At 32.0% G+C, this 71662-nt stretch overlaps 7 protein-coding genes and 2 long non-coding RNA genes across 13 annotated transcripts in view; 4 read left to right on the top strand and 5 right to left on the bottom strand.

Annotated features, from left to right (window-relative positions):
* The window catches only part of LOC123903712 (calmodulin-binding transcription activator 4-like), a 10365-nt gene extending 2757 nt beyond the window's left edge, over positions 1 to 7608 (bottom strand). The window contains exons 1-10 of one of the 2 annotated variants that reach the window (XM_045953290.1): positions 7225 to 7608; positions 6188 to 6319; positions 5822 to 5937; positions 4954 to 5042; positions 4533 to 4578; positions 3442 to 3802; positions 1639 to 1790; positions 1006 to 1096; positions 694 to 908; positions 1 to 328 (exon numbers count right to left, since the gene is read on the bottom strand). The exon at positions 1 to 328 is cut by the window's left edge and continues 352 nt beyond it. In XM_045953290.1, coding sequence (XP_045809246.1) covers positions 1 to 328; positions 694 to 908; positions 1006 to 1096; positions 1639 to 1790; positions 3442 to 3802; positions 4533 to 4578; positions 4954 to 5042; positions 5822 to 5937; positions 6188 to 6319; positions 7225 to 7234 — 1540 coding nt within the window. In that variant the 5' untranslated portion in view covers positions 7235 to 7608. The remainder of the gene's footprint in view (positions 329 to 693; positions 909 to 1005; positions 1097 to 1638; positions 1791 to 3441; positions 3803 to 4532; positions 4579 to 4953; positions 5043 to 5821; positions 5938 to 6187; positions 6320 to 7224) is intronic. The other variant, XM_045953291.1, reaches the window with a different exon arrangement.
* Positions 7609 to 15613: 8005 nt separating this feature from the next.
* On the top strand, positions 15614 to 18985 carry LOC123904908. Its single transcript, XM_045954512.1, has 3 exons — positions 15614 to 15847; positions 16755 to 16765; positions 18467 to 18985. The coding sequence occupies exons 1-3, from the start codon at positions 15643 to 15645 to the stop codon at positions 18749 to 18751; spliced, it is 501 nt and encodes a 166-aa protein (XP_045810468.1). The 5' UTR covers positions 15614 to 15642; the 3' UTR covers positions 18752 to 18985.
* Positions 18986 to 20067: 1082 nt separating this feature from the next.
* Positions 20068 to 22689, bottom strand: LOC123909698. The gene is made up of 2 exons (XM_045960576.1): positions 21810 to 22689; positions 20068 to 20628 (listed from the first exon to the last, which is right to left on the bottom strand). Exons 1-2 carry the CDS (start codon positions 22186 to 22188, stop codon positions 20612 to 20614), a joined length of 396 nt encoding a protein of 131 aa, XP_045816532.1. The 5' UTR covers positions 22189 to 22689; the 3' UTR covers positions 20068 to 20611.
* An 8396-nt stretch (positions 22690 to 31085) lies between these two features.
* Positions 31086 to 35038, bottom strand: LOC123910215 (MADS-box transcription factor 1). Of its 2 annotated transcripts, none has more exons than XM_045961303.1 (8): positions 34494 to 35038; positions 33140 to 33224; positions 32421 to 32488; positions 32231 to 32330; positions 32108 to 32149; positions 31985 to 32026; positions 31541 to 31677; positions 31086 to 31410 (listed from the first exon to the last, which is right to left on the bottom strand). In XM_045961303.1, exons 1-8 carry the CDS (start codon positions 34676 to 34678, stop codon positions 31335 to 31337), a joined length of 735 nt encoding a protein of 244 aa, XP_045817259.1. In that variant the 5' UTR covers positions 34679 to 35038; the 3' UTR covers positions 31086 to 31334. The 2 variants fall into 2 exon arrangements, with proteins under 2 accessions (XP_045817259.1, XP_045817260.1); XM_045961304.1 differs by having other exon boundaries at positions 33146 to 33224; positions 34494 to 34833.
* Positions 35039 to 46975: 11937 nt separating this feature from the next.
* LOC123909630 (amino acid transporter AVT1H) lies at positions 46976 to 49659 on the top strand. The gene is made up of 3 exons (XM_045960502.1): positions 46976 to 47320; positions 47842 to 48452; positions 48787 to 49659. The coding sequence occupies exons 1-3, from the start codon at positions 47062 to 47064 to the stop codon at positions 49324 to 49326; spliced, it is 1410 nt and encodes a 469-aa protein (XP_045816458.1). The 5' UTR covers positions 46976 to 47061; the 3' UTR covers positions 49327 to 49659.
* Positions 49660 to 50449: 790 nt separating this feature from the next.
* On the bottom strand, positions 50450 to 53358 carry LOC123909631 (15-cis-zeta-carotene isomerase, chloroplastic-like). Its single transcript, XM_045960503.1, has 4 exons — positions 52914 to 53358; positions 51763 to 51909; positions 51389 to 51598; positions 50450 to 51037 (listed from the first exon to the last, which is right to left on the bottom strand). Exons 1-4 carry the CDS (start codon positions 53313 to 53315, stop codon positions 50702 to 50704), a joined length of 1095 nt encoding a protein of 364 aa, XP_045816459.1. The 5' UTR covers positions 53316 to 53358; the 3' UTR covers positions 50450 to 50701.
* Positions 53359 to 58608: 5250 nt separating this feature from the next.
* LOC123904240 lies at positions 58609 to 62419 on the top strand. Of its 3 annotated transcripts, none has more exons than XR_006808242.1 (7): positions 58609 to 58979; positions 59806 to 59951; positions 60408 to 60556; positions 60911 to 61018; positions 61389 to 61454; positions 61537 to 61809; positions 62138 to 62419. It is a non-coding gene; the product is annotated as an uncharacterized LOC123904240 (long non-coding RNA). The 3 variants fall into 3 exon arrangements; XR_006808244.1 differs by having other exon boundaries at positions 60424 to 60556; positions 62138 to 62399; XR_006808243.1 differs by having other exon boundaries at positions 61537 to 61726; positions 62138 to 62399.
* Positions 62420 to 64967: 2548 nt separating this feature from the next.
* Positions 64968 to 66253, top strand: LOC123908131. The gene is made up of 2 exons (XR_006809558.1): positions 64968 to 65290; positions 65804 to 66253. It is a non-coding gene; the product is annotated as an uncharacterized LOC123908131 (long non-coding RNA).
* A 62-nt stretch (positions 66254 to 66315) lies between these two features.
* LOC123908130 (MACPF domain-containing protein At1g14780-like) lies at positions 66316 to 70160 on the bottom strand. The gene is made up of 7 exons (XM_045958669.1): positions 69720 to 70160; positions 69045 to 69283; positions 68257 to 68461; positions 68016 to 68093; positions 67742 to 67925; positions 67464 to 67630; positions 66316 to 67233 (listed from the first exon to the last, which is right to left on the bottom strand). Exons 1-7 carry the CDS (start codon positions 69987 to 69989, stop codon positions 66526 to 66528), a joined length of 1851 nt encoding a protein of 616 aa, XP_045814625.1. The 5' UTR covers positions 69990 to 70160; the 3' UTR covers positions 66316 to 66525.
* Positions 70161 to 71662: the final 1502 nt, after the last annotated feature.

Here is a 71662-nt window from a genome sequence, read left to right as displayed (position 1 = left end):
CATCCTTCATAATTGAAGTAGAAAGGAGCATTTCTGCAAATCGAACAAGTAATAACAGCTCTTCTGGACTTCTGGCAGCTTCTGTTTCCAAACTATTACAGTGAGTGCAACTATTGGTCTTATTACGAAATTCAAACTCTTTGACTTCACTGCATGGTTCCTTATTTCCTGAAGTAATGCACAGAGAAACCTTTCCAACAAGATGGGATGGAGCCTCACAACAGATTACGCCATCCTTAAGTATTTCAGCAGGAACTTCAACATCACCAAACATACAAGCCCAGGTAGAATCCATGGGAAGGCAGAGAAAAGATCCAATAATGATCACCTACGCATTGAACATGGGAATTCAGGGTTCAAAATAAATGCAGCATCAATAGCAATAGCATCTTATCATATCATCCAGAAAATGAGAAGAAAAAAATTGGAGAGGAAACAGCTTAAAAATAGTTATACTAAGAGCTTTCATGACATTTCCCTAAATATTAATAACATTATATAAAAATAATTCATATATATTTCAAACATGTTTTGTATGCTCTTCATGAACCTAGGTGAAGCTAAGCAGGAAACACAATAAGATTAATCAAAAGGAGTTACACTTGCATCATTTGGAAGATAGCATTCAATAATGCACATGAGTCATAAATCATTATACAGAGCATAATTAAGTAGGAATAAAAAGGTGCAAACCTTTGATGCCTCAGTGGCATAACAATATTCTGGGGAGACGGTCATAATTGTAAATTTCTGTCCACCAGCGAACCTTGAATATGCATCCAGAGGTTCTTGAATTTGGCTTTGGTCAAACAATCTTTCATAGTAGTCAGAATTAGTTCCTTGAGTTTCTACCGAAGAATATGGAGACATGTTGACTCCACCAATATGTTGAGTTAATGAAAAGACAGCTGATGATATGGAACATGATGAATCAGGGGTGGAAGAAATTTCATTATGTGACAAAAAGTTGAACTCTCAAGTTATTAAGGTTAAAGTAAGCCATACAATTCTCATCATTATTATTGTTGGGGTGTAGCCAGTAACTGATTTCCTGGTTGGCAATCATTTCTCTTCCTGGAGAAGGTAATGGCTTTTCCTGTTTCAAGTATACAAATTTTATTATTATTATTATTATTATTATTATTATTATTTTAAAAAAATTGGGGAATAGAGAAATTGTTATTAATCATGGTGGTACTAATGGTCATTTTACAACTGTCCCATATAAAATTTGAACTTTGTCCCTTGAGGTTACAAAGTGAGTTGATACCTCATGGAGAAGTATACAAATTTCTTTGTAGTTCGTAGAAGAAAACTAAATATCAATAATATTTAAATAACAGCTGTAGATAACATAGCTAGCTGTTTCACGAAATGCAGAAATACATAAATAAGTTGTGGGTTATGCTAACTTGTGCCCTAAGGAAACATGTTAAGCAATCCAAAAGTAGAAATTTTGTATTGAAAAGGACAATTTCTAAACATTTAAGGATTTGAATGCACGACTTTTAAAACAATATTTCTATATTGAGTTCATTAACATGTGCCCTTAGGGCACACATGTTAGCATTTCCCCTGAGTTAGCAAAAATACATGATGAACACTACACAATCTGAAATATATCTTCACAGTACTCACATTTTCAAATGCCTTGTATGCATGTTGTTCTGGTAACTTGATCACAGATGAGAACTTGCTTGACTCCAGCATTTCTGTCCAATATAATGTTTTCTCATTCCCACCAGGGCAACTATGGTCAAGTAATTCATGATAATGATTACCACTGCCAACTACAGAAATTACACTGATATTAGAAGCTTTTCTTTCCTCTCTTTATGGTTGATGTTTAATAACAATAAGTAGAGAAAACCAACTACAAAGCATTTTCTAGAATAAATTGAATATGATTCAGAGCAGAATGTAACAGTGGAAAAAAACTTAAAGGATTTGAGTGGAACAATAATTACTTTGCAATGAAATGCTGAAATAATAATTTTATATTAATCAGACTTTTTTGTAATGTAATTTCTCGTGCACAAATAAAGATAAACTACTTTTTCATTTAGAATAAAGCATAGAGTTATCCACATTATATATTCAAAGACTGTTTTGCATGGTTAATATATTTTAAGTGTAGTCCCTTGAGTTCCTATTGGAGTGATTCCAAAAACAAGAAACCTAATTGTGTGGTAGTAGTGTTAAACCTGTTTTTTGCTAGGTTACTTGTTCACAATACGTGAAGGGGAGCCTTAGTGCAACGGTCGGAATTGCTGCAGTGCGACTAGAGGTCACGAGTTCAAGTCGTGGAATTAACCTATTGTAATTACATGGTAAGGCTACCAAAAATAGATTATCAATGGATCCAACATATTCCTGGACCTTGCTGTGGTGGGATCTTTATAGCACCGTTGTACTTTTTTGCCATTTGTTCATAATTTGTGTCCTAAATGTCTTTTAAGATTCACATGAAACAATTGGAATATATTGATAGGGAATTAGGTTTCACCTAGAGAAAATTCATCATACAGAGAGGTGACACTGCCGGATAAGAAAATTCATGGCAAGAATAACCTAAGACAGCTTAAACAAGCAGGTATGCTATACATTTTCTCAATAGTTAATAACTTATAGCTAATTAGCTATGAGAGTGGAAGAAGCTGCTGGCATCTCTACACAAGTAGATGACAAAGATCTATAACTGAATACCTCAAAAACAATCTATTATTAGATATATAAAACTGAAAAACATTTGACAAGTCTCCATTTCAACTTTTCCTCGTCTCTTGATTTTAAGCCCCATTATCACCCTCTTCTTTTGTAAGAGACTAAGAGGCAATAGTAAAATCTAAAAACTTCTATCTTTTCATCCAATCTGTGTAACTCCTCTCATTTCATGTGCTTCATTTTTTTAAACTTTCGTTCCTGGCATCCAAGTCAACTTTTCCTCGTCACTCAATTTTAAGCCCCATCATCACCCTCTTCTTTTGTAAGATGCAACAGTAAAATCTAAACACTTTTATCTTTTCACTGATTTTGTCTAACTCCTCATTTCATGGGGTGTATTTTTAGCTTTTGTCTGTAACATCCATCTCTTTAGTACTATCTACATAGCTGGTTTTTAGTTTTTAATGATTGACCGTCAATTAATATCATACTAAAATCATTCTTTTGCTCCCTTAACAAAATCAACCAACTCACTTTCCTTACTAACCCAAGTAGCTTACCTTCTATGTTGTATATGCTAGACTAATAAAAATTATACTGATTATTGTATAAAAATAAGAATATTTTGTAATTAAACAGAACTTAACCTGATTTTATTTGGTAGCTTGTGCAACATGCAGGTCTACTTTAGGATAAATGCTCAATATAGGGATTAACTAAGATGTTTGACTGGACTAATAAACATTAATTTTCATCATGCAAGTTTGTCTAAATTACCTTTTGTTCCATTATATCCATCATATAGTTGTTCATGATCATCTGGTCTGGCACATATTTCCTGTGGAACTTCATGTTCCCTATAAAATGGAGAAATTTCTGTGAAGCTTTCGTCATTCAAACTTAACTGTTCCTCTAATTGGCGGAAAGCTTGTGCATTTGTTTTCTCCAAGTGATCCATTCCATTATTCATGATGACTATATCAGAGGTGACTTCTAAGGACCCGGGACTGGAGAAATTCTGATTAGGTTCACATGAATCACCAACTATGGATGTAGTCTCGGGGTTTTGAGTAGTATATGAGCTGCGACTCTGACTAAACGGTGACAGTTGTGTGGCTGGTCCAGAATTGGATGTCCCCTGTAACATATGGGTGTACACAATAATATCAAACTCAAAGGAAGGAAGGCTGCAGAGTTCTACCAATTCACACGGTGAATATAATCAAATAATTGCCATTCAGAAAGTTGAACCATTACGAGAGAATATGATAACAACATAGTTAATCACAGTCCTCCAGAGAATGGTATCCAAAGTGAATCTGGTCTAAAAATTAGGCACTGACATGAAACATGTAGGCATTTAAACTGTGTAGTTAATAGTTAGAGACCAATATAGCTAAGCCAGGAGAAAAAAGAGAGTATATTTTAGAGGTATGAACCATATAATTCACTTTGGATATTCATGTTATGTACTATAGAGTTTGTGAACTGCATTGAGAGAGAGAGAGAGAGAGATCTGAACTTAATGAAGAATTATAAAAGCTCCTTGACTATTACATAAGTTATTTTCATAAGTAAAAGTTACAAGAATATATAAATATTAGTATTACATAGAAAACAAGAGAACTAAAATTTTATGAGTAAAGAAGACAAATAAATTATATAACAGAAGTTTCTAACGTGAACGTTGGAAAAGGAGGAAGTCCTTTATGTAAAACTTCTAAAACAGGGTAGGGAGTGAGCCCATGTTGGCAAAAAGGACTCCTATCCCCAGTTTTTACACTTCTAACGTGCTGCAATTACCATTACTATGTTTATCTTAATACGATATTATCCAATATATCTGATGTCATGTTCTGAAAAATCACCTCATTTGTATCTCTGTAATGCACGAGAACAACATGCTCATATTCCCTGTCAGGCAAGAAAATATAAACATCCATTACAAAAACATATGAATGAACATAACTTAAGAATAGTAATGCATACTGAAGTTTGATTGTTTTTAAAGTCAAAGTAATTTGATCCTGGTAAAAAAAAAAATTAATTGTACTTTATCTTTATATATGATTTTTCCAAAATGTGCACGTTTTTACGTCGTTATGCATACGGAAGGCTGATTGGTTTTCAAATGCAGTATAATCTTATCTTGGTCAAAAATATAGTTGTACTTTACATTCATATTTTTTTTTTTTTTTACAAACGTGTTTACTAGATTTTGAAAGATACAACACGTAGTGGTAAGCTTAATAATATGAAGGGTTTGTAGTCAGCTAATAGTTAACTCACGGGTTCAACATCCAATAGCTTCGCCTCTGGAAACTACGGTTCTCCTCTCCATGTGCATAGTAACAGTTTAGGGCTTCAACATTTCCAACCTAATCATGCAGAACAATATGATGACTCAGATTGAGAAAATCAGCATACACACAAGACCACATATCAAAACAAATGTCATCACAGAAGGTATTTATAGTATAGCAATGATGGTAAATTACTTTGAAAACAAAATACTGCTCAATACCGGAAAACCTATTAGAGAATAAGTTACATCTCAAATTTATGCTGCATTTCATTTATATGAAAAGTGCTTGCTGAACAAAATACTTGCTACGTTTTCCAAATGAATATATTGGAAGCTATCCATGGTACAGAGACACTTAGGAAATAGATTCCAAAATAAATTTCCAACGAGAATCTTGATTTATTTTTTAGTAATACTTCATTTCAAAATGTTTTAGATGCCTATCAATGTTTTGAATATTTCTTCTTAATAATTAATTCAATGGTGCTATCAGTTTTAGTCCCGCATAGATTTATGGTTTCAATGGTCAGACGTACTGTAAACATTTGCAAAAGGAAAAGGATGAAATAGAGAGTCTCAAATTTGAATTGGTTAGAAAACTCTTGGCTATATTATGGTATAATTACTTTATGTCATCCTTTTTTCCTACATACTTCTTATGCAACAGTAAAAGAAAGAAAGACTTGGTTGGTACAAATTACAGTGAAAATTGAAGCATTTGCATACAACATAAACGGAGTCAAGAGGAAGCTGTTAACGTGGACAGACATAAGTTGCAGCAAGCCATACAAATGTCAAACCACCTTTCGAAACACTTCAATAATAATAACAACATAAACTCTTTAAGCGCACCTTAAGCCGTTCATGTGCTTCTGCCACAGTTCTTCCATCTTTTTTCTTCCGCCAATTATGACCATCTTTTCGAAAGAAACGCATGACTCTTTTATTAAACAAATAAACAGCTCCACCTTTCACAAAAATCAATAGCCAATGTTGTTGACAATCAGTAACACAAGCACGAATAACCAGAAAAGCTACTTTCATCAATTTTACTAAGTGTATGTTTGGTATCACAGTGAGTATGCCAGAATCACGGTAACCCACTGTGGTTTTGCAGAAGCTACAGAGTGTAGCTTTTGAAAAATCATGGTGGATCACTGTGATTCTAATATACCGACCGTAATACCAAACACAGGCTAAAGAGACTAAGGATGTTACCACGAGGCCGGTTAAGGGGCATATTGGTGAACTCGCACATGTCGTGATGCTGCAAAATGTAATACACCTCTATAGGTTTGAGCCATCTTTTCTTAGCTTCTTGAAACAGATCATTGATATTGTATTGCAAACCTGCCATGACAATGTCAAGTTAATCCAACAACTTAGAACTCTTCATATTATTCCTTTTTGTTGAATTCCAAATTGATCATTCGAAATGGGAATTATGTCGAAAATCGGGGCCACACTGTACTATTGGCTAAGAACTTAATTGTCTTTTACATCTATGCCAATCAATTATTGCATATCTTTTCAGAAAGCACAGTGATTAAGCAACAGCCATAATTATTTTATCGAACAAAGGCATGAAGTACAGTCAGTCAAAAACAGTAAAAATTCCTAAATTTGCATAGCAATAACACACACAAAGTTGCACGTAATTGCCATCAATTTGGGTTGGTCTAGTGGTGTTGGTTTGGGTCTTTGGAGTATGTTTCTCTCAAGGTCTCACGTTCGATTCCCCAAGCTTTAAATGGGGCCCCGCAAATGGGCGGTGGGATTGGTCCTCTTGGATTAGTCGGTCCAAGGCAGGATACCAAGTTTTCAAAGAAAATATATATATATATATATATATATATATATATATATATATATATATATATATATATATATATATATATATATATATATATTTGTTTACAAGATGAGGTTCGAACTCATATCTCTAGCATAATACCCAAACCTCTCACCATAAACTTGCTAATATTTATTTTTATTTTCTAAGACTCGTTGTCCGGCTCAAGTACGACTAATCTGAGAGACACCAATCTCACTGTCCACTCGCCGGTCCCATATAAAGCTAGAACTTTGCTCTGTATGAACTGACCCAACTAAGAACCGAGACTCTGGGAGGAACACACTCCAAGTCACGTATTGAAATTGAATTAAAGTAAAGTTGTGAATGAAAGTACTGTGAAATTGAATTGAATAAAACGGTGAAAAATGAAAATTATGCATAGCAAGGAGAAAAAGTTTACCAGGTAGCATCGTAATGGATCACGAAAAGGAACAAGAGTGTTAGAAGAAGAAGTTGAGCATTTGCGTTCAGTTATAATAAATTTGGGTTTTCCGTTGCTTAATCAGTAAACGAAAAGCTAAAGGAATCAATGAAGAAATTTGAAGAGATAAAGTTGGACTTAAAACATCAACAGCAATCAAAGCTTACTTAAGCACTTGGGTAAACACTTTTTATTACACACTCAGCTCAGATAGTGATCAAAGTGTGTAAACTGGAAAGCACAAACAAAACTATAATAAATAATAATTAATGGATGTACACTGTACACTATCAAGAGTAAATTATTAGTCCCTCGGTCCCAAAACTTTAGTCATTTTAAAATTTTGCACGGAAATTAAGAAATGATAAAAAATGATAAGTAAAGTCTATTTTATCCTTATTTTATGAAGAAAGAGAAAATATTTTTAACTTTAGTAAGAGTACAAATATTAAAGTATCAACTTTGATTTTTTAAAAGGATTAAAGTTTTTTGACAAAACTAAAAAGGTAAAAAGACTAAAGATTTGAAACGGAGGGAGTATTATTTTTTCTAATTAACCCTCTAATTTTTAAGTATATACTATCACAAGGAAAACTTCTTTTTAACCCTCTAATTTCTAAGAAAAGAGACCCGGTAATTCAAGGTTCAATTATGAGGTAAGTAAAGTCTGACCAATAATTATTTTCATCGAGAGTCAAACTTGAGTTCTTCCGAACTATCCGTTTTATGAGGAGTTTACTAACGACTTGAGTTCAATGTCTTGGTTACAAGTAAATTAATTTTATACCAAAATTCAATAAAAATTAAATACTCTACCATGTAATATAATTAAAGTGGGTGTATTGATGTTTTCATAAGTTTAACACAAATGGTAACATTTTATACCAAAGATCGGGGTTCGAACTCCAAACATCTTATTTATTCATTTTAAGGGTGAAATTTCTAACAACTAGTCTACCTGACAAAAATAAAATGGATGTATTGATGTGATTTGACGGAATATACGATTGTTATCGAATGCCAATGTAAATTTGTGTGCCTATACTATTTTCTCAATTAAAAAAAATTGTTCACTACGACTTTCTTTTGTCATTGTAATTTGGTCTTGGTATAACTTTTTATTTATTTATAATTCAGACGAAGTTAGAAGTATCACCGAAATTCACAAAACTGCAACTTTGCAAGATTTTGGACGATGGTGTTTGACTGACAATATTTGGTATATGTTAGTTGAAGTAGGACTTGTAGATAGGGTTGGGAATAGGTCAGACGGCCTAAAGGGGCCTTTGGCCTGGCCTGTATAAGTCTGACCTGACCTGGCCTGGTTATTAAAAATGCCAGGCTTAGGCTTTGAAAACGGTCTGTTTACATAAATAGGTCAGGCTTAGGCTTCTAAAATGGCCTACGAAGCCTGATAGGCCGGCCTGTTTATAATAATAATAATTATTTATATAATATTATTATTTATATCTTATAAAAAAAATATTATTTATAATAATAATTATTTTTCGTAATCGTATTTGTTATTTTATTAGTTTTTAATTATTGTGTTAATCATATTATTAGCTTTTTCTTAATGTTGTAGAAATTATAAAAATTTAAATGTAAACTTTTTAAGGCCTGTTTAGCCTATTTAAAAAAACTATATAGAGAAGCTTTAATGTAACACAGGCTTTTAAACAGGCTACAAGGTCAGGCCAGGCTTTTAAAAGGCTCAGGCCAGGCAAAAAAAAATAACATTTGATAGGCCGCAGGCCAGGCTCAGGCCTGAAAAAAATTCGTAGGCCAGGCTTAGGCCTGTCAAGGCCTGACCTGGCCTGGCCTGTTCCCAACCCTACTTGTAGACTATACTCAGCTCCGTCCGTGAGCTAGTTGACTTCGTCACGCATGTTAATGCATAATTTTGATAATTAATATTTTTAATTGTATAATGATAAAAATTATAAAAATATGATATTTTGAAAATATTAATCGAGATGAATCCAACAACATCTTATACGCTAATATTTGTTTTTATATATTATTAGAAAAATAGAATCAAAGTAAGATATATATAAATAGTGTATATAGTCAAAATGGTTGACTCATTTTGGAACGAATGGAGTAATATACTACTGGTATTTAATTTCAGTCAAAATATGCGCATCCATACGCGGACTTGCCAAATTGTGCACATGATAAATGATAAGTGAGTGTTTGACTTTGAATTTGAATTACCTTCTACCCTTCATGTTTTATGTCTTCTAGTCTTTTGTACTCTTCCTTTTTATCTAATCTACTTAGAGTATTGCAATTCTCTTCTACACCCATTTACTTCGAAGAAATTTCCGAAAAATAAAAGTAAGAAAACTTGATTACACTGTAGCAATCTGAAGGTGGTTCATATTACTATTATTAGGCAACATCTATCATGCACAAGTGCACCATATGGTGCATGGTGCACAAGTCACCGATTTCACTATGACGAATACGAATTTTACAAAATCAATCGTTGAATTTAAAGTTTATATTATATAGATCATCTATAATTTTTTTTTTGAAAAATTAAAAATCATTTGATATGTTATTGAGACTCGTTAAAATTAACGGTTTATGAATTTTTATTAAATACCGTTAATCTTTATGATATTCAATAACATATCAAATGATATTTAATTTTTTAAATTTTTTTTTATGGATGATCTATATAATATAAATTTGCAATTCAACAGCGAATTTTGTAAAATTTGTATTCGTTATAATAAAATCAGTTACTTGTGCACCATGCACCATATAGTGCACTTGTGGATGTTAGCCTAAGCCACTATTATTATACTTATACTTATACTTAAGGGCTGTGGTGCAAGGACTTTAATTAGTAACACTAATTTAGTGTTGTGAACAAACAATTATAATGTGGATGTGTGTGATGACTGGCCAGCGATATCTTTTAAAATAAATATACAAGAGTGAAGTAATGTGGCAAAGAGCGGAGTAATGTGACAAATTGGTGAATTTTCATTTAATATCCGTATAAATTTGTTTTAGACCGACCGCGGATATCTTTTAAATCCTTAGGGATGGCAATGGGTAGGGTATGGGTAAGGTACTATAGTACCCATCCCCATACCCGCGGATTGAAAAAATACCCGTACACATCCCCATACCCGCGTGGGTAACAACTTTTGTCCCCGTCCCCATATCCTATGGGTACCTAGGTACCCATACCCGTACCCGTTACCCGCATTTTTACTAAAAATAAATTGATCAATTATAAAATATCATATAATTTTAATAGAATTAAAAAAATTTCAAAGATTTTAATATTGACTAATGAAAATTATAAACAAAATTATTACTAACCTTATGTTAAAGTTCATATTTATGTTAAATATTCACATTATTTTTATATTATGTTATAAATAAACATTTTTATTAAAAATATGTAATAGTTTAGTAGAGTTGTATTGTTTTAAATTGATTTACATATATTATAATATGATAATATAAATAAAATAAATAAATATTTATTATGCGGGTATGGGGCGGGATGGGTACTAAGGTACCCGTACCCACACCCATACCAGTTCATTTTTGCGGGTAATTACCCATACCCATGCTCGTACCCAAAATGCGGGTTTTTACCCTACCCGTTGTGGGTAATTTTTGCGGGTACCCTCTGGGTATGAGTCAAATTGTCATCCCTATAAATCCTTCTCTTATTTTAAATTTGGTGAATTGACTTTGACTTTAGATTTTGTCATATTCCTCCCTCCCTAGACGCGCATTATATACACGTAGTGAAGATTCAAGAATCAACACAGGCCTTGTAAATAAGATGCCAAAGAATATTCCTCATTTTATTCAATTTTTGCATACCACATACTCACTCGTTCACATTCATGATTCAATAGTTTCGCACTGTTTGTTTTGACCCCGTTGACTAAATTATAAAAATTAAGAAAATTTATAGCAGTAATAGTAATATAGTATTTCTTAATGATAAGATATTATTTTTACAAATTTATTTTTTAAAAGAGAAAATTTGAGTATGTTTTATTATAATATTTATTTTGTGTAGAAAAAGAGGTAAAATAATTTATGTATGTTTCACATCATTCAGATTTTTTGCATGTTTGAATTAAAACAATTCGAACTAAAATATGAGTTCATCTTTTCGTATTCATTGTTCTCGCGCGCCCCATAAATTTTGTAAATATCCACCATCTCTTTATTTAAGCAGTGAACTTAGGGAGTGTGAAATCTGGAGAAAAAAAAAACAATTTGCATCATAGGATGTAAACTGAGTTAACTACTTAAGAAGCGAATCTTGTAAAATAGAAGGGAAAGAAGGGTGAAAGATATAAAAATATTAGATTTTATAAGGTTCGCATTCTATGTAGCGAACTCAATTCGCATTCTAAACTATTTTTTTCTCCTCCAATTTTTACTATTTACATTCATATCCTACATTGCGAGGGATAGAATTAAAAAGTCGAGAGACGGGTGAAAGACTCGGAAAGACGAAAAGAAAAACTCCTAAAATATTAAGATTCATAGCCAATGTTTTATTGGATTGGTGCGTGATCACATGGACTATCCTATTTTAACAACTTTGGATGACTTACTATGATAAATGATAAACTTTTCACATAAAAACATTTACTCCAACATCACTTTACATAAAATACATCAACTCTACTTTTTTTATGGAAAAGAATTAACTCAAGAGACATAATTTCTTTTTTCTTATTTTAATCTAACAGAAATAATATTGATAGTCCATAAAACTAACTCTATTGATAATATAAATATTGTTAGATTAAACATTGGTATAGTTTAAGCATTGATATTTTTTTTGTCAGTAACCTAGTGGCTAGAAATTCCACCCTTAAGGTGGATAAGTGAAATAACTGGAGTTCAAACACCGATCACCTGCATATATAATGCAATGTCATTATCAACTGAGTTAAGCTCACGGGATATTTTAAGCATTGGTATCTATTAGGTATTTTCATCGGAAGAAAGTAAAATTGAGTATTTTTTTTGACACATAAAATTGAGTATCTAATTGGTACAATATCCATAACAAGCACTATCTATCTTCCCATTAAAATATATCTTCGTGGGATTCATTTATAATAATGTAAAATTATTAATGAAACTCACTTAAATTTTTTAAAAAATGCTGGGTTGAAGGGATTAAATAATTATTAAATACTGTCCTATTCTTAAAAAATTATAAATGCATAATGGATACTTGTGAGAGTGAGACTCCCTTAAGTACCAAAATAAGAACTATTGTGAATGATCTTAATGTTTTCATATAAAAACACTTACATAAGTTTACACATCTTTTATATTATAAGCTTGTATACACAAGCAAACTCTAAACCCTAATTTGTTTTCCCTGTTTTCCCTCCATTTTATCTTGCAATTTTTATTAAAAAATAATACAATTTTGTCTTGACTAGGATTCGAACCTGCAATCATTCAATGCAAGGCAATATTTCCAACCATTATGGCAAGTATACCAATTGTGATTAAAATTATGTGCAATAATTGATAAACACCATCAATTTTAAAAGTATATCATATCAAAATTATTGTTGACTATATTATTCATCACAAAATATTTTTATGTCTTTCCTGATCAATGATTTTTTTCTACCGGATCATAAATTTAGAGAATAATTATCATGTGAGATTTGGAAAGTTATTATCACGTGTAATTTGAAAAGTTATTATCAAACTCAATTCTACTAAATCAATTTTTTTTGCAATACAACCATAGTCATGTCACTAATCACATTCATTATTTTGTTTTTAATATTGCAGATTTAATATTAATCGATGATCAATTGATATAATATGCACTAGCAGACCAATTGTGATTTAAATTATGTCCACAAAGTGTTAAGCTCCATCAACTTTCATAGGAAATATTTCATACGACAATTAAACACCATCAATTTTCATTGCACAATTTAAACAATTAAAAACCGATAATCTCTTATATTATAAGCTTGCTAACATAAACTAACCCTAAACCAAATTTTTTTCCCCTCATTTTCTCTTTATTTTTATTGCAGCTTTATATTAAAAATATACAGATTTGTCATCGAACCTGCATCTCTTACTTACAATAAAACCTTTCAACCGCTAAAACATGTGCTTCAATTATGAAAGAATTTAGGAATCCTAATATGTTAACCCTGTTTTCAATAAATTTGAACGGCAGAATTAATCACAATTTTTATTTATTTATGGATGTCTACTTAAGTTTATGTTCTTGATTACGTCTTTAATTTTTTTTTTAACCTTTAATTATCATCAATTTTTTAACCTTTAGTTATCAACAATTTTTTTTAATAAGTAAACAAAACGATGGGGTTCAAAAATTATTTAAAAAATATATAAAATATAAAATAAGCACATAAACAAATATAGAATAATTAGTCCATGAAATTCTCTATACTACTCTTATTGAAAATGCTCTTAGAATTTTTGTATTTTATTTTTTATTGTTACATATTACACCTAATTAGACTCATGCACCGCATGGGTCAAAGTTCTAGTATATTGATAGGAATAATTCTTAATCAGATTTTACTTATGGAGAAGGTTAACATATGTACTAAAAGCACATGTTAAGAAGATAAATGTGGTAAATATTAAATGTTAAGTTTGTGAATTCAACTCTTTACATATTAAATATTTTGTATCATTAAATGCTATATTTATACTTTTAGGTAGCTTAACATGTGCCCTTAGTGCACATGTTAACATGACTCTTTACTTATTTAGCGGTCAAATTCTAAATTATTGGATTATTTTTCTTCTTCTGAAATTCAGAGAATTAAAGAAAAAAACATTGTAAAAAAAAGAACTTTACATAAAATGTATTAACTCTACTTTTTTATGGTTTGTAAAAAAAAGAGATAACTCCGAATCACAATTTCTTTTTATATTGTTTAATCATTTGAATAAATGAATGATGTCGATATTTAGTAAGAAAAAGGAATTATGTCAAATTGTCGATATTTTTTTTTTTGGATTGAATTGTCGATATTTATTTTCATAGGAAAAAGAAATGATGTCGATATGTGTGGGGTAGGGGTATGAAGTTACCTTTATTTATTCCCTCATGTTATCCTATAGTGATTTTTTTCGTTTTTATTATCTGTATGTGTCTCATTAAACTGTCTAATTTTGTTTAAGGGTCAACTTGTTCCAACTCTTTCTCGATCATAGTTACAAAGAATCGAACTGTAGTCCTACTTATCAAGTTTAGCGTCAATCATTACTAGACCAACTAAACAATTTGTATTATCCTATAGTGATGTACTAGACCAATTATTGCTTAGCATGATCATAAATAAAAAGATTTAGGCCCACAAAAAAGTATAAAAAAAAATGAAATAATGTATATTTTTAAAATAAATTGTATTTTTTGTTAAAAAAAATAAAAATAAATTGTATTTATTTTGACGAATGTGTGTTCAAATTCTTTTTTTTCTTTTTAAGTAGTCTAGTTGTTAGAATTTTCACCTTAAAGGTGAATAAGTTGAGTATGCATGATTCGATTCTTTTCATTTCTTCTATTACTATACAATTTTGAAAATATAAATATAAAAGTGTGATATTATATGAGTCAAAAATCTCTTTTATACATCATAAAGTATTTAAAATTTTAATAATAAAAGAAATAGAAATAATAAAAAGGGAGAATTTTGATTCAAAATACACTATAAAAATATATCTTCTAAATAAAATACTCTGTATTACACTATTGGAAAAATACTTTTTTGATAAAATATATACACCAAAAGATACTACTAGTGCTCCATCCACTCACAAATATAAATAAATAATATTTTCTTATGTCATTAAATAATTTATGTATTTTATTTATATTTTAAACTAAATATATAAATCACTCAATGAAACTAAAAAGATAACTTTTTTTAAGACCGGATGAAGTATTTTACTCTAAAATTTAGAGGCATTACGAGCAACATGGAAAAAGAAGAGCAATTGTCTAATGATTTTGCCATGCCGACCTATGATTGTGAAAGAAGTTAGAAGCCAATTAGGGTCCAAAACACAAGTGGCTATAATTCCTTTCTTCAAAGCTACACAATAATATCATATGATGTAAGCTGAATTATGATTATCATGTGAAACAAGTTATTCTTAATCCAAATCCAAGTTCAATCTTTGTGACAAGCATCACATGCACAATGGAAGTGAATCTACAGTAGCTTCATCACCGAACCCTCCCCCCATACCCACTTAATTTTTTAATTAATATTCATACAATACACACCACTATATAAATTAATCATAATTTGCATTGCATTGCATTGCATTGAATTGAAGGTGATCATAGAATAGTTGAAATTATTAATAGTAAAAATGTTTAACTGGGGGTCCATTGTTGTAACTGTGATGCTATTTGTGCTATTGACACCAGGGCTGCTATTTCAAGTTCCAGGGCGTTCAAGATGCATTGAGTTTGGAAACTTTCAAACAAGTGCTGCTGCCATTGTTGTTCATTCTCTTCTCTACTTTGGTCTTGTTTGTCTTTTCTTGATCGCCGTTAAGGTCCATTTTTACATAGGCTAGCTAATTAATCGCATTTTATAACTTCTTGTTCGTGTTTGGATTTATAGTGAATTTGACAGAATTATAATAGATTACTATAATTTTGATGAGAAAAGCTACGTTTGTAATTTCATCAAAGTGTATGGTACATCGTAATTTTGTTAATTTTATTGTTAATTCAAACATGCACGTAGTAGTTGTTTTGTTTTTTTACTATATTTTCGGTCTTATCTTATAGTAACAACAAATGAAGTTATGTCTTTGTAATTTTGTATCTCTCTTGTTCGTTTTTCATAAGTGCTTGGCTGTATGTACTCATGTACTCACTTCAATATGCAATATTGAGAAATATATCTTTTTTTCGGTGAGAAGTTGATTATTCACTAATTTATATTCATTATTTTTAGTGCATTTTTACTATGTTTTCGGTCTTAGTATCTTATAGTAAAAATAAATTGTTGGTCAATAAGTAATTGTTGAAATATGATTGAAAATATTATGATTGGTCAACCTAAAGCTCTTGAGATGCTTTAGAACTGCAAGTCTGCAACACAAATGAGGCTTTCTCTATATTGGGTGGTTATTTCACTGTCTTTTTAGATGTGAACAAGAGAGTTTCATCTGCTCTCATCTGCCATCAAAAGTGAAAATCTGAACTGCCTTATCTTTTATTCCTAAAGTGAGATGTCAATGACAAATTAGAGACAATTCCATTTGATATAATTTTTAATATAATATTTTTGTTTAATATTTAATGTAATCGTACTTTTTGTTGTAATAAACATATTTAATTATTATTATTTTTTTGACAAATATTTAATTGTAATTTTTTTTCTATAAAAACTGATCCAGATTCTTGAGTTCGAAAACTTTCAGTTTGAATTCTAGAATCTGAAATAAACAAAACATGCTTCGAATTCTAGAAGTCAAACAGGTATTTATGGAATTTTTTTGGGGGGGGGGGGAATAGTACTTATGCAGTAGTATTAGATTATGTTAATTTTTGTTGGAACACAAAATCAATCGGGGCCCAAACTTCCTTGGGCGGGTGAAGTATGTTGATGGCCCAAAAGTTCAAGATATTTTCTCTTTAGGCCCCCCATGGTTCTTTTTCACCCTCTGGATTTTACTTTTTTGCCCTTCAATAAAAACTTCGGTTTCTACGAATCGAATTTTTTTTGCCTTGAAAACAAAATTCGGTTTCTGTTAACCGAAATTTTCCTGAATTTGAACTAGAAAAAACTTCGGTTTCTGCGAACCGAAGTTTTTATCAAGAGCAAAATTGGAATATTGGGGGATATAAAAGATACATGGGGGCCCCGAAGAGAAAATATCAAAGTTCAATTACTAAGCAGAATCAATTAATCCAATAATGTCACCTGCAACTTAGAGATACAAATTAAATTAAATTAAATTGTTTTGATCTTATCTTGCACGAAATTTAGCTCTTAGTTCAATAATGAATTGAAAAGCCACATGATGAGGATATGTTGGCACGTAATGCTTGCTTTTAATTGTTATCCTTCTACAACGTTCTTTCCTCATATGCCACCACTGCACTGACTATGACATGCACCGAATTGAAACTCAAACTAGCTACTAGTTATTTTATATGTATTTCTAACTAATTTGGTCGATTCTCTTTTTTATAGTAATTTCATTTATGCCTTGATTGCTTAATTAATTAAATTTTCCCTTCATCAAATGTCATCCACCAAGATGAAAATTCTCATATAATTGTTTAATTAATTTTCAACTTATATTTTAGTATCTAAATTATTTTAGTATCTAAATAAGCTGCCGACCAAAACATCCAACTCAAATACTTAATGAATTTCACTGAAGGATAAATCATTAGTTGGCCTAATGGTATTGACATTTGATTTATTGACATTTGATTTGATAGGGAGAATCACGATTCGATTCCTCACAACTGCGATCGAGAGAGGGCTAGAACCACTTGATGCAAGAACTGACCCTCGAACCAGATTAGACGGCCCAGTGGCCGGATACTGGTGGTGGTGAAAACTCCGCCAAAAAAAAAAGATGGATTATTCACGAGAACCCGAGTTTGATTCCTGGACGAAATAATTTTTTAGTCGAACTTTACTTATTTCGCAGCCGAACTCCGAATTACCAGACTCCTTTCTTTAGAAATTAGAGGTTAACAAAACATACTAAATAAATTGCCAAGTGTCACCAATCTCTTTAGCTTGCTTCTTCATTCACTCCACCAAACAACTCCACATAACATTAAATTAATTATAAGGTACTAGCGGACCAGCGCCTGCCTGTGTCTAACTTATGTACAAAAAAAAAAGATACGCCTTATGTTATGGTGAGTTTGTTAATAAAAGATTTTTGTTGCTACTAAAAAAAGCAAGGGTAATGTTGGTATTATGAAAATTCTACCCCAAAACTCATTTATTCTTTTTATATATTATAGTATATAATAGATATAGATGAAAAAACCATAAAAAAAAAAAAGAGAGGAAGTTAAGGGCAATTATGGAATAATTAAAAAACCATAAAGGAAGTTAAGGGTAAAATGGACCAAAAAAAATCCAGCCCAAACTCCCTTATTCCCTTTATATATTGTTATAGAATAGATAAGTAATATGTAACACGTTTGTAGTGTCTATTGTCAAATACTATATATATATGTGTTATAATTTGTGAAATAGCTAGGAAAAAAATTAAGTATAGAAGTATGGCAGATTGGGGTCCAGTGGTGATAGCAGTGGTGCTGTTTGTGTTACTAAGTCCAGGATTGTTGTTTCAAGTTCCAGGAAGAAACAAAGTGGTGGAGTTTGGAAACATGCACACTAGTGGTGTGTCTATTTTGGTTCATACTATCATCTTTTTTGGATTAATTACCATCTTTCTTATTGCAATTGGTGTTCATATCAACACTGGCTAATCAACTCATTAATCACATTATAGGTTTCATTTTATTTTCTTAGTTGTGGTTTGAAATTGTGTTGTTTTTGTTGTTATTTTTCATCCTCTTGGAATATTTTATGTACTTTTCTTCACTATGTTTTGAATTGGTCTTTGAGATTTTATAGGAGAGTTGATAATCTTTGATTTGTGTTTGGATTGAATGGAGTAACATGCACACACTTGCAAATAGGATCATTTTATGTTTACCTAAGCTATTTATTGTCTCATAATCCAAATTCCAAACCGCTTTCTTTTCTTTTTCTCAGGACTTACTTTTTAAGTCCTTTCACCCTTACGGTCCTAAGAAATATGAATAATTTGAAAGATAGATACATGTTGATAAAAAGAAAAAGGAACACAATTTGACATTATAGTCTCTTAAACGGTGAGTTGATAATTTGACCTTGATCTCTCATGAAACCAAGCCCTTAAATTGCTCATTGGCTTACATAATTGTTCAATAATTTTTTACTATTGAGTATAAATAAATGTGTATGTGATGTGAAATGCGAAACTAGCTAGATTCGAATTTAGAAGTTGATGTGAGAACTGAGAATTTTAATATGATAATTTTAAGATGAATAATATGTAAGTAACTTTTACATGTTGATGTGAGGATTTTTGATGGATAATATGCAAGTGTAATTTTATATGATGATTTTCTTGATAGATAATATATAAATAACGGGTATCGATTCTCTCCGGTGATATATTTGTCTTGTGAGATTTGTCATCAACAAATTTCTTAACACGTCATATTTATTATTAAAAAAAATAAAATAAAAGACACTTATTTCACCGAATTCTCTCAAGAATGAGAAAGAATCCTTGCCGATAAGTAACTTTATAAGCCATCTTTTGGATTTTCAATGCATTTTTCTTCTTGGTGTGTCTTTGAAACTTAAATTATCCAAACTTTTATTAATGGAAAAATATAAAATGTGATCAACCAATCAGTGTTTAATAAAATAATGCAGTACAAAACTGAAAAAATGAAGAAAACAAAAAGGTTGTTTTAGATAAATACATGATTCAAATAAAAGAAAGAGAAGATAAATACTAATGGAGAATAGATAAATACAAAAGGAAAAAGAATTCCAATGCCAAAATCCATGGAAGAAACAAAGAATAAAGAAGACACAATGTATGTTTGATATTAGGGTGATATTGTCAAAACTAGTGTCTAAGAATTTGATTTTGTAACATGAAACAAACTAACGATATGCGCTACTTAGAAGCGAGGACTTATTACCTATTCATGAAAAATGGAAAGACAATAATCAACATGAACAATCTTCAATAGCAGTAACGATCTGCAAATAAATAATTTCACCTGTTACATGTAGCAACCATCCGATTCGAAATATTCTTCTCAATACAGTGCAGTACAATCCCTATTCTCGGGCCAAATCATATATTTTTTCCTTCTCTTTTTACAGTTAATGACATGTTTAGAACTTAACAAGAGGAAATTAAAAAGCCTAATGTAGAAAGTGGTAATAAAGTTAAGTAAAACAATTGATAACGGCAATGCAAGAAGGAAGCGAGGAAGTGCAAATAACTCCTTCGATACTTGCGCTGTTCTTCAAAATTTTACTCCACTCTTTGTAATGCACAGAGAATCCATATCCACAAAATTCAGTAACTTGATACAAAAGCTATATATCCACGATTCTTGCATCTGATAAGAGAAGGAAGCTCCATAATCTGGAGAATTGGTTGTATAAGTTGCATTAGGCACCTACTTCACATAAGCTTCCACGCTGTAACAACAAAAATTTAAATTTAAGCCGCACCCAAACACCGGTATCCTCAATTTCATTCTCCATTCGATACTTCACATAAGCTTCCACGCTGTAACAACAAAAATTTAAATTTAAGCCGCACCCAAACATGAAAATGTGCAACAAAAACAAGTACTATATTTGAGCCTAGTCTTAATTTTACACAAGTTGATGCATTCTTTTCTCCAAATTGGAAGCTAATTTTAAGACTGTGGTTTATGTAAGTGATATCACTTTACAAAAGAAATTACTTCACAGATTAACAATGATTTCCAAACAAGAATAACCCTCCTTCCAAAAAAACATAGTTTTCAAAACAACAAATATTGCATAACTTCTGTTTTCCATGTTCATTAGAGGCTAGGCAGAGGATAATCTACCCCATTTCATAAAACTCACTTTACAACAGAATCTGATTAACAGTGACACCTTCCCTGAAATGTAATGTTATTTAGAATTCTACTGTTGTAGTTGTGGGGAAAAAAGCATCAAAATTTGTGTGGTACAAACTGCTTTTTAAGAAGGTAACACCGAAACTTAGGTCAATGCTACAGTGGACCACCTTTACATCTTTACATGTAGTCTATCCTGGATCCTGTGCATACAATTTTAAATATTTTTTAAGTAATAATCTACGATAGACCATAAAAGTGGTCCATATTAGAATTTTCCGTGAAACTTAATGCCACAAAAAGCCAAACATCTATAAAGAAAAGACCTATATTCTCAATGACTAAGGTTTTGGTTGAAATCACATGGCGTCCCAATCTCTTGATGATACCGAATCATCAACCCGTACTTGCTGTCGGCGTTCCCCTAAGGTTTCACAGTGTGGATTTGTCAAAATCACGGTGAGCAACCAGGATTGTGCGAAATTGTCTATGTTGATCAAAATTCCCAATTCCCTGATATACGTTACCAAAAATTTGTCCTTTTTGATCAAACCAGCAAATTGTCTGATTCAACCCCAATAAGCAAAAATCAAACATATTGAAGGTTTTGTCCAAAACATGTCACAATTTGCATCCTATTTCTTCACAAAAAGTAAAAAAATGAAAACAACCCAACACAGACAACAAAGAACAAAAAAATGAAAACAAAACATAAAACCTTTGTTAAATCATTAAACAACAATTACAAGACAAAAAAAAAAAAAGATTTTTCATTTACAGCAACAGAACCCATACAAAATATTCATTCATATTCCAAAATAAAAATAAAAATTTGTCACTGTTGTTATTGTTATCTTACCTGGTATATCCTTAGGTGGCGGCTCCGGTGCCGCCGTAACGTAGCAAAGAATAGAACGACCCAAATCGGAGATAGTGGTAACAATTCCAGCGACATAAAGAATCATAATCAATCCTAAAACCCACGGCATCAAAACGAACCCAATAAAGAACGTGACCGATCCACATAGCATCAGAGCCACCGAAATTCCAAGAAGCAGAGAAGCGAATCCCGCCGGCGAGATTTGAGGAGGAGGTAAACGCCGTATAGGCGGTCCCGTTTGATGATCGGAGAAATTTAACGGTGTTGGTGGTGAACGGAGAAGATTAAGAACAATTGCTGATAGTTCGTAGAAAGCTTTTGATTGTTCATCTTCATGATGCTGTCTTCTTCTCATCATGTTACAAAATCGGTTGAAAGTTGAAACAGAGTAATATGTTTATGTTTAAAATTGTGAATGTTTTTTTTTTTTTGGATGTACCTTATCTATATGTGTTGAGGAAAATAATGATTAAATTAAAATTAAAATTAAGGATGAAATTGGTAGAAACGAGGCAAATGGATAAAGTTGAAAATTGGAAAAGATTTGATTGAGTGAGTGAGTTTGGTGGGAAGAAAGAAAGAGGGTCAAAAAAAATGGTTCAAACTTCCAATAATAATAATGAAGAAATAAAATGTTAATGTTGTATGTTTCATCATAAGATAAATAAGCAAGGTGGCAATGGTAAGGTTTGTTTGTATTGGATGATTGAATGAATGAATCTATAATAAAGACAGTTTGATGATAAAAGGTTGAAAAAGTGAATTGGGTTTGGGTTGGAATGCCAACAAGGATAGAGAGGTTGCTTTATCTTGAAGGAAACTAATTCTGGTTGGTTGGATGGTTCCATTCACAAATCATGGAACAAGGATATCCTATATGCAACATTATATAAATGGATCCCGATTCTATGAAGTCGAAAATAAGTGCAATTATACTGTTAATAAATATCAAGCCGTCTGACCATAATTGGAGGATTTTGATATCATCTGAAAATTTGAACCGTCTAATCAAAATTAAGCAATTCAAAATCTCACTAATTGCATGTAGTCTGATTGTATAAAATTCAATTCCTTATATAAACACATTTTCTCTTTACCATTGTTAATGTTTTTTTTTAGGTACTACAAGTATAAAGTTTGTACCGTATTAATAAGGATTAATCTCTATCGAAAAATTATAAGACACATTTTTAACTATATGTTTATAAGAGACTTAATATTCTTATTATTTGAACTAATTTATTATTGGTATCGATCACTTTATTTAAATTTACAATTTTTCTTTATATAATTAATAATTAATTCTTTTTTTTTTTGTTGAAATAATTAATTCTTTTTCTTATTGTCTTAATATGATACCGATTTTATTTAGTTGTAAAAAAACAAATATAAGACTTATATGTTGCGGATTCAAGTCCAGTTAAATGTAGTATGTTTTATAAAGAGATAGACTCTATACATTTTCAAGTAATTTATAACTCTAAAATCTTTTTGTCTTGAGCTGAGATACATTTTCAAGTAATGTAGTATGTTAAATGTAGTAATGTAGTATTTTTTTTTTTTGACAAAACTTACATGCATTTCCATACATGAATTTCTTACTTTTCCTCTCACAAAGAGGTAGTTTTTTTTATTAAAAAATAATTTTCTTTTATTTTTTCAAAATGAAAAAACACAAATAACCACCTCTTTGTGAGTGGAAAAGTAAGAAATGCATGTATGGAAATGCATGTAAGTTTTGTCCTTTTTTTTTTCTTTTCAAGTTTTATGATCACTTTATTAACGTCGGTTAGCTTGAAAAAGCCTTATTCGCTTGTTGCTTGATGCAAAGAGTAGTGGGTAAGTGGACCTTTTCCGTGTTGACAGTTGGTTCGTTCGCCCTGACTTATTTTAGGAATTCAATTTTGTCTTCCATGATCATCTAGAAGTTGGTTTGTTTGGTTTCAATGTCCTTAGACTCACTGGGTTAAGGTCTATGTCCCCCAATTTTTGTATATATTTCTTTTTTCTTTTTTAATATAATAAGGAGATATAGGCAAAAGGATGGGGTGAAGCCCGCTTTGTCCCATAATGTCTAGATGTTCTTCATCAACTTATAAAAAAAATCACTTTATTAACGTTAGTATATTATTGTATAATCTATTAATCATAAAATATGCGATCGATTAAACTGATGGTGAAAGCACAAAAATAAAAAATTATTCTATATAGTTATCAAAAAGGAAATATTATATATATATATATATATATATATAGAGCAAGATTTCCGTGACGTGTGACCTTATCATGTTGAAATACATAAAAATTAACGACTTACGAACATTCAAAGGATGAGTTAATTTTGATGTATCTCATTGACGTATCAAACTATATGAAGCACGGACACAGACACGGACACTGACACGCCGACACCGATAAAAATTAGGAAAAATGACATAATTTAGTGTAATCGTAAGTGTCGGTGTCGGACACCGACACCGACACGTGTCCGACACAGACACGCCTAATCTAAGGAGTGTCGCTGCTTCCTAGGTATCAAATGATTTTCGATTATTGTTATATTTTATATATATATATATATATATATATATATATATATATATATATATATATATATATATATATATATATATATATATATATATGATCTATGTTATAATATCTTTCAATCCAACGATCAATTTTGTAAAACGATTATCCGTTAAAGAATTATCGAAGGTGTCATATTTTTAAGTTTAACACCTTGGTGTTGATCCTGACTATATATATATATATATATATATATATATATATATATATATATATATATATATATGGGGGCTGCTAACTTAGACCCAGTTGGGTCTAAGTTAGCAAGGTGCACCTTTTGAGTTGGACAAAAATACCCATTTTTTTAATTTTTGAAAGAATAGAGCAACAGGGGCATTTCTGTAATTTTCTGCAATTTTACGCGCGCCCCCCACTTCTTTTTCCCCCCCAGGACACGTGTCACGCTGTTATTTGCCAAAACCAAAGCGCGTGCACCACACGCGCCGACAGGCGCGAGTGGGTGAAGCCCAATCGCGGAGAGAGAAACCTTTTTAAAAAGGCAGGCCACGTGTCAGAAGCTGATTGGCTGCGTTAATTTTTTTTCATTTAATATTTTAAACTCGATTATTTCGTCGTAAATTAATTTTTTATTTTTTAATTTTTATACCAAAATTCATAATTTTTTTTTCTCTACAAATAGAGACTTGGTTCGTTTGATTTGGACACCGAAAAAAAAACGCAATTTTTCACTACCTTAATCTCATTTTTCACTACCTTAATCTCATTATTTCGTCGTAAATTAATTTTTATTTTTTATTTTTTATACCAGAATTCATAATTTTTTTTTCTCTACAAATAGAGACTTGGTTCGTTTGATTTGGACACAGAAAAAAAAACGCAATTTTTCACTACCTTAATCTCATTTTTCACTACCTTACATCAACTCACTGAAACCATTCTACCAGAAAAATGGTTTCGGAGTACAAATCTCTGAAACCATTCTACAAGCTAAATGGTTTCAGAAGCAAATAACTAATAATCAACTTACTGAAACCATTTTACCAGCAAAATGGTTTCAGATTACAACTCTCTGAAACCATTCTACCAGATAAATGGTTTCAGAAGCAAACACAATTAATAAATTACTCACTGAAACCATTCTACCAGTAAAATGGTTTCAGAATACAACTATGTGCAACCATTCTACAAGCTAAATGGTTTCAGAAGCAAATAACTAATAATCAACTTACTGAAACCATTCTACCAGCAAAATGGTTTCAGATTACAACTCTCTGAAACCATTGTACCAGATAAATGGTTTCAGAAGCAAACACAATTAATAAATTACCCATTGAAACCATTCTACCAGTAAAATGGTTTCAGAATACAACTATGTGCAACCATTCTACCAATTAAATGGTTTCAGAAGCAAGTCTCAGATTACAACTATGTGAAACCATTCTACCAGCAAAATGGTTTCAGATTACAACTCTCTGAAACCATTGTACCAGATAAATGGTTTCAGAAGCAAACACAATTAATAAATTACTCACTGAAACCATTCTACCAGTAAAATGGTTTCAGAATACAACTATGTGCAACCATTCTACAAGCTAAATGGTTTCAGAAGCAAATAACTAATAATCAACTTACTGAAACCATTCTACCAGCAAAATGGTTTCAGATTCTGAAACCATTCTACCATATAAATGGTTTCAGAAGGATTTCGGTGTCCAAATCAAACGAACCAAGTCTCTATTTGTAGGAAAAAAAAAATTATGAATTTTGGTATAAAAAATAAAAAATAAAAAATTAATTTACGACGAAATAATCGAGTTTAAAGTAGTGAAAAATTGCGTTTTTTTTTCGATGTCCAAATCAAACGAACCAAGTCTCTATTTGTAGAGAAAAAAAAATTATGAATTTTGGTATAAAAAATAAAAAATAAAAAATTAATTTACGACGAAATAATCGAGTTTAAAGTATAAAATGAAAAAAATCACGCAGACCCATTCATATGCTGACACGTGGCTGCCTTTTTCAAAAGCAAAATTTTCTCTCTCCAGCTTATAATCTAGTGTGGCGCAGACAGGATGATCTGATAGATCAGGATGATCTGGGCTGTCTGATTGATCAGACAGTCTTAATGAGATCACATCTTGGCTGTCTGATGGAAATCAACGGTCTGTAACCATGGTCCTTCCGTACGCGCGCGACACTGGATCCACGTCTATTAATTGTTTAAGAAGGTGGGGCGCGTGTTGTTATTTTTTTTTTATGTAAAATTACAGAAATGCCCCTGTTGCTCTATTCTTTCAAAAATTAAAAGAATGGGTATTTTGGTCCAATTGAAAAGGTGCACCTTGCTAACTTAGACCTAACTAGGGTCTAAGTTAGAAAACCCCTATATATATATATATATATATATATATATATATATATATATATATATATGTTCTGAGTATCCTTCAAGGGCTACTTTTCCATGGTTTATGTTTCATAAGAGCTGGAGGGAGACAAGTCGTGAATGCATCGACAACTATGTCAATGGATGGTTTTGTATCATGGATAATGGGAACAAATTTCCATATTGTCAAAGCGTGTTTCTCTTGAAAGGGAGGCTGTTATTTTTTTAATGTGGTCCTTTTTGTCTAGGTCTGGCAAAAAAACTCAAATCCGAGAGACCCACCCGAACCCAAACCCAAGTCAACGGGCGAAATCCGATTTGACTGGGTTTGGGTTCGGGTGACACCCGATAATATGGGTGTGGGTTTGGTATCAGTCAAACTCACACCCGAAATATTTTATAATTACCTAATTACCCCCATAGTCTCCATCAATTTCCTTGGAAGACCTTAATTTTAGTTGTAATTTATTTTCTTGAAAGTCTATGTTGTAATTTCTTGAAAGTCTATGTTTGAATTTTCTTGGAAGACCTTAATTTTAGTTGTAATTTAATTCAAAGTCTATGTTGGAATTTAATTTCTTAAATTTGCAAATTATTTTCAAATGTGATGCAGGTTTTGGTTTGGGTGGAAAAAACCTGAACCCAATGGGTGTGGGCGTGGGTGTTGTTTTGCCACCCGAACAGCCTTTGAGTTTGGGTTTGGGTTTGAGTTTGGGTGATGATTTCGGGTGTGAGTTTGATAAGTGTCAAACCCGCAGCCATGGGCGCCCGTTGCCATCCCTATTTTTGTCGTTGTCCACCTAACTTTTGTAACTGTGTTTCGCAAAAAGGTCTTAAACACAGGTTGGAAGTGTCAGAGCTAGGGGATCTGGTTGGAGAGTTAGGACCAAATTTCCTAACCCCAACTAGATTCCCTAACTCTAACTCTTCCAACCTGTGTTTAAGACCTTTTTGCGTAACAAAGTTACAAGAATGAGATAGACAACGATAAAAATGACCGCATTAAAAAAGTAACGGCCTCCCTTTCAAGAGAAGCACACTTTGAATGTGGTCCTTTTTGTCGTTGTCCACCTAATTTTTGTAACCGTGTTACACAAAAAGGTCTTAAACACAGGTTGAAAGTGTTAGAGCTAGGGGGTTTGGTTGGAAAGTTAGGACCCCAACTAGATTCCCTAACTCTAACTCTTCCAACCTGTGTTTAAGACTTTTTTGCGTAACAAAGTTACAAGAATGAGATAAACAACGATAAAAATGACTGCATTAAAAAAGTAACTGCCTCCCTTTCAAGAGAAGCACACTTTGAATATGGTCCTTTTTGTCGTTGTCCACCTAACTTTTGTAACCGTGTTTCGCAAAAAGGTCTTAAACACAGGTTGGAAGTGTCAGAGCTAAGGGATCTAGTTGGAGAGTTAGGACCAAATTCCCTAACCTTAACCAGATTCCCTAACTCTAACTCTTCCAACCTGTGTTTAAGACCTTTTTCCGTAACAAAGTTACAAGAATGAGGTAGACAACGATAAAAATGACCGCATTAAAAAAGTATCGGCCTCCCTTTCAAGAGAAGCACACTTTGAATGTGGTCCTTTTTGTCGTTGTCCAACTAATTTTTGTAACTGTGTTACGCAAAAAGGTCTTAAACATAGGTTGGAAGTGTTAGAGCTAGGGGATCTAGTTGGAGAGTTAGGACCAAATTCCCTAACCCCAACCAGATTCCCTAACTCTTCCAACCTGTGTTTAAGACCTTTTTCCCTAACAAAGTTACAAGAATGAGGTAGACAACGATAAAAATGATCGCATTAAAAAAGTAACGGTCTCCCTTTCAAGAGAAGCACACTTTGACTATATGGAAATTTGTTTCCATTATCCATGATACAAAAGCATCCATCAACATAGTCGTCGATGCAATCACAATTTGTTCCCATTAAAGACCTTGTTGTGTGTCATATTTTTGATTGTCGGTTCGACGACAACAATTTCGTTAAATTGGTAGGTGAATAAGAATGGTGTATGATTCCATTCATGTTTTGTTTGTGGAGGAAGAAGAGAAGTTGGTTGATGTTCCAGGGGAGAGAAGCAATTTGAGAGCTTCTGCTATGTTGAGGAGCCATTGTTTGTGGCCTAATTGTGACAAGAGAATCGTTGGCAAGATTCCTAGTGTTTGTATTGGGGATGTGTTTTTTTTATAGAATGAAATTGGTTGTGGTTGGTTTACATGTTCTACACCAAGTTGAGATTTGATTACTTGCATGGTAGTATGAGTTCGGATGACGATCCAATTGCAACTTCTTGTTGGAAATATCAAGCCATAAAACACAGATAGGTTTAAAACATAAAGGATTTCTCATTTGTGTTTAAAACCTATATGTGTTTTATCGCTTGATATTTCAAACAAGAAGTCGCAATTGGTTCGCCATTCAAACTCATACTACGATGGAAATAATCAATCATAGCTTGTGACAGTCCATGGAAACCAACCACAATCAATTTCATTCTATAAAAAAACACATCCCTAATACAAACACCGTGAAGCACGCCAACGATTCTCTTATCATGATTTAGCCACAAACCATGACTCCTCATCACAGCAGAAACTCTCAAATCGCTTCTCGCCCTAGGAAAATCAACTCCCTTCTCTTCTTCCACCACAAACAAAAATCTGAATGGGATAATTCACCATTCTTATTCTCCTAACAATTTCACGAAATTGTCAATGGTCCGATAAACAAAAATCTAACACACGAACAAGCTTCTTGAGGGTTTGTTTGGTTCAACGAAGGGGAGGCGATGTATTTTAATTAAATTTATGTTTCTATCAAAAGCAGGAAGGGGAGGTGAGAAATTTTAATTAAATATATGTTTGATTCACGAGAGGAGGAGAGAAATTTTAAAACTAATATACCTTTTTACCCTTAACAATTTTTCAATCCATTTGTTAATAACAATTTTTCGATCTTTATGATTCATCTAATTCAATAAAACATATATAAAAACAAATTATACATGAACATGCTATGAACAATGCAAAGACTGCAAAACAACAAAATTTAGCATGCTAGTGAGTAATGACGTGATGTCACACAAGGAAAAAATCCAAAACAAAGATAAAAGAGCAACTTACGAGTAATGAAGAAGATAAAAACCCTCTGTAAAAAAAAAAGAAGATAAAAACCCAGAGAGCAGCAACATACACTCAGGCAGGAAAATCATGGTTTACATGTAAACAAACCAAAAAAAAAAACTAAGGTTAATTTTAATAAGGATGATATTGAAATTTTTAAAATGAATTGAGGATTCCTCCAAACTGGGGGAAAGCAAATAGTGGGTTTAGGAAGGATTTCCTCCCATCCTCTCCCCTCCTAAAAATTGAAACAAAAATAATTTAAAATTTTCCCTCACCTTACCTCCATTTACCTCAAACCAAACAGACCCTAAAGCGACGTTGAAGTCTTTGCGCCGTGATTTCACCCACCGGTTGTTTGTGTCGTCATTTCATGGTGCCTTGGGAACTCAAATGATGGCGTGTTGATTCGGATCACCAACGACGTTGTTTTGGATTTGTTGAAGCCCTGTGTTGAAATTGGTTCGGAAAAGCTCAACGAGATGGTGGAAATCGTAGTATAAGATTTTGTAATTGCATGTTAGTTGTATATATATAATGTGAATGAAAAGAAGCGAGATGTAGACCAGGTGCAGATTTGTTCGTCTTAAATTGTTTTTGACCATATTTCTCGTCAAAAGTAATTAGAAAACATATTTTTGACCGAATTAATTTTGTTTGAATCTTTGACCGAATTAATTTGGTTTTTAAGATTTTTTTTTTGGTACATATTTTTAAGATTTTTTAATTAATTAGAAAAAAAAACTTTCTTTATACTTCTTTTGCGTATGTAGATGAAATGGTAAATGATAATGCATTTAACAAGTGTACTAAAATCAAAGTAATAAAGTTAGTAAGTAAGAATGTCTTCACAAGGATTGCTTATTCAACAATTCAATTAAAATCGATTTAGAAAGAAAGATAAGGTTGGGGGGAAAAATTTAAGATGAGTAAAGATAGTAACAATAATATCAATAAAGATAATAACAGTAAGGATAAAGATAATGAGAACTTAAATAAGATGAAAACATGGTTAGGTTATTTCGAATTTCTCATCTATTCCTGTTTGATAATTTGGCGTTATACCCCCTTGCAATTTCTTTTATTATCACGACAAATTAACCCAAAAATAGTAATAGCACTTTCATGTCTAATATTACTCTATTCAATTAATAACACTCACTACTTTGATAGATGTGTCAGAAAATTATGAAATTATTAATTCAAATGAACATTAATTCGGTGAAATTGAGTAAACCTCGTGTTTGCTCAACTTGGTCACAACTTCACCTTTATGAAAACTTACATAGAACACTGCTTAGCTTACTATATTATTCTGCCAACAAGGTACTTAGACACTGATATATAGTTTAGTGTAGTCCATTATATTACATTACATGCTAGTATTACAAATTTCCCTTTTGCATTGTGATAAAATTGATCTATTTTTGCATGCTTCAGACTCTCATCATCATGGTAACCATCCACCCATGAAATTATTCATGCTTGGGCCTGCTGTCACCACTGATCCTGGATCACCCTGATATCTGCATAAAATGACATGACTAAAATCTTAATCTTATAATGCAATAGTACTAGCCTAATAATACAATTAATATTTTCTAGTTTCTATAATAATATAATAAAAATTTGGATGAAGAGTAAATAAATACAGACCCAATTTGTAAGGTTGGTTCACACTCAATTGGTTGAAATAGATCATCACCCTGGTTGTGAACTTGATGATGACGGCCATATCCCATATCTTCAGCACTCAGATTCAGTTGGAGAGAATTTATTTGATACCCTTCCATCTACAAAAATATTCACAAATTTAATTAATTATTTTCATAAGCCACTCAAACAAAGTAGCTTATAACCGTGCCTTATATTCGTGTTTTTTTAGTAAAGCAAAGCAACCTTTCACCCCAGGCGCTCACGTTTTTTGTCGCCTGGGTGGAAGCCATTTTTTTCAAAATTTTACCCCTATCATCTTACATAAAAATAAATAAATATTTATTAAATATACTTTTATATCATTTTATATTTATAAGCTAACGATCGATTACTCAACCACTTACCGAACACTTCAAATAAAACGTAGTTTCAGATGTTTCTTACCCTTTGTCTGAGAGCTCTGTTTGCTTCACATAGCAAGTGTTCCTTCACAAGTTTCACAAACAAAGTGAGGAGAAAGAACTTAATAGCAAACATTGACAAAGGAAATTATGGTTGTTCTCATACCTTACGTTGAAGATCACCCAGCTGATCCAGCATAAATTGGGTCTATAAAAAGAAAACAAATTACATGACAAAAAATGTTGATAAAAATGGTGAGGTTATTCATGATTGAGAAATGTACTGTACCCTTGTGGATCTGATTTGCTTCAAGGATGAATCTAGCTGTCTTTCAAGTGTTTCAAGATCTTTGCTGCTAAGAGGACCAAGATCTTCTCCCATAAGGTTCCTAATCATAGCACAAGTCAAATACACCATTGAATTACTTTATAGTATTCTACTCTTATGTATTTACATGTATGATCGATTTCGAGTATACCTTTGAGAGCGTTGTAGAGATTCATAACGTGCCTTAAGCTTCAAGTATTCCTGTTGACTGCTTAATTCCTACATTTTACGATACAAAAAACATTGAATCCTTAATAATTAAACAAAGATGGTATATACATTAGAAGTTGTAACTTGGGGGGAGAAATAAGGTAACTTGGTGTTTGGGCGAGGCCCTCCGAGATCCCCATTTACAAATAAAATTGACATCCCTAGGCCATATCCTAATCAACGAATTGTCATTCGAAATAAATCAGAGTAAACCACTAAATTTGTCATTGACTTTGAAGAGCGCTCTCAAATCAGTGGCATTATGAATATTATTTCAAAACAATTCTTAACTCTATCAAATTTTTCTTAAATTAATTCGTCCGAGAAGTATTTCGGATTAAATTGACACTAAATGTTTAAATACACAAACCAAATTGCAATATAGAGACCTAATTAATAGTTAAATACAAATATCAATTTAGCAGTTTAATAGTCACATAATTATATTTCAGAAACGTTACAGGCCATAAGCTAACTTAGTAGTTTAATCAAATAAATTGTAAATGGCAAAACTGTTTTATAATTCAACAAGACTAAACCTAAAATAAAACAAAAAGAAATTATAGTGATCAAATTAGGCAAGTTAAATGCACAAGTATATCTCAAAAAAAAAAAAAAACAATATTTTGTTGATTAAATAGATTGGGTTAGATGATTCACCAATACCAAAGCTTCCTTTGATGACACATTAGCTTCAGGTGCTCCATAGTTGCATTTCTGATACCTCTCAAGAGTTTTGAGCATGCTGCAAGTTAACATTAATTTAATAGTTAAATAAACATTCAAAAAATCATATATGTACCACAAATTAAACTGTTGGAAATTGATGCAAACTTCTAAAATTATCCACAAGATTTTACAATAATATCCACTAGTGACTGTGAGGTAGTAACTCATTTATGTGCCACTGTTCAAATCCAGAACTAGATCCATAGTATCATACCATTGTTCAATTGGCACACATTGAGATCTCAAAGATCTGAGATGTTTTCCCAGTAGCTAGAGTGAACAGTGAACACAATTTTAGAAGTATGCTATGTAGCTTTAGAAGAATCATTATGAAAAGGAAAACATCAAACATCTACTCTCCATAAAGTTATGTCAACAAGAAAGATAAATCATAGATGATTGAGTTGAAGTAAAAAAACCCAATTTTATTTCTCTGGTCATGGTAGAGAATTTGATAAGAAAAAGTTCCATCATAAAAAATATAGAAAGAAAAAAAAAATAACAAAGATTGAAAAAAATGAAAAACTTTGAATGAGACAAGAGAAGAAACACAAACAGGAATCAAGTCTATCTTTAGTATCACGGTGAATATATCAGACTCACGTAATTTTGTAGATATCTCATTGAGCCATCGTGATTCTGACATATTTACTGTGATACCAATTACCAAAATATAGAAACACAAGAAAAGTAGAAACCCTAGCTAGGCCCAAAGATGTAAATGAGAGAGTGGCTCAAGAAAATGGAAACATGACATATGAATTACTCCTAGGTTGTTTGAGTTGAGTGATTCTAAAACATTGAAGTAAAAAGCAGACACAGTAACAGTACTATACTACTGGCTCCTAAAACTTGACAAAGAACAAATAATTTAATGATGTGTTTGTGTTCCCAACACCAAATTACACCAAAATGAAGCCTGAATTGCTTTAAGGGAAAACTTTTGAACCAGATCTACTTGTAACACAAATGAAGCAAAACCAAAAATTTTTGGATTGATGTGTTGATAGCTAAAAGAAGGAAATAAAGTAAAATCCAAAGGATTTGGGGAAAAACAAAATTATACAACAAGAGAAAAAACAAACACACCAATACAATACAATACAATCAAACAGTTGAAAAATAAAATCAACTTTTTTAAAAAAAAAATTCAAAAAATATCAAACATTAAAATAGATAAACAACATTTAATTTAAAAGAGAGCCTTATTGATGCATGTTAATTAATTAATTAATTAATTAATGATTTTGAGTTGAATTAATGTATATTAGTATTATAATAATACCTAGAAGTGCTGCAAAACTCATAGAGTTTTCCTCGATTGGAGAAGACGATGAGAGCAACCTCGGCATCACAAAGAACAGAAAGTTCATAAGCTTTCTTCAATAGACCATTTCTTCGTTTAGCAAAGGTAACTTGTCTGTTAATTTTGTTCTCAATTCTCTTCAATTCCACTCTTCCTCTTCCCATTTTCTCTCAACACAAAACTTGTTCCCCAATTCTCTTTATATATTGTTATTACACTCAAATATCCTAACACAAAAAAACTTGTGTAATTTTATTTTGTATTTATTTAATAATTAAGAGATATATAGTGTGTGTGTGTCAACTCAACTCAACTCTCTAGCTCATAAAGTTGTGATAGTGAAAGGTACGTGTATTAAGAAAGTGAGCAAAACAATCTTTATCAAGCAAAGCAAACCCTAATGAAGAGGGTTAATGTTAACTCCAAAATCAAATAATGTAACGTTTTTCTTTATTCCTCTCTCTCTCTACATGTCATTTTCTGTCATACATTGTGGACTTTGTTTTGTTGAGCTAAGCATATACATATGATAGAGACATCGATAAACAAAACTAATTCAAATTATAAGGAATTATTGTTCGAAATAATTTGATTTGATTTTTAGTGCGAATAATTTTTAATTAAATTTTATTTATTATGCTATAGTATTTTCCGGTTGAACGCTGAATTATCAGACGTAGTATTTTTAATTAAATAATGAGTAGTATTGTGATGATGGATTGTACAAGCAAATTTTGTGCTACACGTAAAGTGTAGTACCTATTAACCTAAGGGAGATGAGGTGGGGTGGGAAAAGTGTGATTAATCGGACGGTTGAAAATGAGCGTGGAGGATGATTGGAGAGGAAAATAGTAGAAACCTTAAAATGGGTGGAGGGGACTGCTATTGACTTGACTCACAACACAAAAAATGGAAGGAGGGTTCATAATCAACAAAGTGCCACGTGTCGATTGATTAAGTGGGGGGAGGGGATTATAATCCACCTGATCTTTTAGGATTCGGGCAATCATGGGAACTAACCTTAAGAAGGTGAACCCTCCTAGTCGTAGGTAGGTCGTACATCCTACACACTCTATATTTACCTATCTACCCTTGTCCTTCATACTTATATTTTCTCTTTTTTTAAAGGAATTCATACTTATATTCTTCTTTTATATTACTGCATCCGCTCTTACGTATAAGGAAAATTTTACTTCATGAATTTTATAATAAATTTAAAAAGTAAAACTTTTGTTATATATAAGTCGGAGAGAGTAATGATTAGAAATTCAAGTTTAAAGTTGATAAGTGTGATGTCTAGGTTTAAACTTTAGTCCCTATATATAATATAATGATTTTATCAACTAAGTTAAACTAATCATGAGAGAGGATCGCACATGTTAGCATATTTAATGTTGTATATTTAATTTTATAAAAATTAGAATATTATTTTTTTTCAACATAAAATTTGTACAAAATAATGACATATGTTAACAAGCTAATGTGTTTATACATTTTCATTCTTACTCAATGAAAATAAAGTTAATAGTCAAATTGATGATTATTGTTGAATTGTCAATTTGTCATCATAAGAATAAATATAATAGTTTGTCATGAGTTTAGTTTAGTTGGACCCGAACAACATCACATTATGTATGTAATTATAGTTCAAGTTTTGGACACTAGCTCTACTTATTTATTTAATTTTGTTTTTAGTGTGCCAATTTCAGGACTTATGACCATTATGGTTTTATGATTGTGAAAGACTTGATCCAATTATTGAAATTATAAACACAAAACAAAATAATTTATCATTTTTGTATATAGCTAAATACATTCTAATTATTGATTATGTGTTAGTTTACTCGTACATTCTAATTATTAATTTATCATATATATAACTAAGATATATAACCCAGATATTAGATATTAATGAACTTAAACTCGAGTTTAACTCCAGATGAAAACAATTACAAGTAAAAAATATTAATTTGTATATAAAATTTTAAAAAATTTATGTGATCACGAAGATAAATTTGTCGGTAATACAAAATGTTGGTACTAATTTATTTATGCATTAATTGTGTTAGCTTTATTTCCTTAAGATTAAGCCAAGATGATCGATCCTGATCCTGAGTTGATAATGAATTTGGGCAAAGTCATGTAGTTTCCGGGATGATTCATTCTTATGGAAGTTGTGAAGGACACAAAAGTTGAGCTAAAATGGAAATGTAAGTTCAACACGTCTCTAATAATTAACGATATCTTTAGTAACTTGGGGCTACCTTATTAACGTGGGGTTATCCTTCTATTGAAACGCGTTTCTTAATTTGACATGCATATCATATACTTTTCATAATTTGTACCTTACAATTTCATTCATTTTATTTGACTTTATTAGTCCCCAGAGATAGAAGCTAAGGTTTCGAATTTCGATATATAGTCAAAATAACTTTTTATTGCAATAAAAAGTAAAAAACTCAATTTCCACTGCGCTTGAGACCATGTTCTGTTTTCACACATGAAGTGGGAAAAACGTACTTCAATCAACTAGACATATTATTACCTTTGCAGTCAAAACATTTAGTTCTGCTATCATAGTTATTCATATCTTGTTTTGTGAAATTTTTTGGAAAACAAAATCGTCTATGGTAATTTACGACATGCCAAATTTGAGGCTCATCACAATATATTACTAGTGTATATGTGGTGTTTGTATACAAAAAGCAATTAAAAAAACAGCTTTTTTAATTTTAACCTTTTAAAAACTATATCTCTATTTTCTACACATCTAGTATTAGTATTGTTTGGCAGTTTAATTTGATGTGTGTTTTGTGGGAATTTTTCGGAATCAAGTAGTCACCTTTTCGTTACTTGCGTTTTTGCTTCTGCAGTGTGGTACAAGGTCTGTAACTGATTAGGTTGAGACTTTTCTCGCTCTTTATGGATTTAGGGGATATGGCTAGGATTAGGTTAAGTTTGACTTTGATATGACAATATGTTGTGTGGTCCATTTGGAAGGCTCGAAATGATCTTATTTTTTCCGATAAGTTGTGGACGTTGAGCAACTGGTTGACAAGATTCAATTTTCCTCTTGGAAATGGTTTTATGCTAAAGATTTCTGGTAACATTTGCTCTCATTATGAGTGGGTTGTGCAACCTATCCTCTACTAGTGTCGGTAGTGGAATGCGTGGTTGGCTCGCTTGGCCTCTCTCTTGGTATGGTTTTTATGGCTGTCAGTTCACCTTAGGCTCGATTCTGTGGTGGGGTGCATATCGTTTCTCTAATTCTGGTTGGTTTCACTATCACTATGGAGTTGCCGTCGTGTCACTATTTCAGAACTCTTTGTACTTTGATGATTTTGATCATTCCTATACTAATTAATTTTCACAGTTTAAAAAAAAAAAAAATTCTCCCATTATTTGTACCTAGCTGGGTACATAAAAAATGGAACTGGGATGGCCATATTTCTTAATCTCTAGTACAATATTGCATGTCTTAAAGGGGGATAGGCATGAACAAAAAGCTGTATATATATGTGGACATGCACAATGAATAGCTAGCATAAATGAATGTTGCTCTTGATGATATGAAGAACACTAAAATGATGAACAATTTGAATTCTAATATCAATCCATCTGAGATACAAACATCATGGGACCCAACACATCGCATTCGCATTATGTGCATGGGTAAAAATTAACACAACATGGGTTCCACTTCATTTGATAAGTACTTCATGAAAGCTGTGGAAGTGGTCCAATGTCACAAGAATTTCTCATTGGTGGACCATGGAATTGGCTCATCAACTGCCATGGGTATAATTGGGAGTATCAGCTTAAATAACAAGACTTAGCTTAATACAAAATTGGAAATAAATAACAAGACATTGAACTCAATTAAATTATCTTTTAAGACCAATAATTCGGAAGAATATGAGTTTAATTTTTCACAGAAATAACTTTAAGTTGGATTTTATTTATTTCGCAGTTAAATTCTAAATTATTAGAATTCTTTTCATTTGAGAATTGGAGGATTAATACCAGAAAAACTAGAAATAAATAAGCAGCACAATTATTATTTGATCTTGCTTTAATTTGATGATTTAGACGAATGTTATATTTGCAATTTTGTTTTGGGGCAAAAAGGGGGGCAAGGCAAACCCCTATTTGTGCATATTGTTTTATTATTGTATTGTATCTTTGAGTTAAATTTTCTTTCGGATAAAAAGGGAACTCAAAAGAAAATTGACAGATATACAAATAGATTACTTTTCAAAGAGGAACAAATTTTTATTTTTTTTTACATCATCATCTTGACAATGAAAATGGAGCACACATCCATGTAAGATATGGGATAATTTTGATCAATTGAATCAATATTTATTGGGATTTTTGTGTTAATTCAGGCCAAGTTACACGGCTAGCGCTCGTCTCGTTCCAAACATTCTGCTGTGCGTTCGCGCATTCCTTTTCTTAATGGGTACAAGATCGAAAAGACCAAAGACCTCTTACATCTAGGAAAGATAAATCTCATTTGTGACTCTTTTAATTAAGCTTGCAGACGGATATCTGTCGGGATCCGAGGATACATACGATGATGAGATCCCGTAGTTATATTATCAATTGAGTAAAATTAGAAGACACCGTAATTTTCATGTATTTTGCTTTTTCTTTTAAGTTGAATTGGGAAGAAGGGAGAATCTCAATCTCTAATTTGATGTTGAGTGTTGACTATTTGGCCACCATATGTACATATCAACCTTTATTTCAATTATATTCTACACTACATCATCAACGTGGGGCACTTGGTGGAGTGGCTTTAATGGTACTTTCAAATTGCAAAAATTAAAGTTGAGTTGTAATACTATCGGTGAGTTTACCTCTCAATAAATAAGGACATTATATTTTATATATGCAAAAATTAAAATTTGAATTTGGATTTATTTACTTTAAGAATGAAATTATAACTACTAGATTACGATATAAAAAAAAGTTGTGTTTGGAATATTTTATTCTAAGGTTATTATGTGGACAAATATGTATTAATTTGATTAATTATCTATTTATTATTTATCAAATAAAAGTATTAATTAATTAGTGATCAAATTAAATAAAAATTAAATCTGACAAAATAAGTATTCGTTACTTGTCTCTATTTTCTTAGAAGTTAGGAATAATGTCGAGAGACTATGGGTCTGTTTGACAAGTTAAAAAAGTTAGTTTTTAGCTTTTGTATTATAACTTATAAGTTAAAAGATCAGTTTGGTAACAGTTTTTAGCTTATTTTACTGACTTGTAGCTTCTTTTTCAGAAGCTATTTCAAGTAGCTTCTGAGCTTATAGCTTCTAGCTTTTCATTTTTTCTTTCTCTTTTACCCTTATTATTTTAACTAAAATCCACATTTACCGTTTAAATTTATTATCATTAGAATTTAAAATAAAATGAGTAAATACATGTTTTAACGTTGCTTATTTTAAAATCACATGTATATAGTATGTTTTAGCGTTGCCTTATTATCTATTTTCATATATAATGGCTAAAACATTTTTTTTTATCAATTCATAGGTAATACCTTATTATAATTTTTATGAAACAACGTATCTTACTATAATTAAGCATTATACTATATTGTGAATACATTTTGTTGTTATTTTTTTCGTAAAGTATATCAACTGAAATGAAAATAATTTTTTTTAAAAAAAAATCAGCATATAAAATTAGTTTAATAACAATATTTGAAAGATATATTTATTGAATTAATAAACTTAAAATATTGTACCAAAAAAATAAAATAAAATAAAAATATTAAATTCTAAATATCTTAAATAGTATTAATTTGATAAAAAAAATTTATTGAATTAAATTTTATGTCATTTTACATTTATCACTCAGTTGAACCGCTATTTTACCAAACACTTCAATTAGCTTATCAGCTAGAAGCTATCAGCCATCAGCAATAAGCCATCAGCCATAAGCCACCAACCATAAGCTATCAGCTAGCTTATCAGCCAACCACTATTTTTGCCAAACAGAGCCTTTATATATTTAATATTCTAATAGTCTTGTTATTTTAATATTCTAATAGACTTTTTGTTGTGTACTTTATGATTTTAGAAATCAAAAATTTATTTTCGAAGACAAAGTTACTATTTAAAGGAATTTTAACATGTATCCTTAGAGCATATGTTAGCATGACCTATTTTTTTATTGCACTCATTCTTGCTGTATATCGGAAAAAAGAGAAAGGAGAAATAAAAAAAAATATTTAAGTACACACAAATATAAAATTGAAATGAGAAATCATTTAAGTTTTTTCTTTTTATTTTTTTTATTTGTGTCTATCCGTCCAAATATTTTTTTAGTTGAGACTTGAGATTAATAATGCACCTAAGTAAATATTCCTCGATAAAAAAGACAGTGAGTGTGTGGAAATAACTTAAGAAGAATGAATCAAATTTGAATCAATTTAAATGAAGAAAATGAGATAATAAACAACTAAAAAGAAAAGAGATAGTTGATATAAGACAGAAGAATTAACTACAAAAGTGAAATGTTATGGAATGGAAGGTGGATGATCATGTGTAGGGGACCAATATTAATTAATGTTTAATTTGATGCAGAAGCACAAAAATGTGTCATATCTTTCCTATTTTAAGGCGAACAACATCACTATAAAAATGCATACTCTTTATTCCAAAATTAACACTGGCCTTTAAAGAAGTCACATCGCACTGGGCTAGCTAGCTCAACTAATAACACTAACACATATCATGCATTCATATTTTCATCTACTTAATGCCACTAATAGACTTAACTATAGAGACATTGTATATTATATATGTGAAGTTTAAAGTTTTTTTTTTTTATTTTATTGCGTGTGAAGTGTAATATCATATAAACAATATAAAAGTAATTATTTTACTATTAAAAGTTGTTCTACACAAATCAACAAATATCTTTGATGAACAAACAAAATTCAGATATTCTGAAGTTTTATTGGTTCATTCACCCATTTATTCTCCCTCTTTTGTTCATGTAATTGTAAATGTAAAGTTATTAGCAACGTAAGGGTATAATTGACCATCGAAGGTGAAAGCGGTTAAGCGGCAAGCTAGGATCCGGAAGAGTTGGAGGGCGGGTAACAGGGTTGCATTTGCACATGAGTTAGCTAAGTCGACTGAGCATGAGCCTATAGGAGATTGGCCCAATTCGGCTCCTTCCTTCTTGTATTAACCCCCATATATATATTCTCGAAGATATGGTAGCTTGATCAGTGGCGGATCCAGGACCCTAGGCCAGGGGGTGCACAATTTTTTTTTCAATTAAATAATATATATTCTATTAAATTAATAATTATATATATTAAATTATTAGATAATATGTATTTAATATGCGATTTAATTTAATATACTCCCTCCGGTCCTTTTTATAAGGAACACTTAGGGCAAAAAAATTGGTCCTTTTTATAAGAAACTTTGACCAATTTTCAAATGTTTTAAATGTTCAATTTCACTTATGCCCTTATTTATTATGAGAGAGAATTTAAAAATAAATAAGTTAATTGAATAAAGAGTAATTAAATAAGGGTATATATGGAATAAATTAAAATTTATAAGAGTATTAAATGAAAATAACTATGTTAAATGTGTTTCATTGGTCTGTGTGATTTTTTCAAAGTGTTCCTTATAATAAGGACCAGAGGGAGTATGTTACTTTAGCTTTGTGGCAAAGTCCAAATTTGGGGACTCCATAAGCTGGTATCGATTCCCGCTGGCCACATTTTTGCAATTTATCTATGAATTAATGGAAAAAGTTGAAGAGATAATAAACAAATTAAACAATAAAGTGAAATAATAAATAAATAAATAAAATAAAATGAAAAGACTTGAAAGCAGAACTATGCAGTCTTTCCAACAAGTTAGAGTCATAATGACAAATTAAATACTGCGCGTCCCCATGATGCACCATCAGATAAGAAGAAATTGGTGTGCTTGGTGCAAAAATAAAATCCCAGGGGGTGCAAAATTTAAATAAATAAGATACTATATGGAATTTTTAAAAGTTCAGGGTGTACAGGTGCACACCCTCGCATAACATTGGATCCGCCCCTGAGCTTGAAATTGTGTTTTTTTTTTTTTTTGCTGGTTTTAATATAGTTACCTTTCAAATAAAAAAGGTTATAATTAACGAAAAAAATATAGTAAATGTACGTAACTTTAAATTTAGAAAAGAATAGATAAACATAAACTATTTTTTCTTTTAAAAAGTAGACATTATAGTGCAAACAAATATATAATAAAATGTAATGTCTCTGCCAACTAATCTAAACTCACAGAACAAATATATTCCTTTCACCACACTAGAATGATTTCAAAACAAATTAAAAATAAAAAGACCTTATGCATACTTATTTATTATTCCTTATTTTTAAGATTGTGATTGTTGAACAAGAGGTAGGCATCTAGGAATGAATTATTCTTATATGATCACGTGATTAAATATATTTTCTTGAATACACTCACAAAATTTAAATTTATTATTCTATTCTTTTAATTATTTCATAAATAATAAAAAAATTATATGAACGTGTGACTATATAATCACGTGACCATAAAAATCTTGCTCTGCCAGAAGCCGTAGAGAATTATTGTGAAAGGCACTTGATTTGGTACCCGTCTCCACCTATATCACCAATGCTATCACTATTTTTTTTATGGACAACCAATACCTTTACTACTTGGTACGGTCACGATCGATACTGTTATAACTTCATAAGTATTGAAGAAAACACTCGAATACTGAACAATAATACAAATAGGATATATTGGTAATTAAGAATTTAATAGATTGTATTTTCATCTCATGCACCCAAATTAGAAGGGTAGAAAAATGAGAAAAGATAATGGAATGAAATAAATTGCATTGTATTTCACTTTACATTCCATTCATGCACCTAAAATTTGGTGGTCGCAATCATTTACATACATCTATATAAAATTATATATCATTTAATTATATTAAAAATTAATATTACTTAAATGATTTTCTTTTTTACATTTTTTTAAATATGTATGCGTGATCAGAGTACCAGAAGTACTCAACAAGAAAAAATGGAAAAAGCTCCGAAACAAAAACAACAAAAATGACTCTCAAAAGCTAGAAACCACCACAACCACCAAGAGTAACTACCAAAAAGTGGGAGAGAGAAAACCGGCTATAAGAGAGCACCCGAAGAGATATCACCTACGATGTACATGTACTCCATTTGAGGGAGAGTATCAGTACCGGGTACGTATCCGTATCAGGTATATATTCGTTCCTTAATTTATCAGTTTTTCTAAAAATGTTGTATCTCGTACCGGTACCGTACCCGCACCTAGGAAACGTAGGGATATCACTAAACTAGAACCTGATAAATCCAGACACCACATCGTCACCTTACCTTACTGGACCAGGACAAATAAATGTCGCACTTCCCACATCAAATAATTGTGACTATGCACCCTTCCTCTTGTTCAGTAATCTCATCGCTACTGATTAGTTGGATATACATTCAAGACCGATTCAAGGGTAAGGCCACTCAAACAAGTGTTTTATCCCCCCAAAATTATAAAAAAGGTATCAAGAAGAAAAGATCTCTCATAAGTCATAAGCCTCAGAATAAAGATAAAGGTCCCCGGAAAAAAAAATAGTGTCTTCCATGATATAAAATAATGTGAGACTTGTATTCTATAATAATAACATAAAAATATTTGAGACTTTGTATTAAAAAAAAAACCTTTTGTATTCTTTATTTTTGTTTAATAAATTCACTCTTTCTTTGAATAAGCAAATACCTCGCTTTTAAATTCGCTTTAGACCTCTTTAATGTTGGACATGAGTTATATACGTCACGTTCCAGTTCAACTAAATCGTTAACTTTTTAAAAATGAAATTGTTCATCTGATATATTTGCACAAGCATAAGGTATATAAGTAGGTAATGGTGGTGCATTTTCCATTAACAAAATGAAATTCGTTCTCAACAGTACGAAATGGAATATTTAGCCCCCCAAAAAAAAATTACTGCAGAATATCGTACGTCAATGGAATAACTAATAAGATCAACATGAATCATTGAATACAAATAAGAATAATGCTAGCAACACACTCTTTAACAAACACACTCCAACACACTCTCTTTTATTGGTTGAAATTCACATGGGTCCCATAAAAAAATGTGGACCCATATAACTTTTATGGGACCCATATAAATTTTAACCAATAGAAAAGAGTGTGTTAGAGTGTGTTTGTTATTGGAGTTACAAATAATGAATCACATAATTTACACATAGTAATAAGTAAGATTCAAATCATTAAGGTCATATATGCTAACATAACAATAAACTCTTTTGTTCCGTAAGATTCAAATTAATGAGGTCATATATCTGCTAAAAGTTAAATTATTTAATGATAAGTAAAGTAATCATATGAAAAATGAGATAATATCATTAAATTCACATATGTCACATCATTTGACAAGGAGGATAAAATATAGTGGAGGGGGCATAATCCTGAAATATAGTGAAGAGGGCATAATCCTGAAAAATGTAAATTCAGTCAAAATAAAAGGATAAAATTAAATTTCATTCAAAATATGGGGTTAGAATTACATATTTAAGCCTTTAAAATCATAAAATCAATAGGGATGGCAATTTGACCCATACCCAGAGGGTACCCGCAAAAATTACCCACAACGGGTAGGGTAAAAACCCGCATTTTGGGTACGGGCACGGGTATGGGTAATTACCCGCAAAAATGAACGGGTATGGGTGCGGGTACGGGTACCTTAGTACCCACCCCGCCCCATACCCGCATAATATATATTTATTTATTTTATTTATATTATTATATTATAATATATGTAAATCAATTTAAAACAATACAACTCTACTAAACTATTACATATTTTTAATAAAAATGTTTATTTATAACATAATATAAAAATAATGTGAATATTTAACATAAATATGAACTTTAACATAAGGTTAGTAATAATTTTGTTTATAATTTTCATTGGTCAATATTAAAATCTTTGAATTTTTTTTAATTCTATTAAAATTATATGATATTTTATAATTAATCAATTTATTTTTAGTAAAAATGCGGGTAACGGGTACGGGTATGGGGACCTAGATACCCATAGGGTATGGGGACGGGGGCAAAGGTTGTTACCCACGCGGGTATGGGGATGGGTACGGGTATTTTTTCAATCCGCGGGTATGGGGATGGGTACTATAGTACCCTACCCATACCCTACCCATTGCCATCCCTAAAAATCAATAATTATTGAATGTTGGAGACTCAAACATCTACCACTGACACATGCCATTGGTACATTTTTTTTTTTTAAAATGTAGGAGACTCAAACATATCTTATGATGTTTTAAATGTGCTGTATTCTTATTCTTATATATTGTACAATCAATATTCATGCTTTTTAAACCAATCGTTAGTTGGTTCAGTGGTGATTGACACTGACTTTAGTAGGGAAGACTACGGTTCGATCCCCGCAACTGCGATCGGAAGGGGGCTGAAACCACTTGATGTCAGAATTGACCTCCGAACCAGATTAGACAGTATAGTGGGCCGGATACCGGATATATATATATATATATATATATATATATATATATATATATATATATATATATATATATATATATATCCATGCCCTTTATGTCATGTTGAGTATGTGATTCGAATTTCCAAATACTTGCAGCAGAATGAAATAAACAGATATAAATTAGGTTTAATTAGTCTATTGGTCCCTTAAAGACATTTTAGGTTTCACAATGGTCCCTTAAAGAAAAAAAGGCTTAGATTGGTCCTTTAACGAAAAAAAGGCCCGGATTGATCCCTTAAAGACATATATGTTTGTCATATTGGTCCTTTCCGTTAAATTTTAACTCCAAATATAACAAAAAAATTCCAATGGTTAAAATTTTAAAAATTAATAAGGTTTTTGGTAGACCACTTACACTTAATGACATTCACAATCCATTCAATTAAAACTAACGTTTTTTGTAAAAAATTGACAGAAAGGACCAATTGAGAAACAGATGTGTCTTTAAGGGACCAATCCAGACCTTTTTTTCTTTAAGGGACCATTGTGAAACCTAAAATGTTTTTAAGGGACTAAAAGACTAATTAAGCCTATAAATTATAATCATATCAACTTACCACTTTTTAGCTACAAAACATTAGAGGAGAAGATATCTTCATTATTTGTTTTATACAAAGAACATTTTGATATGACAACGTCTCATTCATTTCTCACTACTGTTACTATATTTTTCTTGCAAGTTTAAATTAACTTAGCATTACGTTTTGGAATTTTATTTTATTCTTTAAAAAAAGAATCAGGCCATATGGACAAATGTTTATCCAAATCAGACTCTTCATCCAGCTATAAATATGCATTCTGCATGCCAGTTGGTTAACATGTTTTATTAAGAGACCTTAATTACTTACTTAAGTGCTTTCTCCTCTTAAATCAATACTTATCCTAAACTTATTAGTGTAAGATGCTAAAATTCTTGAGGAAAATCTTATCCCTTCAATTGAAGGATTGTATCAAGAAAAGGAGTGAACATGGTAAGAACTTAGTAGCTGTGCAGTTGCCAAATTGCAATGTTTGTGTAGAGGAAAACAAACAATGCAATTGTGATCACATCATTGTTGAGGATAGAAAGAACACTAGTGTTGTAGAAGGCGCCAATGTCGATGTGAATGCTGATAGTTCTTTTGTTCATGCTGTCATCAACATGGTTGGAATGCTCATAGGTATATTTTGCATATTGCTTATGTATTTGTGATTCCTTGTGTTGCAAGAAACTTAAAAAGAGAAAATAATACTATTTTACAATTTATATATATATTGATTGATATAAGTGGAAAAAGCTTGGTCTCTCCGGTGCGACTTTTACCGAAGGTGTCATGTGAAAATCTCCACACTTCAATTCTCTCATAATGACTTTTACCGCATGCTGTAGGACTAAATGAGTGGCTGAAAATTCAATTGAGATGATATGTTCCCTAGTTTTTGCTTAGGAATTCAACCCTTGACTTCTTCATCTCCACCGCTAACACATCCACCCTCAGCCACCAAGCCATCCTTATAACTGTCAGTTACCGGAAGATATTATTTGTCAAACAAATTTATATAGTCTCCTAGTGATTGAGACCTTGGTTGAATTTGGATTCAGTGATCATAATCTAAATTTGGCTTGTACAAAAACAAAATATTTGAAAGTCTAAAATAAATTAGAAATTATTAATCCAAAAATATGTTAAAAATATTTCAGGTTTAGGGCAATTATCAACTCCATATGCTGTTGAAAAAGGAGGGTGGGCATCTGCATTCTTGCTTGTAGGACTTGGAGTAATGTGTGCTTATACCTCTCATATACTTGGAAAATGTCTTGAAAAGAATCCAAACTTAGCAAGTTATGTGGATATTGGGAATCAAGCATTTGGATCAAAAGGAAGATGCATAGTTGCAACATTCATCTACATGGAAATCTTTATGGCACTTGTTTCCTACACCATCTCATTACATGACAACTTGATCATAGTATTTTTGGGGACACATTTGAAGCTGAAATTGGCTATGTTATCAACATCACAAATCTTAACTTTGGTGGCAATCTTGATAGCTCTACCTAGTTTGTGGATCAGAGATATGTCTTCTATATCTTTCCTTTCAACTGGTGGAATTCTTATGTCTCTTCTCATTTTTATGTGTGTAGCAGTTACTGCAATTTTTGGAGATGTTCAAGCTAATAATCATAGTATACCAGCTTTGAAGTTACATAATATTCCATCAATATCTGGTCTTTATGTCTTTGGTTATGGAGGACATATTGTTTTCCCTGATTTATATAAATCCATGAAAAACCCTTCCAAGTTCACTAAGGTATATTATATGTCTCCTTTTAATTAAATAAGAACCGTCAGTTATTTTAGTTAATCAAATCTCCTTATATTAAAATTTAAGTAAATACAATCCTATCAATGATTTTTTGGTAGAATAAAGTTTAGATATGAGTCTGGTATAAATTTTGATTTTTATAAGGTTCGCTACTTACTTAAGTAGCGAACTGTTTTTTCCCAATTTATGCTATTTTACACACTCGATACCTAACCTGCGAGGGGGATAAAATTGAAAGTTCAGGTGGCAAGCGCGAAAAGAAATACTCTTTAATTTATTAGTTGGCTTACCAAAACTATATTTTGTTTGTGAAATACAGGTTTCAATAGTGAGCTTCACAGTAGTTACAGCACTATACACCTCAATGGGATTCATGGGTGCAAAAATGTTTGGAAACAATGTTCAATCTCAGATAACTCTCAACATGCCACCAAATCAAATAATAACAAAGATTGCTCTTTGGGCAACAGTGTTGACACCAATGACCAAATATGCACTTGAATTTGCACCCTTTGCAATTCAGCTAGAACACTCACTTCCAAATTCTCTTAGTGGCAGGACAAAATTAGTAATAAGGGGTTGTGTGGCTTCATTTTTGCTATTGACCATACTAACCCTTGCTTTATCAGTGCCATATTTTGAGCATGTTCTAAGTCTCACTGGTTCACTAGTTAGTGTAGCCATTTGTTTGATTTTTCCATGTGTTTTCTATATGAAGATTTTTTGGGGTAAAATAACAAGGCCTCTCTTAGTCCTTAATTTTTTTCTAGTCATGTTTGGGTTTCTTCTTGGGGTGATGGGCACCCTTTCCTCCATAGAGTTAATATTGAAAAAATTTCTATCACATCATTCAACTTGAGGCATTTGTGATGTATATCAGCATATAAACACATCATCCTTATTCCCTTCCTCTTCCAATATATATTCCTATAAACCATAGATTATGAGATCTGTGTAAATATAGTAGATCCTATTAAAGTCTTGTATTGCAAGATAAATCAGTATCTGTATGGCCATGATTCCAAGAAGCAAAACAACTGCGTGGTCTATTATTTACGTGTGTTAGTACTTCTGTATATAGTCTTTTTTTACTCACGCACCATAAGCCTTTCTCAATTTACTCCGGTATACTATCTAAGGATAACAGAAGATAAAATAATAATAATACATAAAAGTTTGATTCTTCATTGTAGTATAAACTAGTGGAATTATTACAAAACTTGATTGTATGTATGATCAATTTTTCCCTAGATATATCTTATAGCTAATTGATCGACAGAATATTTGATTTTAGCATTGAAAGCATAATAGATGGCTCGGTACACCATTCTTCCTGAATACAATTTCATTACGGCATTGGATATTAGGTCACGTTCCACTAATTTTGAATTCTTCTTCTGCCGAAAAATACGGAATCTCAAGCCAGTTGAAAACAAATAAGCATGACTTCATTTTTACCGCCAAAAAGGTGCAGAACGGTACTAGTACACCATAACATAACATACTAATACCATGGAATGTGTAACTTTCACATGAGATAAGAGGATAATGTACACTAAAACATTGTTACTAGACTTAATATGATATGAAAGAACAAACAACCAGGCAGTAAAAGAAAAAAAAAAATAATGTTTTGAAAGTAACCATACAGTTCACTTATTTACAAATGTGGTTTTTTTGTCCAGTAGCCTTGTGGCTAGACTCACACACTATAAGTGTAGAGAATTGGAGGATTCAGAGTTTGAACCTCGGCCCCTCCAATAATGTTTCTAGTAGCTACTAACTAAGCTACCCTTGGGGGATTATTTACAAACATTTCAGTACAAAAATAAAAATTTATAGCTGTTGTATTTTAATGCAACTTATCCATTGTTTTTATGGGTGATTCTAACATGGTGCCACAACTTCATACGATCTATGGGAGTGAAACTAATTCATAACAATAGGTAACTGATCAAATCAACTATAGATTTAGTTACAAGTTAGCAATGAAATGTCATTGTGCACCATATAAGTACATGGTTTATGCTAGACAGACCCTGTTTCACAAATTTAACAAACTAGGTTTTATAAGTGCATGGTCATTGTCAGTATTTTGGTTCTTCCAATTATTTCTATTTTCTTTTCTTTGATCTTTCATACTTGTCTATTGATGCACACTACAATACGTGGCATTTATGTTTCGGTCCTAAACATTAGATTTACATGAAAATGACATGATATTTTCTTTCCACCTACCAATGGAGGTTGAAGCTAGCAGCCTGCATAAGAGGGTGTGCAAAGTAAGCTCCTAGTGTTACTGCAGTAATTGCTAAGTATGGTAATCGAATAAACTCCTTGTAGAAATCTTCAGGTAATCTTTGACGGCCATCGAGTATTGCTGCAAAAGGAATGATACTTGTTCGACGCTTAACTATCTCAAAGCCTTCTCCATGTCTTATAGCCAATCGCCTATCTCCATTCCATGCACCAAATAGATGATGTGAAATTAAGCCAATTGAAGCTGCAACAGCAACAGAATTTCCAATCCAAACCGTATGAGCAAGACACCAGATTACCTGCCCAACCAGCTGAGGAGAAAAGCAAATCCTTCACTCAGGGCTTATACACAAGCACTTATATGATAAGCGTTTAATGCTATAAATTCTTAATTAAACTGTTTATCCAAACAAAGCCAATTATTTATCGAGTATTTGAGGATGTTTTAGGAGGATTTAATGTTACTCTTAATTTATATAGCTATAAGGTATTAGTACTGTTCCAACCATGTTAGTTTGCATCTAGAAAAGCTAGAGTGTTCTTACCAAAAATACAAGACTTGAATTAAAAGCAGATTAATATTGAACAAAGCTAATAGCTATGAAGACCACAAAATCAAGTCGATCCTCAAACTCACACTTATAGAATGCTAAGATTAATACCTGTGGATGTCTGGTTATTCTTATGATGCCAGTTTCCCATAGATGTACTTTAGGCTTGTCAACTGCTGCAACCTCTAAAAGATTAAAGGTTGAAGGATATAGGAAAAAGAAAGAGATGAAATTGGAAAGCCACAGAAATTGATGAATCCCAGGAGTACTCTGGAGCTGCCAGAGTTGGAGTCCATCATATCTGTGGTTAATAAAATACACCTGCACCAGGATTCCATAGATGGAAAATCAAGTTAGTTTGAATCAACTTCTATTCTACCATTGTCACATTGAAATGCTAAAGGGTCCAAAATAATAAAGCATTATGCTTGTAGTTGTATCTGTAATGGAAGATATATGGACATGGACACAAAGTAGTAACTTACGACAGTAGTTACAGCCAAAGGCAGTGAAATCCCTGCAAAAATAACACGAAAAGCTCTTTCACCGATGAGTTTCTCGCCAGCATCACGGAGGCTAGCCATACCACTGTGGAAAACGGCAAATATGAGAATTAGGATCAACATTACCACCTGCAGTGTAACATGACAAGGGTCAATAATGCAGCTTTTGAAGAACTAAGTTCATTAATGATATATAGACAACTAATTACTTAACAAATGAAATGAGACTGCTTAAATAAAACCAAAAATCTGCATATGAACTGTGTTAGAGAATGTGTGGCTACAAAGCAAGAACCTTCATGATAATCTCAAGCCCTTGAATTTTTGCTATACAGAAAGGTTTAGCAGCGCAACTTGTTGTCCGCCTACCTTTCGTTCATGTGTAATTGTCTTAAATATATATAATATATATTAAAAACTTTCAAAACAAGTCTAATGTAAAACCCAAAAAAGGGTTTTTTTGGCACGATATGATCGCCTAGCGTAGCCGCATATTGAGCGCCGTGGATATGCGGGATTTCAGCTGGATCGGATCTTTCACTTTGATAGAAGCGGACCTAGCGAAAAGGACATAATAAGCCTTCGTGCAAGCAAGCACGAGCGAAGCAAGCAAAGTAGAAGCTTTGCCAGAAGCAAGACGAGGAAGCAGAGCTGTCGTCTAAAATTCCTTGTCAGGAAGGGTTAGCCCCAAGCCTTCTCTTCTCTTCCTTCCTGAGATAAGGGAATTCAGCCAATCTTTCCCATTTGAAAGCAAAATTCCCGGTAAAATGAAACCGTATCGATTTTAATGTCTGTCAATAGGCTAAAATGGACAACATAAATTTTCAACACTACAAAAACTACTATCTATGACATGACCTCTAGTCAAATTGGCTATACTATAGGGCAATAAAAATTGATTTTGTAAAACTGATTCTGATTAAAAGTGAGTAGAATGTAAATACATTCATACTATAAAAGTTAGTTGAACAACAAATTCAAATTAAACATCATCAATTAAAGAAGCAAAAACTCCAAATTGTAAAGAATCAATTCTAGAAAAAAAAAATTCTAGTTGAGGACATTCATCAAACATGTCAAAGTCAATTATAAACTTATGAAAACAAACAGCAATAATGAAAATAGGATAGGACCTCGTGAGAATCGGAAAGGGAAGAAACAGCATCGACAAAAGCTTTACTGAAACCAGTGTCATTATTAATCCATGCTACATTTAGAATGAAGAGAACAACTCCCAAAATAGCGGTGAAGTAAATCCATGAAGATATTTTCTGTTCCTTCAAATCAAAAGCTGCAGAATCCTCGCCTATAAAGGTTGAGTCTTTTTCCTTTATTGAAGAATGGGTAATGAATCTGCGAGATAAAGACAGTAGTGGTTTTGAATTCCAACATAGGAAATTGGAAGAACATTGCAAATTGAGTTTTGGTTTGGTGAATGAAATGGAAGAAGAAGAAGAAGAAGAAGAAGAAGAAGAAGAAAGGGATGGATAATAGGTAGGAGAGAAAGAGGTGGACAGTAAAACAGAGGTAGCCATGTTGTGTTCACTCCAAAAATGAGAACTTCAACTACCATTTTCCTAATTATTGATTCATTTATTTATTTGTTTATTATTTGTACCAACAAAAATAGAAGAAAAAAAAAGTTTTATATCTAATTTTTTATGATCCTTGAGGCATCACATGAATACAAGAAGGTTGGGAAGACAAATAATTCTAAATCTATTAAGAAATGTGACTTCAACTCATTGTATTTGGTGCGAGGACTTCTTTAGTGGATAACATGTAAGTACTTTTGTCTGTGATTTTTGAGCCTTGAAATTTACCTTAACTCTGGTAAGTCTTCAAATTCTAATTCACATAAACTTTTTATTATATAAAAAAATAGTATAAAGATTAGTAGTTTATTGTTCAAATTAATTGTTAAAATTAGCTGAAGCAGTTATTTTTTGTTGTAAGTTAGAAGCTTGTTAGAGAAGTTAGTTTTTTCCCCTTTTGCACTCATGGATGTATATGAGTGCCAATTTTAATTTAGTTGGTTGATAGTTTAAATTTTCAAATTCAAGTGAAATACGAGAGCATGAATGATATGGTAAAATTGTAAATGAACTCTTTTGGCAGATCAAACACATACTTTTCTAGCACTTACGCAACACGTTGCTTTTTCGTTTCGTGGGCGACTTTGTTGTTGTTGGGTGAAGATGGGCAATCAATAATCATTATTAGAGTCTCGGTTCATCCAATGACAGGTTCAAGACTCCAACATCTTCAAAAAACACTTCTTGGATGTCTAGGAACACCCAAGAAAAAAACACCCAACTAACACCAAAAGAAAGAAATAACCAATTCGTAAAAATATTGAGAAGATTTTCCATTAATGATGCGGTAAGAAAATAGATTTGTTGTGTTGTATGGTGGAAGGAATTACAAATCCTTCCTCTCTTTATTTCTCTTAAATTTTCATGAAGCAAATGAGTTTTTATTTAACTAGGAATGCCCTTATTTATATTAATAGGCTATGTTATAGCTATATTGATTTGCAATGAATTGGATTACTTTTTTTTTTTTTTACTAAAGACAAAGATATTCATTCATTCAAATTGGTAGAATACATCAATCGAAACCATTACATATTCAATTTCGCAAAAAACTAAAAAGGATGAATCTACGAACAATCACACAACATCCGAGTTAATAGCATAAAATTGAAATGGATTTTTGATTAAATTGTGTCGATTACAAGTTGTACATATATACACATGATTAAGCTAAAAGGTAGGAACCAAAATAAGCTAAACTATAGGAAGTAGAAACAAATTATCCTATGATTCTGTGCATATCAGTATGAATAAGATAAATGCAAACTATTTGATAAGTATGAACTATGTTTGACTTCTAGATAATTCAATCTTCTACACGCCCCCGCAAGATGGTGGAGGGATCAACGACGCCAATCTTGGACGTCAATAATGAATGTCGGGAGCTTGACAATGGCTTTGTTAAGAGGTCTGCTAGCTGAGATCCAGTTGGAATATGAAGGACGTGTAGTTTGTTGGCTTGAACAAGATCACGCACAAAATGATAGTCAATTGCAAGATGCTTTATTCTTGAATGGAAAACTGGATTAGCACATAAATAAGTAGCACCGAGATTATCTGAGTATATGGTTGGCTTTTGTGGTAGTGGACAATGAAGCTCTGTGAGTAGTTGTTGAAGCCAAATAATTTCTTGAGTAGTTGATGCAATGGTTCTATATTCAGCTTCGGTTGAGGATTTGGCAACAGTCTGTTGCTTTTTGGAAGACCACGAAATCGGATTCGGACCAAAATAGATGATGTAGGCAGCTGTAGATTTGTAGTCAGTGCGATCTCCAGCCTAGTCAGCATCACAAAAGGCCGTAAGATTGAAAGACTTATCACGAGTGAGGTGAAGACCTTGAGTGATTGTACCTTTTAGGTATCGCAAGACACGTTTTGTTGCTTGTAAGTGAAGTGATGTTGGTGTTGCAAGATGTTGAGATAATCGATTTACAGGGAAGGAGATATCAGGTCTGGTTAAAGATAAGTATTGAAGGGATCCAATGATTTTGCGGTAGGCAATAACATCACATATGGGTGCATCTGTTGGTGCAATGAGAGAGCATGAAGTGGACATGGGAGTGGACACCGGCTTTGAGTCATGCATGTTTGTTGATTCAAGCAGGTCCCGAATGTAGTGTTGTTGAGATCGAAAAATGCCATTATTTGTTTGCACAAATTCTACACCCAAAAAGTGACTTGGAGTACCAAGTTTTTCAATGAAAACCTGTTGGATAGGGCCTGTTGAAATTGACTAAGAAAAATTGGATCATTCCCTATAAGAAGAATATCATCAACATACACCAGAAAATAGGCAATGATATTAGCTTGAACATAAACGAACAATGATGCATCAGATTTAGCATTTTGAAAACCATAATCAAGAAGAAATTTTTGGAGTGCCTGAAACCATGCTCGAGGTGCCTGTTTGAGTCCATAGAGGGACTTGTGTAATTTGCAAACATGATTAGGGTACTGGGGATGAATAAAACCATATGGCTGCGACATGTAGATAGTTTCAGAGATTGTTCCATTTAAGAATGCATTGTTGACATCCATGTGGGAGAGAGACCAACCATGATGTAAAGCAATGCATATCACCATTTTGATTGTTTGTGGTTTAATCACTGGGCTGAACGTATCAGTATAGTCAATACCAGGTTGCTGATGAAATCCTTTAGCAACTAGGCGTGCTTTGTATCGTGCAACGGAGCCATTCGAATTTCTTTTTATTCGAAATACCCATTTGCATCCAATGACATTTTGAGACGAGTGAGGTGGAACAAGGGACCAAGTGTTATTTGACAATAACGCATTAAACTCATCACTCATTGCTGATTTCCATTCTGCAATTTTTATTGCTTTGGATGGACATGAAGGCTCAATTGTAGTTGGAAGAGGAAATTTGCTAACTGTGTAAAGCTTTTTCGTTTTGAAAATTCCTTTCTTGGATCTTGTAACCATGGAATGAGGATTAAGAATTGAATTAGGGAGTGATATTGCTGCTGCAGGTTTTTCAATGAAGGAAGGAATATTTGTTGGTGGGTTAGTTGTAGCTATGGGAGGTTGGAGAGGAATATCAGTTGGGGTTGAATTATTAAAGTGATTAGTTAAGGTTGAATTTGTGGGAGAGTGATGTGGAGATGATATGGGCACATAAGAGGTACTGTTTGTGTTATTTGTTGGTGGTGACGTGTTAGGGAATAAAGAGATAGGTGTTGGAGTGTTGGAGTTTGAAATTGGTGGAGATAAAGGTGTAGTGGAAGGTTGGGCTGAAGGAGTAGTAAAAAAAAGGGATAGTTAGTTGGTTGTTTGAATTTAAATTTAATGAAAGTGATGGTGTAGATTCAAGTGTTTGTTGGCCCAAAATATTCGGAGGATTTTGTGGGTCAGTTTGTTGAAAGGGATTGATGTTGGTGGGACAGGCAATTGAAGTTGGAGTATTTGAATTTGAATTGGAGTTGGTTGATGGAGAGATAAGAGTGAGATAAGAAAATATTGTTTCTACAAATTGGACATGACGAGAGGTTTATAGTTTATTTGTGATAGGATTACAGCATAGGTAAGCACTTTGGGAGGGACAATAACCTAAGAAGATGCATGGTTGGGACTTTGGGAAAAGTTTGTTTTGAGTATAAGGAGCAAGCCAAGGGTAGCAAAGACAACCGAATGTTTTGAGTTTGGTATAGTTTAGGGATTGATTGAAAAGGTTTTCTAGAGGCGTAAGCATATTTAGACTTGGTGTGGGAAGACGATTAATTAGATAAGAGGTTGTTTGGAGGGAGTAGCACCAAAACTTGGGAGGTAGTGTGGCACGGTGAAGTAGACATCGAGCTGCTTCGACTAAATGTCGGTGTTTACGCTCAGATAGACCATTATGTTATGGGGTATAAGGTGGGGTGGTGAGGTGTGTAATACCATGTTCTTGGAGATATGAACGTAGCTTAATGTACTCTCCTCCGTTATCAGAATAAAGTGTCTTTATTTTTTAGTTTAATTGATTTTCAACAAGAGATTTAAAAACGGGAAATATATGAGAGACATCGGACTTTCCTTTCATCAGATATAACCATACATATTTGGAATAATGATCAATAAAGATAACATAATAAGAAAACCCATTAATTGAAAGGAAATGAGCAGGGCCCCATACATCAGAGAAAATAATGTCTAAAGGACTTTTGCTAGATAAAGTAGACTTATTGAAAGGTAACTTGTGACTCTTATTAGCTAAGCAATCAGGACAATGATTATTGGAGGAAACACTACTAAAAAAATGCAAATTAGTGACGGAAATTTGTGAGGGAATCAAATCCCTCACTAATTGTGACGGAATTAGTTACGGAATATTGTAATTTTACATCAGTGAGGGAATCTGTGGTGGATAAATCCGTCACAAAATATCCGTCACCAATTCCGTCACAAATTTGATGAGATTAAATATAGTGAGGGATGTTGACATAATTTATCCCTCATTAATTATTCCGTCACAAATTCCATCACAAACACATATATGACATTAATTTTGTGAGGAAAATATTCCCTCACAAATAATATTTATGAAAATTATGAATTTTTTTTTCTCTAAAATCTTACTTATTATTATATATTTACTTTGATAAGATTACTTATTATTTAATATTATCAATAAAATTTGATTGATAATATTAATAATAACTATAACTATTTTTATTCAAAATATATCTGTTTTTTAAAAATATTCAAAATATATACTTCTTAGGCATTGTTTGGTAAATTCAATAAGCTAGCTTATAGCTTATTGAACTAGCTTATAAGCTTGTTTGAAAAAAATGTGAAGTGTTTGGTAATGAGCTTCTCTAACTAGCTTATAGCGTTTTTTGAGATGCTATTTCAAGTAGCGTATGAGCTTATAGCTTATAGCTTTTTCATTTTATTCCATATTTACCCTCATTAATTTTATTTATTTATTTTTTAAAAATTATAATAACTACCCACTAACACTTACAAAAAAAAACTACCCACTAACCATGTATTTTTATGTCATTTTGTACTTACAACAGCTAAATTTGCCAAACACTTAAATTTTATTCTACTAGCTTTTCAGCTATAAGCTACCAGCTATCAGCTATAAGCTAGCTTATCAGCTATCAGCTAGCTTATAGCTTATTTTTACCAAACAGAGCCTTAGTATTAATATTAATATGCTTAAAAAAGAGTAATTTAATATTAAAAAAAAAAGGAAAAGTAATAGACAAACCAAAATAAAAACACTCAAAAGCGTGAAACCATAATCAATATTCGCAAAACCCATAATTGCTTAAACCCTTATTCTCTATTCGTTCTCCACCGCGGCCGAGCCGTGTTGCGATACAGTGTAAGCACGACGAAGGTTCATCGAACTTTTCGATTATGAGCGTCGTTTATCTCAGATTAAAGTTATTTTCGGTAAAATTCCAAAATCGTTGAATCAGAGCAAAATCACGCCGGAGAAAAATTGGAGCTAAATTACGCCGGTTAGAAATCGGAGCATGTTGAATTTACACCGGAGTGAATTACGATGAATCACCACACAATTTTCGTTTCTACTTTGTTCTCTTCTTCTTCGGTTCTTTGGAACTGAATGACGCTGAAGATTTCATCACTGTAAGTGAAAATCTCTCTCTCTCTCTCTCCATTTTGTTCTTCCTTGAGATTAAATCGTTGCTAAGAGTTTTCTGTGTTGAAAATCATAAAGTCTGATATAGGATTTGTGTTCGTTTTCGATTTTCATTCTGTTATCTAATTGCGTGTTGATGATTTTAGTTGCTGAAATTTTTCTGTGATTGGTGTTTGATTAAGTGATTTTTGCAAATGTGGTTTCTAATATTAGTAAAGGTTAATTAAGAAATTAGGGTTAAGTGTTCTGGTTGAACTGTTTTGACTTGAAATATAGCCTAAATAATTTTGAATTTTGGATTCAAATGATGAATTGCACATGGATGCATATTATGAATTTTTTAAGTTATGATGTCTATGTCTATTATGCTTTTGTGACCTCTTGTTATATTACATGCTTTGGTGATAGTTTCTGAACAGAGATTAGGAAGTTGTAGTTTATAGAAGTAGGCCTTTGTTTTATTTAGGATTAGGTGATCTGTGATATGATTTGGTTAATCTAAGACTAGTTTCAAGAATGAACCTATGAAAATTTTCCATGCAATAATTAGTGAGACCTGGTTTTTAAATTTATGGAGAAGGTATGGTTTAAATGCAAAAAACAGATGTTTAATACTTGTATATGTGTGTTTATCTGTTGTAAGGTGACTGCAAAGTGCAAACAATTAAAGTTGAGCTCATTGAGAGAACTGACATGTTGATTTGGCTATAACTGACAAACTGTGTTACTTTGACAGAACATGCCTTACCTTATGAAGGGATGCCAAACTGTATATTAAATGAATATTGAGATGCTTACTTTACTTATTGGCAGGTTTCTACTTCTCGATATTCCTACATAATTGCCAAACATGCAAGTTTGTCGTAAGATGTCACGATCACTACAAAGATTTCCTCAAGATATAATCATTGATAGTTGCCTCACAATGCTGCATTGTCCGCTCTAGAATTTTTTGATAGGTATTAATTTCACTTTGATTTATTGGTCAATTACATTAATTTTCATAACTGAAGAAAAATATGAATAAGATAAATGACAATGATAAAGATGAATATTTCATTGTTCATAAGCTTTGATGTGGATAGAATTAGAAGAGCTAGTAATTGACTATTAATTGAAAATATACAAAATACTTAAAGTAGTAAACTGATCCTACTGATCTATAAGCTAAGACTTACTAGAATTATTCATTTGTGTATGGTGGCATGGTTTGTCTCTTATTTGTCTGAGTTGCGTTAGTTACTTATGTAGTTTCATTGGGATTGTGTAGGCAGCGGTGAGTGCTTCGGCAACTAGTTACTTATGTTCTTTTCTCGTTTCTTCTCCTATTTATTCAATGGCTTTTGATTCCCCTTTACTTGTTTCTTTTAGTTTGGTTGCAAAATATACTAAACTGACGTGTTAATGTTGTGCAGCGTTTGTGTGCTACAGGATTATTTTATAAGCTATGAAGTTTTGGACAAACTTATAAGCTATGAGGTTTGGCACATCTCTCACTCTCTTCATTCTCAAACATAGAAAATCCACACAAAGGTTCAAGTTATTGATATCCATCTAGTCTAAGGTAAACTCAAATACCCCTCTTATGTCCAATAACTTATAAAAGTTAGGTTTGATAATAATGTCTATATAGTGTACAATTTGATATGTTATGTTATCTATGACTACCGGTGAGTTTGTCTTACCACCACAATAGATGTAAAATATTGTAGCTACTGGAAATGGTTTCATCTTACTCTTATTCTTTTCCTTCATTTTCTTTATTCATACAGTATTTCAGCAATAATAAAGATTGGTAATGGAATGAAGGACCATACTATATAGTCCTCTGACTATTTAAATTACTCTCATTTATATTCATAAATGTAGTTTATTTTCTTCATACAATTCCAACCTTTTTTATGTTTAATTTTTGCAGAGTGTGCAGGTTGATACAGAGACATATACTTGCAACTGATTGTTTTGGATAAATATGATACTTTCAGTTTGGTATCAAGTTTCGAAGCATAAATTCGGTGCTTGTAAGGTATTTCACTTTTTTCAGTTTGACAGTGTTGATATCATTCACTCTTGTATGGGATTACAAACATGATGGTATTTGAATTGTGTTTAAGAAGGCACAATGTACTACAGTTGAGTGCCATTTATTTATTTTAGAGGCACAATGTACTACAGTTGAGTGCCATTTATTTATTTTCAGAAATTTACTTGAATATGCATATTTACTTTGTTTAATGTGACTCTTTGATTTATCTAGGATCTTTGTCAACTTTGACCAACTTGTAAGTTAGGGAGCTTATTATATTTAGGGTCTTTTTTTTTTCTTCTAAAGGGTGCATATAATTAGGGATAGAGGAGTGTGTTTTATTGTTACTAAGGCTTTGGAACTTTTGCAGAGATTTGAGTAAAAACAATCTCGGTGGCAGTATATCGTACTCGTTTCCACAAACTTTGCAGCACTGGTATGTATCTATAGCATATTATTACTTTGGAAGTTATTTTTGTTTTGATATTGTAATTCCTAACAGTCTTGTTACAATGCAGAATGATGATGAAATCTTGTGAAAGAAATATAATTAATTTTGTGGTTTGTTGAAGATATATTTGTGGAATTAACTGTGATGCGTCTGAAGAAGCTGCTTTGATGTTCTGAGCAATTAAATGACAATACTAGCAGTTAGAAAGGATATGGCTACACAAGATCATTATGCTCAAAGTTCCAATATCTTCAAGGGTATAACTTTTCTTCAGCTTTCATGTTTGTTGGAGGACATATCAATACTGTCGAGAACTAAGTTCACTTAATCACTTAAAATTGTAAGTACTTTTATCTACATATCCCCCCCCCCCCCCACTTAATATATGATTCTACAAATATTTAGTGACTATTGTTTAGCCATAAGTTCTGACATATGTAGGATATGGAGTATATGTTTCTCAATGATTCACGTAAATGTGTTTAAATGTATTTAAATTAGGCTTCATTTGAGGCTCAAGTCGGGTTTTGAAATTAGAAAAGCTTACTGTCAAGTTTTCAGTAATGAATTGAGGAACATAGATTCATTTTTGTTTCCATGCATATAATTATTACAAATAGTCAATACTTTTTGGATTTAATTTCTGGATGGATGCTGGCTATTTTCAGGGAAGATAGTAGTGAAAGAAGGAACCAATTGTTGTGGATCTTGTCAGAGCCAAGGGAATGATATGGATCTATTAGTAATTTGTCTGTAATTCTATTATGATGTAGGCTTGATTGTGTCTATATCTATTAGTAGATTATTTTGATCTTTCATTCTTTGTTTAGTATATTTCAATGTTCTTTAATTGCTAGTTACATTCATGATTTATTTACACTTTTTTGTATAGTTTGTTATAATTTTTGCTGATTTTAATGCATCAATACTTATGGATTCAATTAAAAAAATGTTTCGCATAAAATGGTTTGTAAAATGGTTTATATGAAACCATTTTAAAATTAAAATTGAGGAAATTAGAAATAGTGAGGGAATTTGAAATCCGTCACAAATGTTAGTGAGGGAATCCCAGGTCTGTCACAAATATTTGTGAGGGAATTTGAAATCCGTCATAGATTAGTGAGCGAACTGAAACCCGTCACCATCTAGCGACGGAAATAGTAGTCAGTTGTTTGTGACGGATGTATATCAGTTGTGACGATTTTTTCCATCGCAAATTGTGATGGATTAAAAATTCCCTCACTAAGCGTTTGCGACGTTGAAAATATTTACGGATTTTGATTCGTCGCTAAATCCGTCACTAAATGTGTTTGCGATGGAAATTTGACACATTAGTGACGGATTTCGTCCCTCTCTGAAGTTAGTTTTTCTAGTAGTGAAACAAAGGACAACTTGTGAGACTTGAGGACACAGCGGAGAATGCGGGAATCGGGATGGCCAAGACGGTTGTGCCATAGTTCAGTGGAAGGCAACTTGACGACATGGTGAAGTTGGGGTGAGTTGCGGCTGGATGGTAAGGTGTAGAGGTTGCCTTCATTGTTTCCTTGCAGCAACATCTTCCCTGTCTTCAAATCCTTAATTTCAAAGTGCCATGGAAAAAATTCAATTGAAACATCATTTAGCTTTGCATAATTGTGAAACCGAAATAAGATTTTGAGAAACATTTGGAACATGCAAGACATCACATAAAGCAAGTGGTTTAGATGAAGTTGAAATAGTAGTGTTACCATTGTGCAAAATAGAAAGAGGGTTACCATCGGCAACAAAGAGTTGATCGGGTTCAATTACTTCTTTAGCAAGAGTGAGATTGGCAAGATCATTTGTAACATGATGGGAAGCGCCGTAATCTAGCAACCAAGAGGAATCTCAATGATTCTATTTTTGCACATGATGAGCACGGGGTTTTGCAGAATTTTTAGAATGATAGCCGCGAAGCTCATTGCAATTCTTTGCGATGTGGCCTCGCTTGTCACAATATTGGCATGTTGAAACTGGCCGAGTATTGTTTGATGGAGAGAAATAAGGCCTGCGAATGGAAGTGCTGAACTCGCAGAAGGTGGGGCCAAGGCCATTGACAGCGGCAATGACAAGGTCGAGATCATCAACCGGGTGGCCAATTAAGGCTAATTCATCACCTATGGAACGAATGGTTCGAAGGTAGTCATGGACGGTGGACGAACCTTTTGAGATGGTTGCAAGTCATTCTTTGAGTGACATAATTCTGGCACGCGAACGATTTGAGTATGCCTTTTTGAGTTTACTCCATGCATCAGCAGAGGATGTGGCAGATGCGATGACAATTTGTGCTTCCGGTCCACATGAAGTCATGAGAGCAATAGTGATGTGACTGTCTTGGCGACACCAATGAAGGTAATTTGGATTCTCAGTTTGAGCATCTTTTTCACCAATGGTGAAAGATGGACAAGGGGTTGATCCTGTGACATAACCAACAAGATTGTTGGCAGTGAGTAAATTCATAAATAGCTTGTGCCATGTGGGGTAGTTTGTGCCATTAAGTTAAGGAAATAAAAATGAAAAAATTTGTGGAAAATTTATTTTTAAAAAATAAATAATATCAAGATATTGATTGCACTATTTTTAAAATTATATATTTTTTTTGTTCCTTATTCCTTAACTAGTTTTTCTACCCTAAGGATACTAGTTAGCATTTTTCTTATTAACTAGACTTTAACGGGTTTTTTAGTACATCATATATATATATATATATATATATATATATATATATATATATATATATATATATATATATATATATATATATATATTTGGGTGAGAAAGTACACCATATATAAAATTCAAATTAGTAATTAAAGAGCTTGTAAACAAACAATTAGTATATGAAATGCTATTAGGGTTCGTTTGGTGCACATGATTAGAGACATGATAGGATAACTGTATCATATCCTGCCGCAATCCAGTGTTTGGTGATACAGCAGGATATGATAAGTTAATCCTGAAGCTTATCATATCCTGTCTCTCTAGTTATACTTTTTATCCTGAATTTGAGCTGGGTTACCAGCCGGATATGATAAGAAAAAAATTACTGATTCATTTTTATAAAATATATTTTAAAATACATAAAATAAAATTAATATAATATAAATAATAAAATAATTAATTTTTAAATATATATGTGATTTTCTCACAGAGGTAATTTTGTAATTTATATATGCTAAAAAAATAAAAAATTTACTAAAATTATAATATTTTAAAGTAAAATGATTATTAAAAATTGACAAATAGGGATATTAATTTAAATTTTATAAAAAATTAAATATAATTCTTTTGCAATAGTAGTTTTATTATTTACGTATGAGATATATCATATATTTATTTGGCTTATCTAACATGTATATATTATTGAGTTATTTATTTGATCATGATTCATATAAAAAATTAAACTTGATTATTTTCTCATAATTTTTATTTGAAATTATATAAAGTTATTTGATTACTTATTTATATTTTTTATTTATAAAATTCAAAGTATTACAGAAAGTAAAATTGCAACACATACAATAAAAATAAAATCAAATATTTGTGCGGGGGTAGGCGTGGAAGAAGAAAGGGATGGATAATAGGTGGGAGAGAAAGAGGTGGACAGTATAACAGAGGTAGCCATGTTGTGAGAACTTCAAAACTACCATTTGCCTAATTATTGGATTTATTTATTTATTATTATTTGTACCTACAAAAATAGAAGGAAAAAAAAAAGGTTTACATTTAATATTTTATGATCCTTAAGGCATCACAAGAATACAAGAAGGTTGGGAAGACAAATTCTAAATCTACACAGAAATGTAAGTTCAACTCACATAATTGGTCTGAGGACTTCTTTGATGGATAATATATAAGTATTTCTGTCGACGTTTTTTGAGCTTTGAAATCTACTATAACTTTTGTGAGCCTTTAAAATTCAACTCACCTAAATTTTCTATTATATAAAAAAAAATGGTATAATTGTTCAAATTAATTGTTAAAATTAGCGGGCTAATTTTTTGTTAGTCAGTTAGAAGTTTGTTAGAGAAGTTAGTTTTCCCCTTTCTGCACTAATAGATGTATATATAATTGTATATTGAGTGTCAATTTTAACTTAGTTGGTTAATAGTTTACATTTTCAAATTCAAATGAAATAAGAGAGCATGATGGCTCAAATCGCCACCCTCTTTGGTTTTCTAGAATTTACCATTTAACAAGCTTCTCCTGGCAATAAGAACAAGAATTTAAGTTTTTTAATTTATCATCTTATCGCTAGCTTCGGAATCTATTTTCATGAACAACATGGTAAAATTGTAAATGAACTCTTTTGGCAGATCAAACACATTCTTTCTTGGCACTTACGCAATCATTGCTTTTTCTTTTCGTGGGCGACATTGTTGTTGTTGTTTTCTTCTTCAGTGAAGATGGACAATCGAGAATCATTATTAGAGTCTCAGTTCATCCGATGATGTGTTTTAGACTCCGGCATCTTCAAATCACAAGATCCAAACACTTCTTGAATGTCTACGTGCACCCAAGAAGAAAACACGAATAAAGAAATAATCAATTCGTAAGGAGATTGAGAAAACTTTCTTTTAATGTAATGACGCGGTAAGAAAATAGATTTGTTGTGTTGTGTGGTGTGGTGGAAGAAATTACAAATCATTCCCCTCTTTATTTCTCTTAAATTTTCATGAAGCAAATGAGTTTTTATTTGAGTAGGGTTTACACTAATAGCCCATGTTATAGGCTATATTGATTTGCAATGAATTGGATTACTTGGAGCCTTCAAATTTCATTACTTTATTCTTGTCAACTTTTTCACAACATGGTTGATCATTCTTGATTGCAAAGTAAAATGAATGAATAAATGCAGAACATCCACATTTTGATTTTTCTGTTGGCCAAAGTCAATCACTACCACTCATTTTGTATACTATACAAAGGTATCCTATATATTTACATGTGTTCTCTATGTTGTTCACCAAAAAATTAAGCAAAACAAAAAATTGCATTTACATTATTTCTCTGCATATAGTCTCGATCGGTTACTCTATCACTCGTAATCTAACAATGCAAACTTGACCTGTAATCCGATTTTACCACCCTCTGTCACAAGCTTAGCAGCAATTACCAACCAATGCCCAGGAGCATCGTGAGGTCCCCGGACAACCTCACTTGTCTCCACATATTTAAGCATTTTAGCAGAACGAACAGGCACAGGCGGACCATTCGGATAAACACCAGAGTTTAGTGCAGTTGCAGCAGCCTGTTGTGCCTGTTTCTGTTTAGCAGTAACACTTTGTTGTGTGAATGAAAATGTTGTGCTTAGATTTGTGAAGAATGATGATTTTTTTGAAGTCTCTGGTGCAGCATCCCATTCTGTTTTCCTGATGCTGCAATTTGGTATGTGAGTGAAGAGAAGGCGTAAATGAAGCATGTTCCTTGGCCAATTCCCTTTGCTAATGAGTTGAGCACCGGTTACGATATAAACACCGGTTGAATTTGATTCATGTAACCAGTTAGGGTCATACTTAACAACTGAAGTGCACACGTGCGCGAATCTCTTCCATCTTATTGGTTCCGCGAATTGGTCACTTGATTCGTCATCGTCGGATCCTCGCGACATTGTTGTAGCGGTTGAAGAAAGGATCATTGTATTTGGGAGGCTTGAAAGATGATGTATATGTATTGCAAGTTTATCACATTTCCTTCCCTCCAAGTATAATCGGAGACCAACCACAGGTTTTTGTTCACTTACTACCTGATATAATTAGCAATAATCGCATAATGTCATCTATAATACTGATATGATTTAAATATGCAATGTAAGTGTAAAAGAGTGTTATTGATATGAGATCATGAATCACAAATCATTATGTAAAGCTAATATTAAACTCAAATATATAAAAGTAAAGGCGAACACATGCAATACACCAACACATGTTTACTTAATTAATTCTCAATGCTTAAGACGTGTTTGGTTAAAATTACCTGTGTAGAGTTGATATGAAGCTTTGGAGACATGAAACTAAATTGCAGTGGAGGAGAATAAGTCTTTTTCCTTTGATGCCTCAAAGGCAGATCAGAAAACATGGGTGCCCATTCTCGAGGAATTTGAAACTCCAAGAAGTATTGTAAGTCTTCTGGAGAGGGCTTATCTGTAACGAACACGCGAAACAAATGAAGTGCTTATCAACATTATGGTTAAAAATGGTCGAGAGATTATTGTATTACTTGTTCAGTGTGAGAAAGAAGAATTTACTACTTACATCTTAAATACAAATTGATTGCATGACTAAGATAGCCACTTCCAGGAATTCCTGTGAGAAGTGATGAAATAGGAACAAATTTGAAGTGGATTGCTTCAGGATTAGAAGTCATTGTTTGAAGCCAACTTGAGTGACTGTGCTTAAAAACATCTCCTCCTCTTTTCGAACAAATGATAGTGAGGCCCTATTCCATAACAACAGCAGTTAATTAGACTCTAACACCCTAGAAACTTTATTCATTAATTCAAATTATCAAATGATGATAGTGACATACATCTTTGCTCGACGTTTCTGAAATACTTGTGAACTGCATTGTGCTTGATTGCATCACACGATTAAAAACCTCCGGGACCTAACAAAGATTGCATCAATAAATAAGTAACTTTTTTTTTAATACGAAAATACTAGTATATTAGTTGTTAGTATTTTCTTTTTCACCAGGGTTTGAACCTCGATTATTTAACTCCTTCAACATAATATTATGTACGAAATATAAAATAAAGCTCATAACGTACTTTTTGTTTTGCTTCTGTTGTGGACTTCCTCTCTAGTAGAGAAGGGCTTCTTAAATCTGAAAACAAAAAATCTCCTAAATCCTCTAAATGTCTTCTGAGATCACCAGGAGGAACCTTCGAAGAATGTTTTTGTTTGACACAAATTACATCTTGACCTCCAACAGCCATACCTACTATTATGTGTGTACCATATGTCGCAATAAACCTGTCTAACAAAATTGATCAGCAACATAATACTTCATTATTTATCCAAAAATCATGTAACATTCATAATCCCAAATTTGTGTCAACATCAGTAACTTTATCTTCTTGTTTCATTCTAAAACATTAATTACATCTATATCTATTGTTGAGTGCGACTCATATTCAATAAGTGGTCATATGCTCATGCATATCGAGTATTATGTAAGTTTCTAGTATTTAAACATGTAAACAAGGATAAAATTGTAACCCAGACCACATATTTAAACATAAAGTGTACTCTCTAACTCTAATAGTTGCATATGAAGCACGGACATTGACACGTCAATACCGATAATAATATGAGAAAATGACATAATTCACTGTAATCATATGTGTCGGTGTCTAACACCGGACACAGGGACACGCCTAACCTGAGGAGTGTCTGTACTTCATATAATAGAAAAATAAAACAGTCACTCTGCTGTCGGAAACATAGGCACAATTGGACAAGCTCAATGATGAATCATTACGTTCTTATGCGTTTATTAATCGGCTAACTAACATCTATCTACTTAAATGTTCGGCATGGCATTGTGTTTGTTTACCTGGACAATGAAGCTGGATCCCACTGCGCTGGAACAGATTTCTTAACTTCTTCTTGCAGTTTAAGGTGTGAAGCAGTTAAGTGCAAATAGTAAAGAGAAATGAAGTAACCATCAAATGCAAGAGATTTGATGTCTTGAGCGTCGCGGAACCAATCACCACTTAAATCAAACACAGCATTAAAATAACCAGAAGGAATTTTTCCTTGTATAGCTGATTTCTGATTAAGCATTTCAGACATCTGCAAGTATAGAACAAATCATGTAACAATGCTTAATGTAAATCAAGTTATATCTTTATGTTGAAAATGAAATCTCACATTCATTATTGAGCATGTACTAAAAATCCAACACAATATATCTCATGAAAATGGACATTGCACAAACTATACTTATGATATCTGGTTTATATTACGTATCAGATACATCAATTATTCAATGAATCTAAAAAATGATTCGGCTTTTATAAAAAAAAAAAATATATATCTAAAAAGTGATTTATCTCTTGTAAAAAGGCATAGCTAGTAAAAACCACACATGTAAGCTACTTCATCATCCATTGAGTCTTAAATATAAGAGAAAGTTGAGTCAACAAAACAATAATGAAAGGATGTGAGAAGAAAAGATTAGAAGAGAGAAGACAAACATAGACAAGAACAAACAACAGTAGACACATACCTGATTGAATTGAAGAACATCAGATTTGAACCGAACACGATCACCTTTATCACATCGAATATCTTCTGAAACATCTTGAATAACAACTCCACCAGGAACCATAATATCCCTTTTGTTCATTTCATCAATCACCACTAACCTTCCACCATTAATTAATCCCTTTGAAAATTTCATTCTAAAATCACTTGTTAGATCAAAACCTTTACCAAGACAATCCAATGCTCTCTTCTCCATAGGAAACATCATCTTCAAACTATTACCTTCTTCCATGTGAGTTTTACCAACCACAATAATAATAACTTGTTATCAAGGATCATATATTATACATATAATCACTTTGGTTGCCAAACGTGACTTACTGACAGATGGTTGGTTTGACTTTGGACCAATTCTGGTTTATTTCAATGTCACAATCCTACTCTTTCATTTTCTTAAATTAATTAATTGACTATTCATTTTTATATTTGACTTTAAATAATAGTACTAAGACTATACTACTATTAAGAAAAATCAATAGTCAAAAAAGTGGCAGAGCATACACATCTATTTTAAATGAGATTCACTTAATATTTTATATTATTTTACACTTTTCACTTTAAATAATAGTATAAAACTAACGAAAATGACTAACTTGAAACTTAAAATAAACGTAAGAGACCAAATTGATACTTTTTAAACGTAAGAGACCAAATTGAAACCTAAAATAAACGTAAGGGACCAAATATGTAGTTAAGCCAAAAAATATCCGACATAAAGAGGACTAATTTGAGAGACATTGATTTCACCGTTCATTAGCGGAGGTTTAATTGAAGTCAGGACATCGCTCAATACGGAGTAATCCAACATAAAATATAGCACCGAAAAAATTCGAACTTAAAATCTTAACGAAAGTATACTCTAATCAGGAATTTAGATTCTCTATATTTGATCTCCCTAAATTCACCTACATTCAAACAAAAATTAATTATAAAAAAAATTGTATACGTAAGTGCATTTATGTATATTATAAAGATAAAAATACTCTAAATTTTTGCCTAAATGTAAGAAATTATGACTTTAGGATCCAAATCCCTTCATTAACATTAAGTACGATTAAGATGCTTATCAAAAAAAAAAAAAAAGTACGATTAAGATCCGACGATTCCTATTTAAAGTTAGTTTTAAATTTTTGCTTAATATTAGATTTTTGACCGTACAGAATCCACCTTCCAACTCTCATGTAGATTTTTTTTATTTTGTTTGGTCAAGCTGTCAGTGTAGATTTTTAAGTGGGCAGCATAGTATAGTAAGTAATATATGATATACTCCCTCCGGTCCTTTTTATAAGGAACACTTTGAAAAAATCACACAGACCAATGAAGCACATTTAACATAGTTATTTTCATTTAATACTCTTATAAATTTTAATTTATTCCATGTATACCCTTATTTAATTACTCTTTATTCAACTAACTTACTTATTTTTAAATTATCTCTCATAATAAATAAGGGCATAAGTGAAATTGAACATTTAAAACATTTGAAAATTGGTCAAAGTTTCTTATAAAAAAAACCAAATTTTTTGCCCTAAGTGTTCCTTATAAAAAGGACCGGAGGGAGTATATAATATGATGAAATGCAGGTGAAGTATTAAATTAGGTACTGCAAACTGTTTTCAACTTATTAAAAGGACGGGAGTACCCACGCCGCAAAAAATAATAATATAGTAGTATCAAATAATTTTTTATTGTGTAGGAGTATGTATCAATAAAAAAAAAATTAAAAAAAATAAGTTGTGAGAATGAGTCAACCTTGTGATCCATTCCATGGTGTTCTATGTGTTAGTAGCACTTTTGAAATGAGTCTTTATTTTACACACCACTTTTCTCATTACAACATCCATCAAGAAGCCGCATTAACCGCTCAATTATGTATGTAATTCTAATCCTACTCATCAATAATTA

The sequence above is a fragment of the Trifolium pratense genome, linkage group LG2 (assembly GCF_020283565.1).
Source record: "Trifolium pratense cultivar HEN17-A07 linkage group LG2, ARS_RC_1.1, whole genome shotgun sequence".
NCBI classification, from domain to species: Eukaryota; Viridiplantae; Streptophyta; class Magnoliopsida; order Fabales; family Fabaceae; genus Trifolium; species Trifolium pratense.
This window is presented reverse-complemented; position numbering and strand designations above follow the sequence as displayed.

Coding starts and splice junctions, on each gene's coding strand:
- LOC123904908 (XM_045954512.1), top strand. CDS start 15,643: ATGTTTAACTGGGGGTCCATTGTTGTAACTGTGATGCTATTTGTGCTA.
- LOC123909698 (XM_045960576.1), bottom strand. CDS start 22,188: ATGATGAGAAGAAGACAGCATCATGAAGATGAACAATCAAAAGCTTTC.
- LOC123910215 (XM_045961303.1), bottom strand. CDS start 34,678: ATGGGAAGAGGAAGAGTGGAATTGAAGAGAATTGAGAACAAAATTAAC. Junction 32,150..32,230: donor AGCAAATCAGATCCACAAGG/GTACAGTACATT, acceptor TTCTTTTTATAG/ACCCAATTTATGCTGGATCA. Junction 31,678..31,984: donor ACAGAGCTCTCAGACAAAGG/GTAAGAAACATC, acceptor ATATTTTTGTAG/ATGGAAGGGTATCAAATAAA.
- LOC123909630 (XM_045960502.1), top strand. CDS start 47,062: ATGCTAAAATTCTTGAGGAAAATCTTATCCCTTCAATTGAAGGATTGT. Junction 47,321..47,841: donor CATGGTTGGAATGCTCATAG/GTATATTTTGCA, acceptor AAAATATTTCAG/GTTTAGGGCAATTATCAACT. Junction 48,453..48,786: donor ACCCTTCCAAGTTCACTAAG/GTATATTATATG, acceptor TGTGAAATACAG/GTTTCAATAGTGAGCTTCAC.
- LOC123909631 (XM_045960503.1), bottom strand. CDS start 53,315: ATGGCTACCTCTGTTTTACTGTCCACCTCTTTCTCTCCTACCTATTAT. Junction 51,910..52,913: donor CCCTTTCCGATTCTCACGAG/GTCCTATCCTAT, acceptor GTTACACTGCAG/GTGGTAATGTTGATCCTAAT. Junction 51,038..51,388: donor GAATAACCAGACATCCACAG/GTATTAATCTTA, acceptor TTTTCTCCTCAG/CTGGTTGGGCAGGTAATCTG.
- LOC123908130 (XM_045958669.1), bottom strand. CDS start 69,989: ATGGAAGAAGGTAATAGTTTGAAGATGATGTTTCCTATGGAGAAGAGA. Junction 67,631..67,741: donor AATCAATTTGTATTTAAGAT/GTAAGTAGTAAA, acceptor TGTTCGTTACAG/ATAAGCCCTCTCCAGAAGAC. Junction 67,234..67,463: donor TTCATATCAACTCTACACAG/GTAATTTTAACC, acceptor TAATTATATCAG/GTAGTAAGTGAACAAAAACC.